The sequence below is a fragment of the Geotrypetes seraphini genome, chromosome 6 (genome assembly GCF_902459505.1).
Source record: "Geotrypetes seraphini chromosome 6, aGeoSer1.1, whole genome shotgun sequence".
In the NCBI taxonomy this organism is placed as follows: Eukaryota; Metazoa; Chordata; class Amphibia; order Gymnophiona; family Dermophiidae; genus Geotrypetes; species Geotrypetes seraphini.
Genome location: NC_047089.1, coordinates 79,039,545 through 79,111,633, shown reverse-complemented (window position 1 = coordinate 79,111,633; position 72,089 = coordinate 79,039,545).

Sequence of the window (72,089 nt, the reverse complement as noted above, 5' to 3'; positions counted from 1 at the left end):
CGAAATCATGCAAACTTTTGACAACATTACAAATGAAGCTTGAAGAATGGTCCAGAATTTGGAAGTTTTGATTAAGAATAAAAATGCATAGCCATACATTTGGACTGTAAAACCCAAAAAAGCACAAAAGTGAATTATGATTCAGGTGTGATCATATGTGATGATCTTAAAGGCCAAATGGGAAGAAAATGTGACAGTGAAAGCTAAAAGGATGTTTGGAAGCATAGGGAGAACAATGGACAACAAAAAGGTGATAATTCTTCAGTATAAGTTTCTATTGAGATCTCATAAAGATTTTACATTTTACAGTACTATATACAATTCTGGAGACCACATCTTCAAAATTATATTAACAGGATGGGATTGGTCCAGATGATAGTTACTAAAATGGTCAATGATCTTCATCCTAAAGTTATAAGGATAGATTTCAAGATCTCATTATGTTTACTTTGGAAGAAATGCTAATCAAAAAGCAATGGGAACAAGTTGCTAATTCCTAAGACCAAACATTATAAAACTTGTTCAATTAATGTTTCAAGTCTATAATTGAACTCTCAGATGCCTGCTCTGGTGAATCATCAAAGATTTCTATCCAGAAATGCAGAGTCTAGCTGCACCATTTTGACCCCTGAGGAAGCCACAAATGGTGAAACGGGTCTCCGTAGGATTTTGATATCGACACTTGCAAACAATTACTAACTACTAATAATGACAAGATAAGTGCGATTTTTCTATTTCTATTTATTGAAAATTTTGTTCAGCACATATTTTTGCACTAGTTTATTTATAACAAACTCGATGAACAATACCTCCTCCTACTTTGGAAGAAAGGCAGGAGAACAGAGATATGACAGAGTTTTAAATACCTCTATGGCATAAATGCACATGAGGTAAATCTCAGTTGAAAGGAAGCTCTGGAATAAGAGTGCATAGGATGAAAATGAAAGGAAGAGACACAGGAGAAAACTAAGGAAATACTTCTAAAGTGACACATTGACATTTATTAGCACAGTAAATATAGCATGTACATATTACACCAATGTCTTGCCTCATGTCTGGAAAAGAAAAGGCCTTGATGAGTTCTTGACCCATAGAACTGAATTCAGACTGGTTAGTGACACTAACTAAGCATAAAGGAGAAGCCAGCTAGAAGAGAATTGCCCAAGTACAGTAAGTATCTTTTAAAAAAAGGATTCTGGAATGAGAAGTCATAGGGTGAAAGTGAAAAGGATAAACCCAAAAGTAAAACAGGAAGATATTTTTTAACAGAAAGAATGACATGCATCAAACAGCCTCCTAATGGAGGTGATGGAGACAAGGACACTATCTGAAATTAAGAAAGCAAAGGGACCAGCACAGAGGATCTCTAAAAGTAAAGAAAGGATTGAAGAATTGAACAACTGATGTAAAGAATGATTCTAGGTAGGTCATGCAGTCATTTTCTGCCATGATGTTCTCTTTGCATGTATCTATGCTACATTTTGAAAAGGGTTTTGTTTTGATTTTTATTCAGTTTTTCCCAATATAATGTGATATCTTTTTTTGCAATCATTGTTTCTTGTTTGTGATTATAAATGTAACACTCTAAAGGATTTGTCTTGGTATTTTAAACCTTCATTGAAAAATCTAGACAAGGTACCCATGTAACAAATGTAAACAGAGTATTTATTTCACTCATTGATGGTAGGCCTCTCTAGAGCCAGTCCTCAAAGACCACCTAGCTAATTAGGTTTCAGGATATCTACAATGAATATTCATGAGAAAGATTTCCAGGCACTGCCTCCAAGAAATGCAAATCGTTTCCATGCATATTCATTGTGGATACCTTGAAAACATGACTGGCTATGTTGTCCCTGAGGACTTGATTGAAAACCACTGCTCTAAAGTAATGAGAAAATAAATGAGTAAACCTGGATTCAATTAAAGGAGAATTAAGACTAGTTCATGATCTTATTACTTTTGATAAAGTGAAAGATTATATGAAAACGCTCTTCTTGTACGGCTTAAAAAAAAAAAAGTAGGAGACATAGCACACAATAGTCAAAATAAGGATGTCCGAGGCAGAACATCCAAAACGTACATATATCTCAAATGTACTTTTGAGCAGGATATAACCTGTTTAAAAATACTTGAGATGGATATTTTGGAAACATCCAGCATGAGTATCAGTTTTACAAACTGAAATGGCCACATTTTGAATGGGAGGGAGGGAAAGAGACATGGATAACTGTGTGAGCCCCCTGAAAAAATGCCTCTGCTGTAAAAGTAGTGGTGGAGGATTTTCAGGTACCGTATTTTTCGCTTCATAAGACACACTTTTTTCCCCAAAAAAATGGGTGGAAATTTTGGTGCATCTTATGAAGTGAAGGTAACTTTTTTTAAACACCCCACCCACCCCGTCGTACCTTTTAAAAATGTCCCACTCGTTGGGGGTATGCGAGCTGACTGCTGCCCACCCCCATCGCTGATCCATGGCCACCTACCTGCCGCCGCTGCTCCTGCTCACTACCACTGTTCTCTGCTCTGAATCTTGACTGTGGCTAGAGAAGCTATAGTATGTGGGAGGAGCTGAAGGTCCTTTTCCTAGGAAGGAGGGGGGGAGTTATAAAAGAGAAGGAAGGAGTGTAATCTAGGCTTTTTGATTGTTCCTTTCTCCCGACAAAGTGATGACTACAGGAAATTGGAAGTGACAGGGATAAATCTGTTGATAGAACCAAATTGTCTGCTATTACCAAATAATCTGTAAATAATGGATTCTGAAGTGAAAATAGATCAAAGACAAGTTTGGTTCATTCATACCTCAGACTGAGCTGTTGTTTATCCAGTGGCGAGAGAGGTTGTTGCCTGGGGTTTTGGATCCTGGCATTGCTGTGCCATGCACCCTCCCACTCTTACCTGCTACCTATACAGTTTCCCAAGTATCTCTTGAATTGTTCACTAGTACAAGCAGCAGCTTCCACCTGCTGTCCGTGCCAACCTCAGCTCCCTTCTGATGTTACATCCTGGTCCTGTAAGCAGAAAGTGACATCAGAAGGGTGCTGAGGACAGCGTGAGCAGCAAGTGGAAGATGCTGCTCGCATCAGCAAACATTTAAAGAGGTACAAAGGTAGGGGGGCAGAGAGGAGGAGAGGTGCCTGGGGTGATCCATCCCACTTCCCCCTTACTACACCACTGTGTTTATCCATACAGATGGTAAAGAGTTCAAGCGGTATGAGTGAAGCATGACATTGCCCATCCTCAGCCCTATTGGATTTGTCCGGCGCCGGCCTATGCTCAAGCTCATGTGTGAACTGTGAATCCTTGAGCGATTGCAACCACCATCATTTCCATACAAAATCAATCTTTTTGTGAGCCCTGGTGTTGAGCAGGGTGACCCCCTAACCCGAAGAGCTGGCTGGAGCCATGTGGAGTGGTGGTGGGCGGGGCAGGAGATCAGGGCTACATCTGCATAGGAGCATTCTTAGAAAACGATCACACAGACCTCCATAGAGAGTAAAGAGTCAGCCTAGTGGTTAGTGTAGTGGACTGTAAACCAAGGGACCCAGATTCAAATCCAACTTCAACACTTTGGTTTTATAATTGGGAGCCCTTCAGGAACAGAAAAATACATACTTCTGAATGTATACCTTTTCAATAGCCTTCAGGCTTACATATGTCATATGTTTAGTTTCAGTATGTATTTTTCAGTTTCTGGAGGGCTCACAATTAAAGTAGAAAAAAAAAAGGTTGAAGTGGGAATTGAGACTGGGTCCTAGATTTACAGTTTTCTGCACTAACCACTAGGCCAGGGGTAGGCAATTCCGGTCCTCGAGAGCTGGAGCCAGGTCAGGTTTTCAGGATCTCCACTATGAATATGTATGAGATGGATTTGTATGCACTGCCTCCTTAAGATGCAAATCTATCTCATGCATATTTATTGTGGATATCCTGAAAACCTGACCTGGCTACAGCTCTAGAACACCGGGATTGCCTACCCCTGCACTAGGCTACTCCTGAGATCTGCTTCCTGGAGTGTTAAGAACACACATAATTTTTGAAGCTGTCATAGAGCTTGATATCCCTTTCCAGTTTCACGTTCAGTAGAGAAAGAGGAGAACATCATCCACTGTGGGATTAAAGAGGTGTGATGCCTTAATCCCTCCAGTGGATAGCTGCTAAATCAGAGTGGCCTTCTGTAACCTGGAACAGGTTATAAGGATGTCCTTTTTAGACATGGATATTTCTTCCCCTTCATTAATTGCTGTTGGATATCCTGAATATGCAAGAGATCTTGGTGCATGCACTGATTTCAATGCATATTCATTGGGGAAATCCTGAAAACCCGACTGGATTGCGGCCCTCAAGGAGTGACTTTGAGATCCCTGTGCTACACTATACCCTGTCACTTGGAAATATTAATCTAATCCACATTGAATTTCTAAAAAGGTTCTCCCCTCTACCACCAAATTTGAGCAAAATTATAAAACACAATGGTAAGATAACAACCATCTCTTTTAGGCTTTCTTTAACAATGTTCATTGACATCCATAACTGGTAGATGGCAAACTATGGGCTCCTTTTACGAAGCCGTGTTAGCGGCTTTAGCGCACGTGACTTTTAATCACGCACTATCCCCGTGCTAGCCGAAAAACTACCGCCTGCACACGAGGAGGCGGTAGCAGCTAGCGCGTCCGGCAGTTTAGTGCACGCTATTATGCGCATTAAACCGCTAACGCACCTTCGTAAAAGGAGCCCTATATGCCACTGTATGTTTGCCTAATATTGGGGTCCTTTTACTAAGACACGCTAACCGATTTAGCACGCGCTAAACCGGTCAGTGCATGCTAAATCGATTAGCGCACCTTTGTAAAAGGATCCCATTGTTTATTATGAACATGTCATTTCTCTAGATACATTTTAATTTGCATACCTATTGCCTTTAAAAATGTTAGAACACTGTGCTTCAAATTTGCTAATCCAGACCTAAGAGTTAAACCCACACACTTTTCTCTGTTCTTAATTCAGTGCAGCTGTTTGCCTGGTAAGTTATTTTTCATAAAGATGGAAGTTTTATGGTTTTTCCAGTAGAATCAATAGCATTCAGGTCTAATTGTGCAACTCTGAATTTATGTACATATAAGCATTCTAAACAAATTTGTTTCACTAGCTCCTATGAATTATGCTTTATAAAAAAACAAAAACAGATTTGTTGAGATACTATATTATGTGCATGTGTAAACTGGAGGAAGTTTAAAGAAGAAAGATCATGCAATTGCATAACTGATTAGCATTTCAAGAACAATAAATACGAGGATAAATCAAAAAGTAAAAGCAAAATTCATTTAACGGCCTTTAATAGAAATAACTGTGAGCAATTGGACATATCACTTTTCCACATAGTCCCCATGCAGGACAACACATTTGTTGTATCATTCAACTAGCCTCTGCATTCCTACAGAGACGTTGTTTTTGGACTGCTCCTGAAGCCAGCTGAGCACCACTTCCTTTGCTTTGTCACGCTTTCTAAGTTGCAATGATGCACCCATGTTTCATCACTGGGGACAATTCTCTCAAGAATACTCGGATCTTCTTCATACCATCTCAGGAGCTGGGTCGCAACCTCAACATGCTGTTGCTTGTGCTGATCAGTAAGCAGTTTGGGAACCCATTGTGCATAGACTTTCCTATATCCCAAGTCATCATGCATTATGTCAAATGCAGACCCATAGCTGATATCCAAATTTGCAGCCGATTGAGACACCATTAGCCATCAGTCTTCTCTAATCAAGGCATCTGTCCTATCAATGTTCTCTTGTGTGCTGATGGGCGACCAAACGACCTTCGTCAGTTAAACTTGTTCTTCCCACTATAAACTCATTTTACTTTCATCGATTCATGGCACTCTGTCCATACTGATTCAATATCTGATTATGAATTTCCACAGGTTTCAATCCCTCTGGTCAAAGAAAGTGCACTACTGCGCATTGTTCTTCGATGGTATATGCAATCTTGCAATGCAGCATCCATGTTTCTGACCTCGTGGCTGCCACAGAACTAAAGGCCGAGCACTGCACTGTGTGTGCATGGACGAACTATCCAACAGGAAGGCCCGGATTCTGTATAGGATGGCCCAGGAGAGGCGTCCTATACCGAATCAGGCCTACACTAAACCCTGATTCTGTAACCGGTGTCCATGTTACAGACACCGGTTACAAAATCGGGTTAGAGTAGACGCGGACGCTATACTTATCGCGGCAAGGGATCTCTCTGCCGCTATAAGTATAGCGGCCGTGGCAGCCTGTCCGATTGCCGGCAGGCGGGTACCCAAACCCTCCAGCCGGAAGATGCCCCCCCCCGACACTACCAATCACTGGCAGGAGGGTGCCCAATCCCTCCTGCTGGAAGACGCCCCCCCGCGCTAACAGCTCCCAAACCTCCCCCCCACCAAACTAACCTTTAATTGTTGGCCAGACAGGTCTTGCCCGTATAGCCGGCAGGCCCGCCTCGTCATAATGAGGCGGGCTCGCCCCTACCCGGCCCATCCCGCGAAGCCTAAGGCCTGATTGGCCCAGGCTCTAGAAGCCTGGACCAATCAGGCCTTAGGCATAGCGGGTCCGCCCATCCCCACTAAGCCTAAGCCTAAGACATTTTATACTGTTATGATCACCTGGTCAATTGTAAGCCAACCTTCCTAGGAGCAGAATTACAGAAGTATTTATATAAGGACAAGTTTTGAAATCCTACTTTCATGCACATCAATGAAGGCATTTATTATGTGTTGGTCAAAAAATGCTTTTTCAATTTATGGAAATTGCGTACAGTTAAATCTTATTTTGACCCATATTATACAGTGATTCACTGGCTTCTATTCAAGGCCCTAGTATTGTTTAAATTTGGGATTCTTTGCTACAAAGTTTTATATGGGCAGGTACCTGAATATTTACTTTCTTTAAAGTAGACTGTTCATTACGATACGAGCTACTTCTTTATTTGTGTTTCCTTCTGTTCGAGGCTGCATTTCTAAGAAGTTCCTACAACGACTGTTTGCCTATCATAAAGAGTTACGCAATTTGTTTGTGCTGTTGCGTTCGTATATACATTTCAGAAAATTATTAAAATTAACTTTATTTGTGAGGTTTTTAGGACATTAATAGCGATAATGATCACTCTGTAGGTCACTGGGGTTGTTCAGTTTCTTGTTTTTGTAAACCACATCAATCTGAGAGGTTTTGCGGTTCAGAAATGAAATGAAATGTAATGTAATGTAATATGGAACTGAGCACTGATAAATGTTCCTTGCTTCTCTCCTGTATGGCTGAAGTTTGCTTTAAGTGTTTCGGCTCTCTATTTTTAACTGTATTGCTCTGCCATATATTGATTTAATTACTTACCTCTTTGTCGGCTGGATATACACTTGATTTATAAAAACAAACACAAAAAATACAAAGCAAAACAAACAAATTTGCCTTGTTTTCTAGAAAAAAAACCTGCTAACTTTTTTTTTTTTAGCTATCTGGTCTTTCTCCACTATTTTCTCTTGATAAACTATCTAATACTGTATTTCTAGTTCTGGAGCCCCCCCCCCCCCAAGGTTAAAATGGGGGGGGCTGTTATCATTGGTCAGAGAATACCACTCTGCTTATGGTTGAGTTATCAGAGAGGGATTGTGGTGGGGCATGGGAGGGGGGTTAGGGTTGATGGGAGAGAAGGGTAGCAAAGGTTCAAGCATTGAATGAAGCAATCTGGGTAGCCTGTAGGAAGCAAAATTTGAGCCTAAAGAAATCCAATCTTTGATGGGTCTTTTTAATTTTGTTGCTAGACTCAACCCTCTGGGGGGAGTATATTTTAGACCCCCTTTCAAACCAATCCCTCTCCTTCCCCACTCCCCTCCCTTCCAGAGAATCAAAGGAAGGAACCTAAGGCCCTGATTGGCTCAGATGCCTAAGTCTCCCCCCCAGGTAGGGTGTGGTGTGGTTCTGGGGTACATCTGGTGGCAGGAGGGAGTGGGAATTCCTCCTGCTGATTTTTGTGTAGAAAGGGGAGGGATTATTACAGGGAGGGACCTTGCGAGGGTGTCGGGGGGGGGGGGGGGACAGGAGGGATTGGGCATTCCACCTGTCAATATTGGCTGGTGAAGGGGGGGATCCACATTGGCAAGAGGTTGTGGGCATCTATCTTGCCTCCATTCTGATTCCAGGGTGTATTAAAAGAGAAACAACAGCTGAGTGGCAGGAGGTTCTTTTGGGGATTCCCCTGCTGCTCAGTTATTTGGGCTACCCCAAACCTGCTCTGCACATGTGTCCAGTCACTCTCAGAGTGATTCATCTGATGGGGATTAAGCGAACCTCAGTGCAAATAATTTGCATGGAAACCTGATAGAAAATCAATTGCTGTTCCACAATCAACCAAAAAATCAGCCAACCGCGACTCGCACGGTCTTAGTGATCATGTTTAGTACATCTAGCCCTTAGAGATTTGACATTCAATGGTGTGTGTATGTTGCAACAACTTTAGTCTCTGATTTGTATTTGCAATTCTTTACAGATGCGTCTGTTGAATTTGGATTTGAGGCTTCTTTAGGGGGAGCTTGGTGTACATAATCTTGATCTCATTGGTGGAGAGTAGAGGGTTACTGGAGCGGCCAAAGGCTACTGGGCCTATTCTGGTTGGCCCAGGTGCCTCAGGCCCCACCTCTGGGCAGGGTTTGAGCCACCTGGGCCAATCAGGCCCTAAGGCCAGCCATTCCTGCGATGGCTAGACTCCCGGACAGACGGACTTGGCACCCGTCTGTCCGGCCAACAAAGTTAAAGTAGGGGGATTTGAGGTGGGGGGATCGAGGGGGTCGGCAGGGGGGTCTCTCAGGTCAGCAGGGGGGGCCGATCGGGAATTCGGGGGGACAAGCGTGGGTGCGTCGAGGGCAGGAGGGCCTGGGATCCCTCCTGCCCGTATTTTAGTGGAGGGTGGGGTGTAGGTGGTTTGCCTAGGCAGAAGGGGTTGGGCTCCCTCCTGCCTGATATTGTAGGGGGTGAGGGGTCGCGTGGCCAGGAAGGCTTGGACTTCCTCCTGGCCCAATCAATATCGGCGGGGGAGGGTTCCAGGATTCCCAGGGCAAGAGGGCTTGGGCTCTCTCCTGGCCTGATCATTGTAGTGGGGTGGATTCTGTAATCGGTGTTGTTTTTGACAGACACCGGTTACAGAATCCAGCTTTTAGGCGAAGGACTTGCTCCTCCTTCGACTAAAAGCCCTTGTTTTGGGCGTTTGGGACTTAGGCTTTTTTTGGCTTGATTATATGGTGTAAGTTTAGACATAGTGGTGGTCTGGGCATTTAAACAGCTGAACGTAGAGACAGGCCATTATTTTAAAAAAACTCCTTTTGGACTTTTTTTGATAATGGACATTTTCCCTGCTTCTACTTTCAACGTTTAAGGCCTTAGGCCAAAAGACTTAGACCTTTTTTTATTATTATGCCCTTCACATTGTTTGGCTTTTACTTGATTATATATAACATAACAAAATTTCTTATATACCGCAGCTATATAGTTTTGTAGTTAACAAAAATTAAAATACAAGTATACACAGTATAAACATAATTAATTAATTAAAATATTTACTTTATACATTTTCTAAATGCCAAATAAGTAGAGATAGAAAGATACATACTAATTTGTTTATCCCATAATGCTGCCTGATACGCTAAGATCTCATTAATGAAGTGTTTATACATACATCTTTTTACAGAAGGAAAATCTAAGAGCCAAAGATCATATAGATGTTTTCTATTCAATACCTGTATGAGGTTGTGCTGAAAAGTTCTCAGCCCAACCAAAAAGAGATTGATGCAGATATGGTTCAATGCACTGGGAGACAGACCTAAGATTCTGGTTGACCCAGGCACCTAGGAACCTGGACCAATCAGGGCCTTAGCCCTCCCTCCCTCCGGTGCATCCCATGATGCACTGGGAAGACAACGGCCTACCATTCGGATAAAGGCAGGCCGGCCGGCTGGAGGAAGCATCCGACCGGCCGGCCAACTAAAAATAATAATAATAATAATAATTTATTTCTTATATACCGCCAAAGCCGTAGTAGTTCGAGGTGGTTTACAACAAAGAAGGGCTAAATGGTAAGGGGGTCTGGCTGGGCGAGGGAGTAGGGGTCCAACTGGGCTGGGGAGTGGGGGTCTGGTGGCCAACTATCTTTCAGGGAGTGGGGGGTATCCATCGGGAGGGGGTCTTGAAGGCGGGGGTCCGGCAGGAGGAACTGGGCATCTCTGCTGCCAGCAATGTTTTCGGGGTTCATGGGGGGTATCTGGCAAAAGGGATTGGGCATCCCTCCTGCCAGCGATCTTTGCAGGGTTGGGGTTGTGGGACGGGTTCCATGATTCTCTAATCAGCGCCTATGACAGCACTGGTTAGAGAATCGTGGTGTTAGGAAAAAAACTGGATGGAAACAACAGTAAGGGCGGATGGAAACAACAGTAAGGGCGGATGACTTGGAATCACTATGGGTTAAGCTATCCGGAGGAACTGGGGTAGACATAAAATTGGGTCTGTACTATCATCCACCTGGACAAATGGAAGAAATTGACCAGGATCTGGAGGCTGAACTGAGGCAGGTATGCAAAAGCGAAAGTGTGGTGGTGATGGGGGACTTCAACTACCCGGGAATAGACTGGAGTATCGGGCACTCAAACTGCATGAGGGAGACCAAATTCCTGGAGGTCACGAGGAACTGTATTATGGAACAGCTGGTCACAGAACCAACACGGGGAGATGCAACTCTTGACCTAATCTTTAACAGACTAGGGGGACCCGCTAAGGAGGTGGCGGTACTAGCCCCACTAGGAAACAGCGATCACAACATGATCCACTACAGGCTAGAAATTGGATCATCAAAGATGAAAAGAACTACAATGACAGCACTCAACTTCAAAAAAGGAAATTATGATGCCATGAGGAAAATGGTGGGAAAGAAACTCAACACCACCGCAAGGAAGATGGAGTCCGTAGAAAAAGCCTGGACCCTACTCAAGGGCACGGTGCACGAGGCACAGAACCTGTGCGTCCCCAAGTTCAGGAAAGGGTGTAAAAAAAATAGAACAAAAAACCCAGTATGAATAACAAATGCAGTGAAAAAGGCGATAAATGACAAGAAGGCATCTTTCAAAAAATGGAAAAAGGACCAATCAGAGGACAACCAAAAGGAACATAAAAAAACCAAAAGGAGTGTCACCGAGTGGTTAGGAAGGCAAAAAGAGAATATGAAGAGAGACTGGCGGGGGAAGCAACAAACTTCAAATCATTCTTCAGGTACGTCAAGGGGAAGCAACCGGCAAGGGAGGAAGTGGGACCCTTAGATGATGGAGACAGAAAGGGAGTGGTAAAAGAGGAAAAAGAGATAGCTGACAGGTTAAATGAGTTCTTCACATCAGTTTTCACGAGGGAGGACACAACCAACATTTCGGAATCCGAGGAGATCGCAAAGAGAGATCAGGATGAAAATCTGGTCCAACTAGAGGTGAGCAAGGTGGATGTCCTCAGGCAGATAGACAGGCTAAAGAGCGACAAATCGCCAGGTCCGGACGACATTCACCCAAGGGTACTCAAGGAACTAAGGAACGAAATAGCTGAGTCACTTCGACAAATATGCAACCTATCCTTAAAAACTGGTGAGATTCCGGAAGACTGGAAAATAGCAAATGTCACGCCCATCTTCAAGAAAGGCTCAAGGGGAGACCCAGGAAATTACAGGCCGGTGAGCTTGACCTCGGTCCCGGGAAAGATGATGGAAGCGCTGATTAAAGACAGCATCTGGGAACACATCGAAAAAAATGGGCTACTAAAGTCGAGCCAGCATGGCTTCTGCAAGGGCAGGTCATGCCTCATGAACTTATTATACTTCTTTGAGGGGGTAAACAGCCAGGTGGATAAAGGGGAATCCATAGACATCATTTACCTTGACTTCCAAAAAGCCTTTGACAAGGTACCACACGAAAGACTGCTAAAGAATCTATGGAACCACGGGGTGCAAGGGGAGGTCCACCGATGGATCAAAAACTGGCTGGCGGACAGGAAACAGAGGGTTGGAGTAAAGGGCCATTACTCAGACTGGCAATGGGTCACGAGCGGAGTTCCACAGGGGTCGGTGCTGGGACCGTTCCTGTTCAATATATTTATTAACGACCTGGAGGCAGGAACAAATTGTGAGGTTATTAAATTTGCGGATGACACCAAACTATACAGCAGGGTTAATAACATGGAGGACTGCGAAGATCTCCAAAAAGACCTGACAACGCTGGAAGAGTGGGCCAAAAAGTGGCAAATGAGCTTCAACATAGGGAAATGCAAGGTCATGTATGTAGTGAAAAAAAACCTGATGTTCACTTACAAAATGGGGCGATCACCGCTAGGGGTGAGCAACCTTGAAAGAGACCTGGGAGTGATGGTAGACACAACCTTGAAGGCGTCGGCAAAGTGTGCGACAGCCTCAAAGAAAGCAAACAAAATGTTGGGTATTATTAAGAAAGGTATCACGACTAGGACGAAGGAAGTCATCCTGCCACTGTATCGTGCAATGGTGCGCCCGCACCTGGAGTATTGTGTCCAGTACTGGTCACCGTACCTCAAGAAGGACATGGCGGTACTTGAGAGAATCCAGAGAAGAACAACTAAGCTAATAAAGGGTATGGAGGACCTCTCATATACTGACAGACTGAAAAGGCTGGGGCTTTTCTCCCTGGAAAAGCGGAGACTTAGAGGAGACATGATAGAAACCTTCAAGATCATGAAGGGTGTAGAAAAAGTAGACAGGGACAGATTTTTCAAATTATGGGGAACTACAAGTACAAGGGGGCACTCAGAGAAATTAAAAGGGGAAAGGTTTAGAACAAACGCCAGGAAGTTCTTCTTCACCCAAAGGGTGGTGGATACATGGAACGTGCTACCAGAGGAAGTGATAAGCAGGAGCACGCTACAGGGCTTCAAAGAAGGATTGGACAGGTACCTGGAGGACAAAGGGATTGAGGGGTACAGATAGTAGTAGAGGTAGGTTATAGGGACATGATTTGAGGATTAGAGGTAAGTTACAAAATTAGTCTGGGACCACTGTTCAGGCAATAGGCCTGATGGGCCGCCGTGGGAGCGAACCGCTGGGCAGGATGGACCTCTGGTCTGTCTCAGCGGAGGCACCTTCTTATGTTCTTATGTTCTCCTATGCCTAAAAGGTCTTGTTTTGGGTGTTTAGGACTTGGATGAATTTTTGGTCGGTAATATGTTATAAAGATAAAGATAGACTTAGTGGTGGTCTGTGTGATTAAATGCCTGGACGTAGAAGTAGGCCATTCTTGAAAAAAAGACACATTTTGGACTTTTTTTTTGAGAATGGATATTTTTCTACTGCTGACTTCCTGCGACTAGCGCTTTAGGCCAAAAAAGGACTTAGACTTTTTTCTGATTTTGCCCCTCCACATATACAAAAAAGTAGCAATAATTTACAAAGCTAAAATATATATATATATATAAAATCGGAGGTATGTATGTGTGTATGTATGTATGTGTGTATGTGCCGCGATCACGCAAAAACGGCTTGACCGATTTGAACGAAACTTGGTATGCAGATCCCTCACTACCTGGGATGATATGTTCTGGGGGTATCGCGGCCCACATGCACACGTGGACGGAGCTACAAACATAAAATCAGATTTCACCCATTCATGTCAATGGAAAAAATGTAAATAGCTGCCATTCTCACTGTAATTAAAAAACGGCTTGACCGATTTGAACGAAACTTGGTATGCAGATCCCTCACTACCTGGGGTGATATGTTCTGGGGGTCTCTCAGCCCACCTGCACACGTGGGCGGAGCTACAAACAGAAAACCTGATATCACCCATTCATGTCAATGAAAAAAATGTAAAAAACTGCCATTCTCACAATAATTCCAACTACCTGGGGTGATATGTTCTGGGGGTATCGCGGCCCACCTACACATGTGGGCGGAGTTACAAACATAACATCAGATTTCACCCATTCATGTCAATGGAAAAAAAGTAAAAAGCTGCCATTCTCACCGTACTTCAAAAACGGCTTGACTGATTTGAACGAAACGTGGTATGCAGATCCCTCACTACCTGGGGTGATATGTTCTGGGGGTCTCGCGGCCCACCTGCACACATGGGCGGAGCTACAAACAGAAAATCAGATTTCACCCATTCATGTCAATGGAAAAAAAGTAAAAAGCTGCCATTCTCACCGTACTTCAAAAACGGCTTGACTGATTTGAACGAAACTTGGTATGCAGATCCCTCACTACCTGGGGTGATATGTTCTAGGGGTCTCACGGCCCACCTGCACACGTGGGCGGAGCTACAAACAGAAAATCAGATTTCACCCATTCATGTCAATGGAAAAAATGTAAACAGCTGCCATTCTCACAGTAAATCAAAAACGGCTTTACCGATTTGCACGAAACTTGGTATGCAGATCCCTCACTACCTGGGGTGATATGTTCTGGGGCTCTCGCGGCCCTCCTGCACACGTGGGCAGAGCTACAAACATAAAATCAGATTTCACCCATTCATGTCAATGGAAAAAATCTAAAACGCTGCCATTCTCACAGTAATTCCAACTACCTGGGGTGATATGTTCTGGGAGTCTCTCGGTCCACCTGCACACGTGGGCGGAGCTACATACAGAACATCAGATTTCACCCATTCATGTCAATGGAAAAAAAGTAAAAAGCTGCCATTCTCACAGTACTTCAAAAACAGCTTGACCGATTTGAACGAAACTTGGTATGCAGATCCCTCACTACCTGGGGTGATATGTTCTGGGGTCTCGCGGCCCACCTGCACACGTGGGTGGAGCTACAAACAGAATATCAGATTTCACCCATTCATGTCAATGGAAAAAATGTACACAGTTGCCATTCTCACAGTAAATAATAAACGGCTTGACCGATTTGATCAAAACTTGTTATGCAGATCCCTCACTACCTGGGGTGATATGTTCTGGGGGTCTCTTCACCCAAGAATTTATATGTTCTTGCTCCTGGAGGTGAAACTAAAAATGTTGTTTATAATCAAGTTTTGTGTTTGTTGTATTGTATTCATTTTGTCAAATATTTCACATTATAATTTGAATATTGTACTTTTTATAAAGCTGTAAAAATATAATTTCATTCACCACTATAAAGAATCTTTATTTGAATCCATTTACTGTGTTATTGCTATAATTAAATACCCGTGCAACGCCGAGTCATCAGCTAGTATATATATATATATATATCCTTTGCTAATGCCATAAATGATTTCTATCAAGACAAATAGAAAAAGCTGAAAATTAAAAGAAATTACATATCATTGTGAAGTCCATGACCATCTATTTATCTCAGGATAAGTCTAAATTCTAAATCACTCACAGCAATGGAATTAACACCTTACTTCTTTGAGAAAAATAATAGCCTTCAATTATCTTTGTCTCAGTCCACATCTGTGATAGCTACAAGCCCTTCTTGTCAAATACCATCCGATACTGGGTCCTTAATGGACTCTTCCTCCCTTATGACTGCTGTGAAAATGCTGAAATCCATTCATCTCATGACTTCACCCCAAGACCCCTTGCTATCAAAATTTATTAAGTAATTTGAGATATATTTGCTTCATTTCCTGTACCAGATGGTCTTAATCTTCAGAATGGTCTAGTGTCTGCATTATAGAAATGAAAATGTTTGCCCTTGGATTATTTATCTATTTATAGTGATTTATTAACCATCTTTTTCATGAAGAGATTCATCCAAAGTGGTTTACAATACAATGAATAGTAATCAGGTATTCTTAAATATTTTCCCTATTTGTTTCGGCAGACTCACAATCTAACTGTGGTGCCTAGGGCAATAGAGGGATTAATGGGGAAACTCTATAAATGGCATCTAAAAAGATAGGCACCTATAATATAGTTGCCTTCTCTTGTCAATCACACTTAGGTGTCTATTACAGAATTGTGCCTAATTTAAAACTTAGGGCTCCTTTTACAAAGCCGTTTTAGCGGATTTATCGCACGCACATTTTTAGCGTGCGTTAACCCCCGCGCTAGCCGAAAAACTACTGCCTGCTCAAGAGGAGGTGGTAGCGGCTAGTGCAGCCGGCAAATTAGCGTGCGCTATTATGCGTGTTAAACCGCTAACATGGCTTTGTAAAAGGAGCCCTTAGGCACCTATAGGAGGAAGTGACATCATTGCTGGGGAATGGACGGCTGACTTTTCAGCTCCATTCAGAGAGATCTAATTTTGATGTTTTATGCCTATTTCCCTTCCTATATTTGATTTTTGAGAAGTGATGTGAGACCGGGGAACTTATGGTGACTCAGAAAAAGCTTGGAAAGTTTAATCCTTCTTCTACAAAGCTGCACGGCAATAGCCCTGAAACCCTTTAAATCTCTATGAGTTTCGGGGCCGTTGCTGCACGGCTTTGTAGAAGAGGGGGATAATTTTATGGGAAACAACGAGAACAATTGCTGTGGGCAAGTGGTTAAGCCAGGCATTGTAGGAGAAAAGAGGCTGAATCAGAACATACTAGCAATGCCAGTGAATGAAATCACAAAGAAAGATGTTTCTTGCTGGTTCTGAGACCTGAAGGCTGAGATGCACGGGATGCGCTCTGATATACAAATGGCATTAGATGATCTTCGTAAGGATCTAGGAGAGTTGGGTGGCCAAGTGAAGATGGTGGAGACCAAAATGGATGAGATGGAAGTGCAATAATGGGAACTTCAGTCAACAGAGCAGCAGGTTCTTAAAGATCGTATAGAGATCCTTGACGCTATCGAGGATCTTGAAAACAGATCCCGCAGAAATAATTTATGATTTAAAGGTATCCTGGAGTTGGAATAATATTGGGACTGTGAATTGGTGGTGAGACAATTATGCTAATTTTTCCTTCAATTGGATGATTCCAGCACCAATGGGGATTCCCTGCCTAACATCAAATTTGACAGAATACATCAAAATCTGGGTCCCTAAGTGGATTCAAACCCGAGAAACATTATTTCCTGTTTCTCGGATTTTAGGTTGAAAGAAGCAGTTCTACAAAGGGCCTGTGCTATGCAGGATTTCCAGTAGGAAAACTGTAAAATTCCAATCTTTCAAGATTTGGCAAAGTCCATGCTTTTGAAGTGGAAGGAGATGCTGAGGGTGACCTGATATTTGAGGGCAGCCAATCTACGCTACAGATGGCTTTTTTCTTTTGGAATTTTGATCACTGCCTCTGGTCGTACTAAGCGTGCTCAAACATGTGCTAAGGCCTGGAAGACCCTGGAGGAGCTGGGTTGTGAAAACTTGCCCAGTGAGGAAACCAGGGCCTCTAAGCCTTCTACTATTGGCTCAACTGCAGATATGAGATGGCACAAGACTGGGGAAAAGAAAACCCAACGTCAGAATCGAGGGACTGACTCTGCCACTTGAATTTCACCATGCATTTCATTTGTTGGTTTTGTTATTCTTAGAGTACTATGATATCTTTCTGCTGGGGATGTAGAGAAACTGTTTGGTATAGTTCATATCTCTGGTTTATCTGTTAGTTCTATGGTTGGGATGAATGGAAGCATGTGAGTGCGTTTTGTATTTGTGTAGGATGGGAGGGTGGGGGGTGAGCGCATGTGTGGGTGACTCATTCATTCTCTCACAAGGGCTTATCTTCCTCCAGGGATTTCTCATGGCTGTGAGGGTAGCAATTCAGCCAGAAGGGGGGAGGGAGGGGAGAAGATCTAATACAAGCTCATGCATTACTGGCCAGTGACAGACTACACCAGCTGTAGTGTTGGGGTCCTGGAATGTTAATGGACTTAATGATAAGGGCAAGCATAGTATTGTCTTTAATGAGATTAAATGATCGTTAGAACTATCAATAACTAAGTCTGTACTTTGTTTATTCCATTTAATCTGTAACATTCCTAATCTGTAACATTTCTAATCATTGTAAACCGGATAGAACTTCACGGTCCTATGGTATATAAACTGTTATTATTATTATTATTATTATTAAATGTTTCAAATGGAATGTCATTCTGTTACAAGAGACTCACATAAATACGTGTATAAGGAAATCACATTTGCTACATTCTTCGCTTTACGTGGTCCAGGAGGGGAATAGATGAACCGGTGGTGGGGGGGGGGGAGTGCATTGCAATCTTAACTCACTTTTCATGCCCTTTTATATTGGAGGCTTCATATAAGGATGTGCAGGGGTGCTGCTATAGCCATTAAAAGAAAGTTACAGGGTCAACAAGAAACAATTATCAATGTCTATGCTCCCAATGTACACCAGGGAGATTTTTTAAAAATCTCTTCAGGAACCCTTGGCATCATTCTTTGGGGGGACTTCAATGTGGTACCTGACCCTGATTGGGATCACTCAAAGGGGGAAACATAGTATAGTCATAGGGGAAAACATAGTATAGTCATGTGCATAGGTTTGATTAGCAGCTTGGAACTTGTTGATGTTTGGCGCTTTCATCACCCTACGCAAAGGGATTTTACATTTGATTCCCATGCAAAGCAAACTTATACTGGGATAGATTTATTGTGGGGTTTGGTGACAATATTGGGGTTCCTTTCAGAATACACATATAGCACCTATTCAAATATCTGATCATTCTCCTATTTGGGTGGAGGTAATGCTTAAGAGTCTTCCTCCTCATGTACGTTTTTAGAAGTTGAATAATTTTATTTTGGGGGTCAAATGGTATGTGATGATCTTAAAAAAAGTCTTGGCGAGATATTTGGAGGATAATGACACTGGGGAGGTTTCTGATAGTTATCTTTGGATGCGTTAAAAGCTGTATTAAGAGGGCACATTATTAAGTGGGGGGGCTAGAAAGAAATGTGAATGAGATCATAAGCATTTGACTTTGCTGGAGAAGTTGGAATGGCAGAATAAACATCACCCCTCTGACGTATTGTGGCAACAACTTTAGCAATCTCAGGCGAACTTGAATACTTGATTGGAGTTTCAGTGGTTGCAGTGTAAGCAGTGATCTTTTGAATATAGCAAGTCTGGAACTTTACTTACGAGGTATCTACAGAGGAAGCGCGCAGTACAGGTGATTCCAAAAATTAAGAGTTCTAAGAATGTATTGCATTTTAAGGATGAGGAAATTATGAGTGTTTTTCAGTCTTTTTATGAGACTTTGTATACTGATTCTGTTTCGGGGGGATTGGAACAGGTGGCTGCTTATCTTGATCGGGTAGACTTGCCTAAGTTATCTCAGTAGGATAGCACTCAGTTCAATCTCCCAGTGATGGCATAGGAAATTTTGAAAGTAATTAAAGCTTTGTGTTCGGGTAGTTCTCCGGGTTTGGATGGTTTTTCCCTCACTTTTATAAGCACTTTTGTGGTGTGGTGAGTCCTTTACTGGTAAGGGTTGAGATTGGGCTGTTGGAGGGCAACTCTCTACTGCCTAGTATGTGGGAAGCTGGGCTCTCATGCTCTTCCTATTGGCCTATTTCTCTTCTTAATATACATGTGAAGCTTATAGCGAAAGTCTTGGCAGATAGGCTTCCTCTTGTCCTTCCTTCTCTGGTTCACGTTGACCAATCCGTTTTGTTTCTAAATGGCAAGTGGGAGATAATATCAGTAGGACATTGCATGTGTTATGGGGGCCCACAAGGCTAATACGCCATTCCTGCTACTATCAACAGACGCAGAGAAGGTATTTGATAGGGTCTATTGGGAATTTTTTTAAAAAATCTTTATTAATTTCATATCTTAAAATCAAGTACAGTAAATGATGTTTAACAATTGAACATTTAAAAACACTTGAATTCTTACATTTGATCATATCATCCTAAAATATTGTACCCCCACTCATTTTATATATATTTCTTTAATAATAAAATTTTCCCTCCCCCCACCCTCCCTCATATGTCAATGGCCACGTATTTGGTCTTGGAGGATGAGATGTACAATGTCAGCGTCTATGAAGCAAACATGGTTTTTCTTATTACATAGAGCTTTCTGGACCCTTGTTCGTTTAAAAAAAATTAGATAGTTCTAAATCTGATAGATGCTGGCATTGCCATCTTGAAGCAGAGACTTTAGATCACTTGTTATTCTATTGTCCATATATACTAGAATTTTGGAAATCAATTTGGAACCAAATTAATTGCCTTTTAGAAAATCATGTGGCATTATCATATGACACAGTATTATTTGGCATGGAAATGAGGGCAAAGAAACAAATTTCCTCTAATAATAATAAATTATTGCTCATTTTAACAGGGGTTGCCATTCAACAGATCACATACAACTGGAAAAACTGGAATAGACTCAATTAATGTGCCACATATATAAAATGGAAAGGACATGAGCTGTCCAAAAAGGAAATTATAGCAAATTTCAGGATGTGTGGAGGCCATTGATAGATTATTGCAAAGATTAAAAATATTCTTCCCTGATTATAATATATTGGGAATTTTTATGACAGGTTTTGCAGAAGGTGGAAGTAGGGAGTGGGTTTAGTACTTGGTTTTGCAAATTATATACAGCTCCCCTGGCGCGGGTGACGGTAAATAGTGGTTAATCTTTTGCAGAGGGGAACCCAGCAGAGCCTTTAGCTCAGATAATTTGGGATAATCCTGCTATACAGGGGTTTCAGCTGGGTTCCCAGCTTCACAAGTTTGCCTTATTTGCAAATGATATCTTGTTTTATGTTCATCAACCTCAGCAGTCCTTGTCTGCAATTGTGCAGGTATTGAAATGGTATGGCCAAGTGGCAGTTTAAAATAAATTATGACAAATCTGAAACCTTAGGTATTAATATTTCACAGTCGGAAGAAGACGACCTTAGGAAATCATTCCACTTTAAATGGGTCTCTAGTTAGATCAAATATTTTAGTGTCCATATTACCAAAGATTCTGCAAAACTGCATCATAGCAATTGTGAGGTTTTGCTGGGGCAAATTAGAAAAGATTTGAACAACTGGTGCTCCCTGTGGCTTTCATGGTGGGGGAGAATTGTAGTGCTCAAGATGAATGTGTTACCTCGCCTGCTTTTTCTTTTTCAATCTCTTCCGATTCCAGACACAGTGGGCACATTGGAGACTCTTCAAAGAAAATTTTTCAGATTTGTTTGGGGTGCAGGATCTCTGAGGCTGCCTAAATCACTTTTGTGGCAGGGTCCTGAGTGGGGAGGTAGAGGGATGCCAAACTTGATCTTGGGCAGCTCAAATTAAACAATTACTTGATTGGGAATTTTCCCCAGATAAACTGGGGGGTACAATTACAACAGGAGGGTAGTCCTGCATTTTGTCTGTGTTACCTTATATGGGCCTCACATTTAGGGACTCTTCTGAAATGGGATAGTCTGTCTAACCTGCAAGTTTCAAAATTGGTGGGAATTTGGCATAAGGTAAGGCCTAAGGGTATTTCTTTTCTCCTCTATTAGATTTAAAACTATCTTTGAAGCAGGAGAGAGGGAGGGACATTTTCTCAATGGGAACAACAGGGTCTAGTTTGATTTAGGCAATTTCTGAAGGGTGGAGAGGTAATTCCATTTGAAAACATGTGAGAGTTTTATCAGTTGTACCCGAGGGATGTGTTCCCATACCTTCAAGTTACACATTTTATTTCTGGTCAAGGGTGGCTGTGTGAGGACCTTGATGAAGCTGAACACTTGGAAAATCTATGCATGTCCCTTGGTAAATTGCAGGGACCTATCTCTTTGCTATACAGGATCTTCAATAAGCATCATTTCACAAAATATAGATTTATGGTCTCCTGGAAAAATTATGTTGGGGTTTAACTATCTAGGTCAGAATGGAAAAGAGTGTATCATGAAGTATCTAAATCTTCCAGATGTGTATTGATAAAGGAAAATGCATATAAAGTTCTCACCCAATGGTATTATACTCCTGACCGTATACAGGCTATGTTTCCACAATCAGCCACTGATATATGCTGGTGATGTCTAATGGAAAGGGGAACTTTTTTCATATATGGTGGTCCTGTGAGCATATACAGCCTTTTTGGACCTCTGTGACTCAAATTATGGAGAAGGGCCTAGGTTCTCCTATTCCTATGGACCCAAGGATTTATTAGCTTGGCCTTCATAACAACAGAGGCTGCCAGTGGCAAGTTTTAAGGGATTAGGCTTTGCAGCTGCTAAGTATGTGATTGCTTTAAAATGGAAACACTTCTTGGGTCACGCAAAACAAAAAAAACTAACAAACAATCCAACCAAGCTGCAGTAAAAAAAGTCAAAAGAAAAATACTGCAGAACTGGTGTATAAGGTTTGCAATGTAGCTTTTCAAACAAACGGTCCTCTTGTGTGAGTACACAGGACCCAACACGGTCTGTGTTTCGGAAAACACTCCTTCATCAGGAGTCCAAAATGTTTAGGTACATCAAAACAGACAATCTGATTAAAATAACTGTCCATAGAAGGACAAATGACATTAAAGGCTGGTAAGGGCTACTGCTTGTGAGTGCACAGGAACCAAAAATGGGTCCCCATTTGTTATATTGGCGAGTGAAACTGATTTCATTAAAAGCACTGGAACAACATTATGGACGCTTTGATCCTTCCAATTAATTATGAATATGACGTGATAAGATTCTACAAGACCCAATAGATGAAAAATAGGATTCTATTGTTATTTGTCTTTTATATATTTTATGATGTCCAGGTAATTCTTCTCACTGGCACACTTAAGGACTACAGTATTTTCAGAAAAGAAATAAAAACCCTGCTATTCAAGAAATCAATCAAGATTAACTAACTCTGCAGGAAGCATTTCAATCCTGAAAGTAACCCGCTCAACTATGTAACTCTTCTGGAATTGTCCAGATAACCTCTTATGTAATCTGCCTTGAACCACAAGGTAATGGCGGAATAAAAGTCACTAATGTAATGTAAAAATAATTTTTAAAAACGTTCAAAAAATGGCCTAAATCGGTACATATTGACCAAGTACCGATAATCAAAGCTGGTTTTAGACGTATCTAAAACAAGATTAGGCCTTTACCCTGCCTCTGAACGCCAAGAGCGAAAATAGGCATTTTTAGAGGTGGGGAAAGGGTGGGAGATGGGCCGACATAGACTAGTCGTACTGCAAGTATAACCAAAAGTCTAACAAGATTGCCCAGTCGAAACTTATACATTTTGACTTAGACCAAATCTAAACAGGTATAAATTCCGAATAGGGGCCGCTGAGCTGATCGCAGCTGCCGTGATCAGCTCAGCAGCCCCAGCAACCATCCCCCCTGCAACGATCACGATGGAGAGATGCATAATCTCTCCCCCCCTGAACTGCTGCAAACCAGCAGGAGAGATGCCCAATCACTCCTGCCGGCACCCACCAACAAACCCAATACTAGCAGGAGATATGCCCAATCTCTCCTTCCAGCACCCCTCCGACAAACCCAATAGCGGCAGAAGAGATGTCTAATCTCTCCTGCTGAAGGCGCACCCTGACACCCCCCTAAGAATGCCAACAGGAGTGATCCCAAGCTCTCCTGCCGAAGATGCCCCATCCCCCATGAACCCCCCCAAACCCCCAAATGCCCCCAAATATCCCCCACTACCCCAACCCCCCCATTACCCTGGACACCCCACTAACCTGTTTGTTGGCCGGCAGGAGAAATGCCTAAGGTCCCATCCATAGGAAGGGCCTCAGGCAACTGGTCCAATTCAAGTTGGCCCAGCTGCCTAAGGCCCTTCCTATGGGCGGGCCTTAGGTACCTGGGCCAATCAGGCCCTAGGCCCTTCTCCGGTGAATCCCACAATGTACTGGGAAGAGAAAGGCCCGCCATTTAGAGGATGGTGGGCCTGCTAGCCGGCAAGACTGGGGACCCATCTGGCTGGCCAACATACAGGTTAGTGGGGGGGATCCATGATAGTGTGTGTGGGGGGGGTTAGTCTAGTGGGGGATGTTTGGGGGTTTGGAGGGGTTCACGGGGGTGGGGGTATCTTTGGCAGTAGGGATTGGGATCCCTCCTGCCGGTATACATAAGGGGGTGGGGGGTTCAGGGGTGCATCTTCTGAAGGAGGGCTTGGGATCCCTCCTGCCACTATTTTTGGGGGTGAGGTGGGAGTGGGGTGATTGCCTTCCGGAAGAAGGGTTTGGGATCCCTCCTGCTGGTATTCACGAGGGGGGGTATTGGGGTGCGCCTTCGACAGGAGAGATTGGGCATCTCTCTGGCTTGTATTGGGTTTGTCGAGGGGGGGGTTACCACAGGAGAGATTGGGCATCTCTCCTGCCAGTTTGTGGCAGTTCAGGGAGGATCGCGGTCACGGCAGGATAGATTAGTCATCTCTCCTGCTGCAATCGTTGTGGGGGGAGGGGAAATTCTGTAACCGGTGTTGTTTTTGACAGATGCCAGTTACAGAATCCAGCTTTTAGGTGAAGGAATGGCCCCTCCTTTGCCTAAAAGGTCTTGTTTTGGGTATTTGGGACTTGTGCAATTTTTTGTTTGGGAATGTATATTAAGGTTAGGCATAGTGGTAGTCTGGGTGATTAAACTGCTGAATGTAGAGGTAGATCATTAAAAAAACCCCCAAAAACCCTCATTTCCCTGCTGCTACTTTCAGCGTTTAGGGACTTAGGCCAAAAGGGGACTTAGATTTTTTTTTTTAAATTATGCCCCTCCACGTCACTATTTACAAGTTTTGATGGGAGGGGGGAGAAGGGATAGGAGGGGGGTCAGCTGCATATGTATAGTTGATAGTAATTGGTCTGTATAAAATAGAAACATAGAAGATGATGGCAGATAAGGGCCATAGCCCATCAGGTCTGCCCACTCTACTGATCCACCCCCAAGTCTACTATCCTAGGGATCCCACTCCTGGTGACAGGTTCCCTTGGCTTAACCCTCTAAGGGATCCCACATGGGCATCCCATTTGCTCTTAAATTGTTGCACGCTGTTTGCCTCGATCACCTGCACCGGGAGCTCGTTCCAAGGATCAACCACTCTCTCGGTGAAGAAATATTTCCTGGTGTCGCCATGAAATTTCCCGCCCCTGAGTTTGAGCGGATGCCCTCTTGTGGCTGAGGGTCCTTTGTCCAAACCTTCATTTTCATTTTTCAGAAATCCAATTAAAATCTATTAAAAATAAAAATAAAAAAAAACACTTAGGCACCTGTAATGTAGGCCAAGTTTTTAAAGGCCTACATTACAGGCACCTAAGTCCTTTAGAGAATCATGCCTAGCAGCGCTTAAATTATTCTCCACCCTCTAAACACGCCTACTTTGGAGATAGGTGCTGTTAGGTACCATGCGATAGGCACCTATCTTTAGAATCATGCCTAAGAAGATAGATACCTATTGCTCAATTAGTTTTTATCTTTCCAATTATGACTTTGTTAAAGCTCATAATTGAGCTCAGATTAGAGGTTTCTACCACGGGCTGGTGAGATAAATGCTCTAATGCTCATAGGAATTTTATGAGCGTCAGATCATTTACCTTGCCGGCCCATAGTAGAAATCTCGACCATTACTTTGTAAAAGCCAGCATAAATTAGGCAAATATCTTTAGGTCCATTTTACAGAATTTCCCCCTAAGTGACTTGCACAGAATCACAAGGAGTGGCTGGGCTAAAACTCATAATTTCAGGGTGCTGAGGCAGCAGTTCTAACTAATAAATCACATGTCCACTCCATTTAATTTTATTTATTTAGTTAGTTTTTTAGTTTTCTGTACCGGGGCTCCATGGATGACGTCTCCTGTGGATAGTCATACTGCGGTCAGACTTATCTTCGGGCTGAAGAAATTCGACCACGTGACACCCTACTATCGGCAGCTGCACTCTGCTTCAAAGTACTATACGGCCTGACCCCCAAGTACATAACGGACCTTTTCGCATTTTCTAATAACAAACTCAAGAGAAACACGAACCCAAAACTCATTTCCCCTCCAGTTAGAGGCTGCAAAATGGAAAAAACACCACGGACACCTTCTCTCTCACCAAGCAGTCCTATGGGGCAAAGACCTAGACCAACTGCTTTCGCCCACTACATATGGGGAATTCAGGAAACGCCTAAAAACATACCTGTTCCAGAAATACCTAAACAATTGACCCGCTCTCCCTCTCCCTCCCCCTCCCTATTCCACCTGAACTTACAACACTGTTATAAATATAATCTGTTATCTTCATCTTTCCGTAACTTTACGTTGCTATTTATCCCCAACAGGTCCTGTTGGACATTACCTACTAAAATATACATATTACATTTTCGCTCAGCAAATTGTATTTCTATACTATTGCCTCCTGAGGTCTCTGATCTCTGTATTTCCTCTGAATATCTACTTATTGTATTTCGCTGAATGTCCAGCACTCTGGATTGTAAACCACCTAGAAGTCGCAAGATTGTGGCGGTATAGAAGAATAAAGTTATTATTATTATTATTATCTAGCCCAATATCATGTTTCCACAGTGGCCAATCCAGGTCTGTTACGCTAAGCTTTAGTAAAAGTGCCCCTAAAGGGGAAATTCATCAAGCAACATTAGGGTTTAACACACCATAATGTGTGTTAAGGGAATTTATGCACATTAAACACTAACTGGCAAATTCTATATAGGCGCCAACATTTTGTGAACCTAGCCAATGTAGGCGCCTAACTTAATTGCTAATAGGCTTAATTGGCACTGATAATTTGCACTTAACACCTCATAATTGCTGTTAATTGGATTTAATTGAAAATTAGGCACCTAACTCAAAAACACAATGCTATAAAATGTAGGCACCTAATCTAGAGCAGTGGTTCCCAACCCTGTCCTGGAGGACCACCAGCCAGTCAGGTTTTCAAGACAGCCCTAATGAATATGCATGGAACAGTTTTGCATGCCTGTTTCCTCTCATGCATATTCATTAGGGCTATCCCTCAAACCTGACTGACTGGTGGTCCTCCAGGACAGGGTTAGGAACCACTGGTCTAGAGCGCCAACCTAAAAGTGGGCATGGTTAGGGATGGATCGTGGATATGTTTTTGAATTAGGTGTCCTTTTTTGAATTAAGCGCTGTCAGGTGCTTAGCGTAGGCACAGGTATTGGCATAAATACAGTATTCCTAATGTTAGGATGCCTAGTGACACCTAACATCACTTAGGCAGTGGTAAGAATGATTCTGTACAGTGGACCTAACTTTCAAAGGCTCACGCTTAGCGCTGCACTAGTCAGTAACAACTCTTTAGGCGACCTATATAGAATTGGGTCCTAAAAGCCCATAAGTATAAAATGGGCTTCAGAATTCAACATGCATTAATTTTCTTAATGCATGTTAAAGGTGAATAAGGCCCTAACATTGCTTGATGAATTCCCTCCTAAGTGTTATACCAGAATCAGTTTTTATAATATGCTTCAATGGGTGTACACATTTGTAGTGTATATATTAACCAACATAATTACAAGATGCTTCCTTATTACTAATATTGCTTTCTTACAGAACTATAATTTCTTCATAAAGGAGGTTGGGAAGTAAAAGATATATGATTCCTGTAAAGCAAAGCACCATCTTTCTGTTGCTTCTGTTTAGGTTTTTTTTTATTATCTTACAATTTAATACAATGCTTTTATCAGCCCAGGCTGTCTGCCTCAGATACGTTTGTCATATTCCTGAGCAGCCAAATTTTGTATTTGAAAATCAGAGGAGAACCTTTCAATAAGATGACTGCCATAATTCACCGGAGTAGACTTTTGCTGTGGCTGTTGTTGACATACTTAGTGCACTTTTCAATTTGACCTTGATAAAATCAATTTCAGAGTCTTGATATATGACCTACTGCATTTATTTTGAAAAGAGAAGCTGGTTCATATCTGAGAAGGGATCTCCTCTGTTGGTTTTTGTCTCTCTCTAGGGATATTCCAGAAACAAAAACATGTTTTTTCTTTAAAAATTATATAGGTAGAGTAACAGGTAAACAGGCAATCTGTGTGACTGATGTTCATTTAGCAACTGTCAAATAAATATTGTTATTATTTTTTTTTTTAGATAGGCTCACTTGCTTTCACCTTGTGGGTCCCTTATTAGCATAAGCTAATGTACTAAAATTCATTTAAAAAATTAGGTTGGCAAAATGTCATAGGTCTAACATACCCAACAAAAATAAGAAACACAGATTTATGACTGCCCTGGTAACAATAATTCAATAGCTTTCTGCACAACCAGTGTGTCCCAAAGGACATTGCAAATGACTTTCTATAAGATCTTTATACAGTTTGGAGAACTGCTGGAATAGAGCTTTTATTTTCCCCATTTAGACATGTAACTTTGGTGCTGCTAACCTCATTCTTTAAATATATTTCCCCTCCATGTAATAAGAAAATCCAAGCAGAATTGGTCAAATTCCATTGTGCCTAACATTCTGTCTCCAACAATGGCCAGTCTAAGTACCCAGCAGATCCCAAAAATAAAAAAAGACCAATTACTTAAAGCTCATTTACAGGAACAAGCATTGGCTCTCCCAAACCTATCTGTCTAATAATCCTTTATGGCCTATCCCTGCATAAAGTTGTTCAAATCTTTCCTTTTCTAAATTTAGGGGCCTTTAGCTCCGACGTTCATGGAAATTTTTTGAGCATCAGAGCTTTTACTGTCGCAGCTTGTGATATATAAAAAAAAACAACAACAAAACTAATGCAGCTTCATAAAATGGAGGTGAGGGAGGTATTTTTTGTTAATTTGTAAAGTGATGTGTTCGAGAGAGGTAGAGATAATGGTTACTGCGGATGGGCCATTTGGCTTTTATCTGGCATCATGTTTCTATTTCTCTGTTTTTTCCAAATTTACATCTCCTATCTTTATATTTTGAACAATATTAGGGGACATGCATCACTGTTTTTGTTGTGTTACATCGTATGCAGAGTCCAGCTTCTTGGTGGTTCCAGTTTAACCTTTGTCTACAAAGGGATTGAGGGGTACAGATAAGAGTAAAGTTAGATTATAGGGATGGGATTAGAGGTAAGTTACAAAATTAATCAGGGACCACTGTTCAGGCACTAGGCCTGATGAGCCGCCACGGGAGGGGACCGCTGAGCAAGATGGACCTCTGGTCTGACTCAGTGGGGGCAACTTCTTACATCTTCTTTCTTATCCCCCCTTTTACAAAACAGTAGAACATTTTTTAGTGCCGGACATGGTGGTAATAGCTCCGATGCTCAGAATTCTATGAGTATCTGAGCTGTTAGGCTTTACATTATAGATCCCCTTTACTCCTTTTGTATTTTTCCTCCCCTTTCTTTTATTTTAAGCAATGTATCCTCCCCATCTGCCCATATTATTATGTTATGTATGTACTGTAATTGCAAATTTGTTCCCTCGATTTTATATTTTTAAAAACTTTTAAATAATTTGTATAAATTGGAAATTGCTTTGTTTATAAAAGCAGTATATCAAAACCTAAATAAACTTGAAACTTGTTACTGATGTGGCTAAAAACCGCACTATAGTTTTGTAAAAGGGGGAGGGCTTAGTTTGTGATTACATATTCCATACTAGGCGAAGGTGTTTTCTATGTTCTGTGTGTTTGAAAGACATGGTTCTCTGTTAGTATTGACTGTGCAGGCTCAATCTGTACTAGTCTGACTCAATCTGTACTAGTCTGGCTTGTTTAGTTTTACAAGGGGTGTATTGATGTTCTACTGCTGTATGTAAGATGCTGCCTTTTCCTAGGTACACTCTTGTTGTGCGACATGTGGATTGTTACTAAAAATCATGTTTTTCATACATATGTGGGAGAGGGGGTTTCAAAAATAATGGGCATCAGGTGTCACATATGCTAGGTATGCCACTGTGTTCAAACTTAGACGTCCTATCGAAAATGTCCTCCACCTGACCTTTCAGTGATTTTATTTTATTCCTTATCAATTTAGACATTTTTATATCCTCTTGATGTTGATGAAATAACATTGATGATACTCTGTCCATTATATGTTTTACAGCTATGTATTTATCTAATTTACTAACCCCCTCCCCCCTTTATGAAGCTGTGTTTTGGTTTTTTATCGCAGGCTGTGGCAATAAATCTCTGATACTCATAGAATTCCTACGAGCGTTGGAGTTTTTACCGCCATTGCCAGTAATAACAAACCCTAATGCAGCTTCATAAAAGAGGGGTTTAATTTTTTAAGTGAAGTGATTAGCATCCTGCTTACAATGATTAATTCTTGCTATAATGAAGTTATTTTTTTAAAAAAAACCTTCCTTGGATACTGTCTTAGTAGAAAATTACTAGCTGGTTGGCAATCTTTCATTCAATGAGCTATTTTGGTTCAACTGGAAACTTTTATTTGTCTGAAAAGAATTGTTTAAGCATGTGTCAGTCCAGATTTCATAATAATAGCACTGAGTTATTAGTCAAAGTCATTTGACTGAATTTGGACAGGGGTGACACCGTTTTACTGTTTCATAATAATAACAATTATTATTATAAAATTGGCATTTGCACAACTCTTTTGCACCTGCATCATAAATTGATAAAGGATAAATCTACAACTATGTGAATTCTTAAGTTGTACAAACATTGGCTATAGCATGATACAGCACTATTAATAGTTATTTAACACTGTAAATATCAAGCAGTGGACAGTACAAATGTCTCTTCATTGCTAACCCCCCCCCCCCCACACACACACACACACAGACATCTTTCCCTATCTCAATATATCTATCACCTTTATCAAACCAATGGCTAATCAATGATGACATAGCTATAATTCAGTCATTAAAATCAATATAATTTTCATTGCATACCCACAGAGATCTACAGTGATACCAAACATCCACCCAGAGTCATGGCAGTGCAGTACACAGTTACGCCCCATTCTCCTCCCCCCAACACACTTTTTGTCTTACCCCTCTGGAAAAAAACACATGTAGGATCAAGTAAACCCATCTCTTTTCTGTTAGTTGCCTATCAACCACTTCCTGACTCCCTCCTCTACCCATCACACTGTAAATCTCAGCCAACCAACAATTCCACACAGGGGAACCATCACCTTTCCCATCTGCCTCTCTCCTGACAATGTCTAAGCTTGCCAAATCATTCCCTTATTAAATTACTTGCTCCCTTCCCCTTTCCCTGTGTGTATTATCTAATCCTACCTTACACTTTGTCCTCATCCCTCTGGGAAAATAATAAAAAAAATAAAACCACTCGGGGATAAAAACAACTACTTTTCTTCCATGAGAAATGATAACCTCTAGTTTGTGATCTCCTACAGCAATAGATGCAGCCAATGTGCCAGTATAACAAGCATCCAAGTCCTGAAAATCACTCAGAAAAAAAAAATCAAATTCAATATATGACAAATGTATCCAATTCAACCATTACAAACCCAGACAATAGACAATTAGCATCTCATGAGATACCACAATATCCCTAATTTAACCACAAACCTAGAAATATCCCCTTTAACTTTGCAATACAGTTCACTCTAAAGGCTTAAATTAACTAGCATACCTCCAAATAATCCTCGATATGATACATGACCAAACAAAATTTGTGTGTGGAAAATAAACGGCAGCCATAAAGGAATTCCTCTTCATTTGTTTAATTAACTCCAACCATTTAAAACTACATATGTAAATCATTTCCACCCAAATGAGTGACCACTAATTGAAGGAAAGTGAAACATTTGCTTAAAGGCACAACGGAAGAAGTTGGTTCCAAAGCATGCCCCATAGTCCCAACCAACGAATCCTGATTCTGGAGCAGTCAGTCCCAGATTCACTCTCCAGGATGACTCAGCAGCATACTTCTAGGCCCAGAAAATGGAATGTCCACACATCCAAACACATATTTGCATAGGCAAAGGTCCAGGAACTGGTACAACAACGATAAAAAATAAAAAACACAGTTAATGAAACACTCCTCCATAGCACACAACAACAGTGGTGAAACCTAGCATATGTGATACCCAGGGCCCATCATTTTTTGACACACCCCCATCTGTATGAAAAACATGATTTTTAGTAACAATCCACACGTCACACAAAAGTGTACCTAGGAAAAGGCAGCATCTTACATACTGCAGTGAGCAGTATAACATCAATACACCCATTGTAAAACTTAATAAGCCAGACTAGTGCAGATCAATCCTGCACAGTTAATCCTAACTGAAAACCATGTATTTTGAACACACAAAACATAGAAAACACCTTCGCCTAGTATGGAATATGTAATCACAAACTAAGCCCTCCCCCTTTTACAAAACTGTAGTGTGGTTTTTAGCCATGGTGGTAACAGCTCAGTCTCTCATAGAATTCTGAGCATCAGAGCTGTTACCACCATGGCCGGCACAAAAAACGTTCTACAGTTTTGTAAAAGGGGGGGGGGATAAAATAGACATATGTAGACAAAGGTTAAATTGAACCACCAAGAAGCTGGATTCTGCATACAATGCAACACCACAGAAATAGCGATGCATCTCCTCTAAAGCAACCTTGGTACGCCACTGCAAATGACTCTCCTCTACTGAGCATCAGATGATGCTACCCCAATAAAAAAAAGAGTGAGTCCAATGGCATGTCATGTCAAACGTTTAATAAGCCAAACCCTTCTTCTGCAAAGTAACAAACTGACATCACATTAATGAGGACCCATTCTCATGAATCAGCCAGTATAAAATGTATTTGTCTGCAACTGACCCTAATCCTGGGCACAGCACCCTGGCACATAGCCAATACAGTAGACTTATACAAATGAATCCTCACATCCTTGACCAGCTGATCTACCTAACTGACAAATCTTCAAGCACAAATGTCTGGACTCCAATATCTGTAATACACTCTTAAACCCCACGACTTTTCTTGAAGATGCCACCATCTCTCTTAGAGCAGCACCCTAAAAAAGGTGACTCATACTTCCAGCTTAAAGTAAACTGCCTCAATACTGAATGAATATGTATTGCCTGACACCCCCAACCGTGTCCACAATCTCTTCTAAAAAATTGGTAATTTTATCAATAATGAATGTGAAAATTCTGCACCATGTGCATGCCCACCGATCAACTTTTTACTAAAAAGGATACAATAGGATCTCTTCAATTGGGAATTTTGATATAAATGCTATGGGGCTCATTTTCAAAAAAGACATATCCAAAAGCCAGTATAAAATGGTGCTTGGATGTCTTACTACTCAAAACGTCCAAGTGGTCATTTTCAAAACTGACTTTCTAGATATCTTTCTGGTTGTTTTGTCTTCAATGTGCCTAAATCTTAAGGTGGTGTATTAGAGGTATGTTTTGGGGATTAGGACTTGAACGTTCTGCAGGGATAATCAAACAAAATGTCTAGGGCATCATTTAGATGTTTGGAGTTAGACCTGTTTTAAAAATGAATAAGGGTCAAAAAGGTACCCAAACTGACCAGATGGCCACTGGAGGAATTAAGGCATGACCCCCATCCCCCTTAGTCCTCCATTGGTCAATGATCCCCTCCCCCACTCAAAGATGTGAAAAAATAGTACATGCCAACCTGTATTACAGATTCAGACAGCTGAGTACAGCTGAACAGAGCATAGGGGCACTCTAAGGGGTACTGCAGTGAGGGTCACATAAATACAGGTATGCATGTCACTATAACCTATTTATATTGTATTGTGAGCCTTCCAAAACCCAACCAAAACTACTGTACACACCATAGAGTCTACCTCTAATGCAAATCTTTGAACTTTAAAAAATGTAGTTACTTGGAGCTCATCTTAGTAGATCTCTGTATCTCTTCTAAAGTTGTTCATAAGGGTAGCATAATGATAGCTTGCAAGATCGGTTACTACGATCTTTATTAGTTTCACATTTTGCTCCAGAGTACAACACGCCGACAAGGCCATTTGCGTACACCTCATTAACTAGTATTTCACTAGTTCCCTGAGAAAGTCTTGTGCTGAAACTGGGATCCTAGGTGGGACCACAATAGATGAGTGTTTTTCTTTGTAGGACTAATAAATGTGTCTCATTTGGTTGTTTTAAGATATCACACTTGACTCTTTTTTTGTGTTTTGATATTGATTTTATCAAGGTTGGTTTTATGCTTTTCTCCTTATGTTTTTGTTGTTGTTGTTGTTAAGATCAGTTACTACACATGTACTAACTGGTAGGACTTTTCTACTCTAAAGAGTGTAGACACATATGACTTATCCTCAGAAGGCAATCTGAGTATGTTGTAAAGTTATACACATGGATCAAAGGATGTGGTTTGGAGTGAAACATCTTCTAAAGATGTAGGCCCCCTTTTACAAAGCCACGGTAGATGTTTCTTCCAGAGGCCAGTGAGGTTACATTACATTACATTACATTATTGACTTCTATTCCGCCTTTACCTTGCAGTTCAATGTTCTGACGGTCATAGGAATTCTATGAATATCAGATCATTTACGTTGCTGGCCCACAGTGGAAACCTCTACCTTGGCTTTGTAAAAGCCAGCAACAGTTAATTAAAGGGTGTTAGATTATCCTCACAAAGAGGACATTATTAAATTTGAGTAACTCAAGGGGTTTAGCTGAAGATCAGACAGATATAAATGCAAATTACCTGATTAAGTATTCCTTTTACTAAGCTGTGGTAGAGGTTTCTACTGATGCCCAGAGAGCTAAATGCTCCAACGCTGCTCAGAATTCCCATGAGCGTCAGAGCAGAATCAGAGCATTTAGCGTTCTGGGTCATGGTAGAAACCTCTACCGTGGCTTAGTAAAAGGGGGTTAAATGTATTAATAACATGCAAAAAGTTTTTTTGTGGGTTTTTTTTTTTAATTCTTTATTGATTTTTAATTTGAGAAGTTTCTTTCTCTCTGCAAATACCGAAAGGCTGATATTCAAGTGTAACCCAAGAAAATCTTAAAATTTTAATATCCCCCCTGTGCAGATTAGTTTGGACAAAGATTCATCTGAACAAAACCAAATTTAACTAATTAAGGGCTTCTTTTATAAAGCTACATGGCAAACACTCCATCCATTAATTCCCTATGGGCTTCGGAGTGATTACCCCAGCAGCGGTATAATGGTGGGGTAATTTGGGGATGATAAGAAGGATTTAAGGAGAGAGTATGACTGCAATATCATATACCTAGGATCCTTTAAGAAGACCATCAAGCGCCTGACTCATCCAGAATACTGCCGTCCGTCTCATCTATGGCCTACAAAAGTCAGATCATGTAAGCCCTTTCTGCAGAAAACTTCACTGGTTGCCGATGGAGGCAAGGGTCATCTTCAAGTTTGCCTGCCTTTGCTTCAAAACCTTAACAGGCTTATCCCCATTCTACATGTCATACCACTTTATATTCCCAAGCACCACTCGCACACGCAATGCCTATCTGTTTGCCTTCCCCTCCCTAAAGGGCTGAATCTACATGACATTCCTTGATAGAACACTGTCATTCCAAGCAGGCAAATGGAATAAATGCCTAACCACCCTCATTTCAAATACACCCTTCTACCAATCCTTTAGGAAATCAATTAAAACCTATCTCTTTGATCAATTTCTCTGACTCCTTCCTGCCTTGCTGTGTCTCTGAAATACTTGATGCTTCCCTGACACCAATGTAATTTGAAACTATTCTCTGTAACATCGCTGTCTATGCACACTCTCTCCCTCTGTAAACCGCTCTGAACTGCTTGTGGTACTTGCGGTATACAAAACAAAGTTATTATTATTATTATTATTCTAGTGAAATGACAATGAAAATTCAAATAATGGAAAATAACATTATTTGTTAATGAAAATAGTATTTCTTTTACTTCTGTCAGTAAAAGCAATTATCTGAGGGAAGCCACAAAACAAAGGAAACCACTGGAAGAGTTCCTCTAGTCTCTTTATTAGGATTGAAAAGGTCTTAGGAGCTTGTGCATTATATCCAATCTCTCTCTGTCTGCTGAAGGAATGCAAGCTGAAAGAGCTTATGGACCCAAAAGAGTTGATTCATTTCTCCTTTCATCAAGATTATTTTTCTTTATGTTTAAAAAGCTGTTATTACACCCATTAAAAAAAAAAGTATTGTAGATCAGACCTTATGCAATAGCTATTGGCCAATTGCTAATTTACTTTTTTTTAACTAAAATCAATGTAAAGGCTGTTAAGCACTCAGTGTGAGAATCTAAATGAGCAGCTAAAAGAGTCCTGGAGTCATCTAGTTTCTGAATTAGACTTATTCTGTTCAGGTTGCTGTCCTTGATCAAGTCTATTATGCACTAAGTAAGAATCATGTTCATTTGAGTGAATGATTGCCTGTGGAGTACCCTAGGAATCATAACTTTCCTCATTAACTTTTATTATCTTTTTTTTCAGTCACTAGAAGGCCTTGTTTGCTCCATTGGCTTTACCACCTACCTCTAAGCTAATGATATTCAGTTGGTATTTCCTTCGGGTGATAACCCAGTTCAGGCAATTCAGAAACATTCTGGATAGGTGACATTAACATACTGTTAATGAATATGATTATAAATAGGATGCTCACTTGGCATAATTCAGTTTCAGCACTATAACACACAGTTCAAATTTAAACTGTGTGGTGTAGTTGAGAATTACCATTACTGTAGGGAACAAAAAGAAATGAATCTTTAGAAAAAACACCCTACTAGACAGAATCAACAAGTAGAGGGGGGGACACATATATTAGGGGGAAACCCCCCCCCCCCAGTAGGAACTACTTTTCCCAAGAGAACCCTCAACACAAAGATAGGGCGGAAAGTGACCAGTAAGAATAAAAGGAAGGACATTCTACTGAAAAATGAGACTGAAGAGCCGAGGTCTGAGAGTAATTTGGATTGAATCATGTATCTCCATATATATTAAAGAAGTATCCCAACAAGCAGATGGAAGTTGGAACCAGGATCCGAGAGATAAAGATGAAGTGATAATGTTTTACTGAGGTTATGGCCCCAGCAAGAAGACATTGAGAGAAAAGGTTAAAGTCTCACCTGAGGGAAATGAAAGAGAACACATTAAAAGTAAATGTGTGCTTATATTTTGTTAAACTCTCCCAAAACACTTGGGCTTTTAATTTAATAATACTTTTTCTGTGGATGGTTTATATCAAATGTTGATCTATAATGCTACAGAGATGTGGCAAAAGTAGGATCATTAATCAATGCTAATGCAGCATTTTTTTTTAAATAGCACTTCATCCAGAATTGCTGGGACTATGTTTTGGAAAACAGTATTTGTTTTGTGAAGAAAATTTGACTCAGAGCCACTGGGAATGTACAAGAATGATTAATGGCATTTAATTGAATAGAGCATCTTGTACTAGAAGTATTTGTGACAGTGATTCAAGACTACAGCACTGGTCTATACAAAGTAGTAATTTGTCTTGCTCTGTGGGAACAGACCTGCATATAACCAGAGTAAAAGATTAAAAGGAGGCAGTACCCTGTGGGATGCCAAATGAAAAAAATAAAATAAAAATTGAAGAGACTAGATATGGCAACTGCTAGAAGGCATCTAAATTTAGGGAGAATAATGACTCAATCTAGTCCTGCTGGTACCATGTTTACCACATAAAACTCTTGTGATTGAATCAAATATTGGTCTATTTATGATATTTATTTATTGATTGATGGAGAAAGGTATAGATTTTAAAAAAAAAATCAGTCTGGTGATAACTCACACAATCAGCTAGGTGTTCACCTTAGTTCTGAATCAAATACTACCACCTCTGTAGTCCATATCTAAAAAAAAAAAAAAAAAAAATTAATTTTACATGCCAAGAATACAAGTTGAAAAATACTTATCCTCAAGATTGTGTAATTCATTTTTTCAGCCAGTTGCCTGTTATAATATCATGTTTTGAATACCTTCATCAAGGATGAATCATCTGGTATTCATCTTCTGATCCACATTCTGTAATAAAATACTGTGTCACCAAAATAGTTCCTCCATCATCTTTGAAGAACCAGTCATAGAAACAGAAAAATATAGGGGCTGATATTCATCATGCGGCAGTCAGCTGTCTTTCAGCTTCTGAGGGCTGAATTAAATCCAAATCCAGATTCTAATGAATCCAGCAGAAGTATCAAATAATGAAATTATATTAGTTGAAGAGGATCAGGGAAATAAAATTAGCATGTTAAGTGGTTATAATGTATCAAATGATGCCACCGAGGCCAACAGTATCATCAGATACAACAATTAATGGAGAGTGTGATGCAGGTATAGCTAAGTGGATGCCAAGGGAATAAATTGGCACCTATTTTACAAAAGTTCTGCTCCCTCTGACATCAAAACCTGACTATGCTTCTGGTGTGAAGGATGTCCCTGTTCTTTCATCGTTAGCTCTACTATCAAGCTTTTTACTAGCAATAGCAGTAGCAGAAGATACAGCACAAGTAGCTTCAAGGCAGCAGGGATGAGGAACTACAATTTGCATGCAGTTATAGAATATAGAAGATCCGTTTCTAATTTAGATGCAGGGATTTATACCATGTTTCAATTGGTATAATCCTCCTGCCCAAAATTGGGCATGGTCTGGTGCTATGCACTATCCTATAAACAACACCTGGAGGAGTTGCCATACAGTGAGAGAGTAGAAAAACTGGGCCTCTTCTCCCTTGAAAAGAGGAGACTGAGAGGGGACATGATCAAAACATTCAAGTTATCGAAGAGAATAGACTTAGTAGATAAAGGCAGGTTGTTCACCCTCTCCAAGGAAAAGAGAACAAGAGGGCACTCTCTAAAGTTAAAAGGTGATAGATTCCGTACAAACGTAAGGAAGTTCTTCTTCAATCAGAGAGTGGTAGAAAACTGGAATGCTCTTCTGGAAGCTGTTATAGGAGAAAACAACCTCAAGGTATTCAAGACAAAGTTAGACAAGTTCCTGCTGAACCAGAACGTACATAGGTAAGGTTAGACTCAAGGCACTGGTCTTTGACCTAAGGGCCGCCGCGTGAGCAGACTGCTGGGCATGATGGACCACTGATCTGACCCAGCAGTGGCAATTCTTATGTTCTTAACTCAGATTGCTGTTTATAGAATAGTGCTTATTTTGGTAGGTACACAAATTTGGGAACACTATTTAATGGCATGCACTTCCCTAGTATTGCAATATTATAATGCATACCTGATTCTGATTAAACATACATTCTACAGCCTTACTGAACAATATTTGTGCACATTAATAGGTAGTTTTCAAAATGTTTACCCAACTTAACTCAGGATTTAGCCACTGAATGACAAATTCTATATAGTCCACTAAAAGTTAGGTGCCTATGTTGGTGTGCCTAACTTATAGGCTTAAAACCGGCACTGAAAATTGACACTCAGTACTTCATAATTGTCTTTAATTGGACTTAACTGACAGTTAGGCACCTAAATCAAAAAACAATTCTACAAAATATAGGTTCCTAGTTCAAGCTGCCTACTTAAAAGTGGTCATAGTTAGGTGCGGATCATGGGTGTATTTTCAAGTTATAAGCCTCTTTGTGAATTAGGCACCGCTATTTAGGCAAAGAAAACCCTGACAAAAACGGAATGCATCTAAAGTTAAGATACCTAGTGACACCTAAGCCCACTTAGGCAGCACTAAGCATGATTCAATACAGCGCGACTAACTTTTAAATAATCATGCTTAGTGCCATACTAGTTGGTGCAGATTTTTTAAAGTGGACTATATAGAATCTGGCCCTGCCTGTCTACATTTAACTTTCTAAGTTTTCAGGGTGCAAACATTTAATTAGTCAGGATTTCCTGTGGTAAAATTGATTGAGTAGATCAGCATTTAGTAGGGTATCTCTGAACACACAAATAGCTGGCATAAATTAGCTAGACAAAGTTCTTCCAGTTAGAAATAGGCAAAATTTTAGCCAGAAGTCTTGCTGGTTGAATATGTGGCAGAAGAACACTTGCAAAGATAACCACAAAATGTCCAAACTTGCATTTGGACATCATATCAAAAATGCACCACCACACCACTTAAGTGAGGCCTTATAATATTGTGCAGTGCTTAGGTGTTTTACTGCCACTTTATAAGTGAGCTTTTACCTATGAAAATGCCTTCCGTGTTCTTTTTCATGACCAGATCAAGAATCATACATAAAGACCACTGACATTATTCCATTGTTTATCTTTCAGTGCCAATGAGTTTTTTCTTTTTACATTTTTTTCTCTCTCTTTCTCTCTTGCTTGTTTTTCTCATCTTAGCAGTAAGGAAGATTTACTACTTGTGATATAATGAGATTCTTCTTACCTGCTGGAATAAATTTACTGCTAGTACTCTTAATATATCTGTTATTTCTTACTTCTACTGCCTGCATCCCTCTAATTATATTAAGTACAAGTGATTTCCCAGAAAAAATGAAAATCAAATTCATCTGAGTAGAACAATTAGGAACAGAATTACTAAAAATAACAAGATTAAGGGATTAATATTCAATGAGTACCAACACGGTATTAAATGTGAATGCGTTGGGTCGAGTCTCTTTCATTTGAAAGGAAGCCTGAAATGAGAGGGCATAGGATGAAGTTAAGAGGTGATATGCTCAGAAGTAATCTAAGGAAATATTTTTTTTACAGAAAGGGTGATAGATGCGTGAAACAGTCTCCAGGTAGAGGTGGTGGAGACAGAGACTGTGTCTGATTTCAAGAAAGCCTGGGATAGTCACATGGGATATCTTAGAGAGAGGAAAAGATAATGGTTACTGCAGATGGGCAGACTGGATGGGTCATTTGCCCTTAATTTGCCATCATGTTTCTATCTTCAGCATTTAAATTAATCCATAACCCTATCTATATATAGTTATAGGATCAAGCTCAAAGTTCTTATGATGGTCCACAAGATCTTCTACACAAGTCTCCCTTTTTATCTGTTTGATATCCTGATTACTAGACTCTTGCAAAATTGTCCAGTGATTCTATTTTGCAATTTAGCTTGCATATTTTTCAGTAGCAGTTTAAGGTGAGTTATACTTAGGTACATGATATATTTCCCTGTCTCCAGAGGGCTTACAATTTAAGGGTTTTCTTTACTAAGCTGTGGTAAACATGACTGTTTGATTACTGCAATTTAAAATGTCTTGCCATGGAGTGTGCTTAGATGTCCTATGGTAATTTTGGCAATGACATCCTCTACCTAAAAATAGATTTTATTATTTTACTGTTGAGGGTGGGTTTGTAGGTGGAGAATATGTGTGTTCTTTGCTAATCAGTTAACTACATTGGTAGTTAGCAAATGAGCCTTTACGCCTACTAAATAGAAGCGATGAGTCAGGGCTACAGCAGTTGGAAAGTCCCATCTGGACTTTGCCGTTGGGATTATTTAAAATATGCTGAGGCAACAGAACTGCTTCAGGAAATTGGACTTCTACCAGACTTGTTTGATTTTGTTTTTCAATTTTCTCTTCCAGTTTATGAATTATTTTAAATTTTATTCCATTGTTTTTACTCCTATTGTTTTTATTTTATTAACTAAATTCTATTGTTTAACGATTCCTCCCTTCTATTCCTTTTTACATATTCCTTTAATTCATTTACATAGATGGTGCCCAACCCAGCCCATGTACCTAAGGCCCTGCCACAGGAGGGGCCTAAGCCTACTGGGCCTATTCCTTTTGGCCCAGGCATCTCAGGCCCCACCTGTGGGCGAGATTTGGGCCAATCAGGTCCTAAGGCCAGCCATTCAATGGATGGCTGGCCTGTTGGATGGATGGGCTTGGCACCCGTCCATCCGACCAACGTTTTTGAAGGTATGGGGAAGGGGTGGGGGTGGGGGGTCGTGGGTCGGCAGGGGGTGATCGGGGGTTTGGGGGGGCCCTTGCATCGAGGGCAGGAGGGCTTGGGCTCCCTCCTGCCTGATCGTGTCGGAGGGGTTCGGGGGGCCACAGGGCAAGAGGGCTTGGGCTCCCTCTTGCCCTGATCTTCATCGGGGGTTCGGGGGTGCCGCGGGGCAGGAGGGCTTGGGCTCCCTCCTGCCCCGATAGTGTCAGAGAGTTTGGGGGTGCCGCAGGGCAGGAGGGCTTGTGCTCCCTCTTGCCCCGATCTTTGTAGGGGGGATTTTATAACCAGTGTTGTATTTGACAGACACCGGTTACAAAATCTAGCTTTTAGGTGAAGGACTAGCTCCTCCTTCATCTAAAAGCCCTTGTTTTGGATGTTTGGGACTTAGACTTTTTTTTAGGTTGATTATATGGTGTTAGTGTAAACGTAGTAGTGGTCTGGGTGTTTAAACAACTGAACGTAGAGGCAGGCCATTATCAAAAAAAACCTCCTTTTGGACGTTTTTTTTGATAATGGACATTTTCCCTGCTTCTACTTTCAACGTTTAAGGCCTTAGGCCAAAAGGGGACTTAGACTTTTTTTTTATTATGCCCCTCCACGCGTTTGTAAAAGAGGGGGTAAAAGAATTTGGAATAGCAGATGGGTAAATCTTGATTCCTCAGGATGTGAAGCTGTTCTCTACCCAGGAAGGCCTGAAGGAGGTGTCTTCTCATCTTTGTTGCTTTCCAAGAAGAAAGGTGGAATTCAGAATCAAAGTGGGAACCATCAGGCCTCTCACAATGGAATGTTCCCCACATGTGTCCACTGGATGCCTACAGAGAAACATGGCTGCTATATTGGAATGCTGGGTATTCTTTGGAGAGGACAGGCTCCCATCCCACCACCCTACGGCCCTGGCCAGTCTCCAATGTTCCAGATAAGCTAAAAATCCATCAGTGTTGTTCTCAGAGCTAAACAACTTTATTTCTCAAATTGTCTAGGTGTATATCATCCCTTTTCTAATAATTCCTAGCATTCTGTTTGCTCTTCTGGCCTCTGTCACACATTGGGCAGAAGCTTTCAGTTCAGTATATTTTATATGATGACACCTAGATTGTTTTCTTGGGTGCTGATCCCTAAGGTGGACCCTAACATCTGGTAACTATGATTTGGATTAGTCTTTCCAATGTGCATCACTTTCCATTTGTCCACATTAAATCTCATCTGTCATTTGGATGCCAATTCCCTAAGGTTTTCCTGCAATTTTTCAGTCTGCAACTTTGAACAGTTTAGTGTCATCTGCAAATTTAATCACCTCACTTGTTCCAATTTCCAGATAATTTATAACTATGTTAAATAGCACTGGTTCCAGTACAGATCCCTAAAGCACACCACCCTTTTCCATTGAGAGAAATAGTCATTTAATCCTATACTCTGTTTTCTGTCCAATTCACTATACTGAATAGTTTTAAAATGAGCTAAAACAGAAAAATGAACATGAATTGAGACAAGTCAACATGAATTGTGACAAATTTCAAGTTTATTAAAAAAAATTTTATACCGCTCAATCAGACTTCTGAGCGGTGTACAATAAAATAGAATTACAATGATTAAACAGATGTAAAGTTTGACAATGAAAGGACAGGGGAGAGGAAAATAAAGACTTACTAAAGACGAACAAAAACAAGGAAAAAGGGAAAGAACTACAATATTTTTGAGAAAAGAGAACAGATAAGGGGTTAACAGTATTTAGCCCTTATAAGGGAGTTAAGTTCCAAAAGCATCTTGGAACAGAAATGTTTTCAGCTTTGTTTTGAAATGGGGAAGAGATGTTTCTTCGCGGATGTAATTGGGAATAGAATTCCAAAGAGATGGTGCATTAACTGCAAAATTGTTCAGCCTTAACGTGTTAATCTGCTTTAAAGATGGCACTATAAGGAGGTTTTGATTCATAGAGCAAAGGGCTTTAGATTGACAGTAGGGGATAAGGAGATTCTAATGGTGGAAAGATCTGACACTGAATAAAGAGAGCCAATTGAGTGTTACAAAAACATGTCAGAAACTACAACAGATAGTTCTTCTACCTCTCTTTCAGAGTCTTTTCTGAACTTGGAAATAATAAGAAATTAAGGAAAAGGGAAACTAGGATAATGGAATGAACTGGGGGCACAAATCTGCTTTCTTCATTGCCACAGCCAGAAACATAACAAAATAAAAATGTGAGAAATTTGCTATTCCTCTTGGATGTGCCAGCAAATGGCTATGCATTCCTAGTTATTTTATATTTTTTTCCAAAAATTTCTGCTTTCAGCATAGTCTTTTTCTAAAATATAGAGGGAATTGAGCATGTACCTTCCTGGACATCTCAATTCCATTCTCCATGATCTATTTAACAGGCTTTAAAATATTAATATAGTTAAGTCAGATCACACTGCTGTTTCTCATTCTTTCTCCATCAGCAACACCCTCTGGATCTTCTGCATGCAAATTTAATGCTAGACTGCTGAAAATCCTGAATTTCATGTGTTAATTAAGAAAACATGTGAAGATTATTTTAATTTTAACAATGTGACACTCTCTTGGACTCCTGGTGGGATGTATTTAAGGCTACTATTAGAATTGTTATCAATTCTTTGGCTGGTAAAAAAATAAGGAGAGATGAAAAGATTTATTAGATCTTTGAAGGAATTAAAGAAATGGAAGTTTAACATATTTTATAAGCATGTATAGCTTTAGTAAATAAGCTTCAACAATTGAAATATAATGCAATCTTAAAACAGAATCAAATTTTCTTCCAGAAAGGTCATATACTGTATATTATGCAGAAGAAGATGAAAGTTAAAAATTCTTATTTTACAAGGATGATTTGGATTTTAGACATATATAAATCAACATTTAAATGTTTACAAAGCTGGAATACTGTATAAAGGTCTAAAACCCTAAAATATACATATGGGGCCTGGTCAGACAATGTTATGGATGGGACACTGACAGGCATAAAACACATAAAAGGGGAATGCATGTCTATGTCCGAAATTATGAAGTTTAGGATTTATACCTGGAATGTCTAGGTTTCAAAGAAGTAGCCCTGTTGGTAAGCACTCCACTGGATGGATTAGAGGAAGTCACCCATTTTATCCTACAGAGGTTGATGTCCACTAACCCCTACTCTCACCCTAAAAGTAAACAAGCAAGAGATACCAAGCTCTGGCACTTCAAGAAAAAATAAGTACTTATGTTTCTAAAATAATTGTTATAACTGTTCTGGCACATAAACACTTGTATGTTACAATTGTAGGGTCCTGTGAGGGCCACTTTGATGGTCCCACCCCCACCCAGGATGTCAAATGAGGTGTCTGGGATATATATATATTTTTAGACCAGACCTTGAGGAGGTGAAGCTGAAAAGGCAATAAATTGATGCTATCCCTCTGAGAAGTGCAAAATCAAAGGGCAAGGACAGTATAGAGCATCAGTACTGAAAAGCACGATTATCAAGGAAGTGGGGAAGGGAGAGAGAAGGAAAGAGAGAGAGATGAAGATGGAAAGAAAAATGGAAAAGGAGATTTGATTTTTGGTCACTCACTAGATAAAATCGTTTATCACTACTCGTCCCCCCACCCCCCTCTCCAGTTGTGGTCAATTGACACTTATTCATGGATTCCTGCATTGCACTCAGAAAATTATCCAGTCCTATATCAAATGAATTTCATATTAGCAATACAGTCAAAGACAATCAAGTATCAAAAACATATGTGTAAGAACCATAGGACCCCAAGTTGCAAAGCTGACTCAGTTAAGCATGGGGTCCCTGTGTGGCTGTCCCTGCTTAAGGTCAGCTCTAGTCATTTTATAAATGAGATGCACTAGAACATAAATATTTATGTGACTATGTTGACCTGTTCATATTTTGAACTTTATGATTCTTAAATGTATGTTCTTGCCACCCAAACCAGTGCATAAATGTACATCTCACCCTGGCTTTTAGAATAGACTCTATATCGGCAAATCCTGTTCTAAAATATAAATGGATCTTGAGACATCCTGACCATGACATCTCCATTCTAATCTGTATGTTCATTCAAAAAGCTGCCTTAAAAGAATACAGAGAGAATAAAAAAGTCATGTCATTCTGTTTTTCCTGTTAATGCTGAATGAATATTGTTAATTTGGGGGGAATTCATCAATTGGTACTACCACGTTAGCGCATGCTAATTAGTATATATAATGGGCATCTATACCATTTAGGCCCAAATTCTATAAATGGCGCTGCCAGTTAGGCATAATGGCACCATTTTTAATTGTTGTATTTATCTTTAATTGACACAATAATTGATTGCGCTATTTACAAGCAATTAAAATTTCATCAGAAAAAGATGGTGCTGGAATCATGACTATGGAAGCGCCTACCGAAGCCTAAGGGTAAAATAGGCGTAGTTAACTCTGGAAGTACCCATAGGTGTTGGTAGGCACCTCCATAGTTGTGACCCCCCTGACCCCCCTACCCCCGTACCCCCAATCCCACCCTCCATACCTTGTCAACATTGGCCGGACAGACGGGTTCCAAGCCCGCCCATCCGGCAGGCAGCCGGCTCCGGAATGCGGCCAGATTGGCCCAGGAGGCTTAAACCCCGCCCACAGGTGGGGCCTGAGGCGCCTGGGCCAACCAGAATAGCCCCGGGAACCTTAGGCTCCTCCTGTGGGTGGGGCCTTAGGCAAATGGGCCCAACTCCTGATCAGGGGTTCAGAGGGGGTGCGGTCGTGAGGGGCGATTCGAGGGCAGGAGGGCCTGGGATCCCTCCTGCCTGTATTTTAGTGGGGTGGGGGGTAGGGGGTCCACCTGGGCATGAGGGGTTGGGCTCCCTCCTGCCCGATCTTGTAGGGAGTGGGGGTTGCATGGCCAGGAGGGCTTGGGCTCCCTTCTGGCTCCATTGGACTCGGGGGAGGATTGGAGATCGTGGGGCAGGAGGGCTTGGGCTCCCTCCTGCCTTGAACGTAATCGGGGTTTCGGGGGGAACGCGGGGCAGGAGGGCTTGGGCTCCCTCCTGCCCCGATTTTCATTGGGGGTTTGGGGGGTGTCATGGGGCAAGAGGGCTTGGACTCCCTCTTGCCCCAATGTCGTGTGTGTGGGGGGGTGGATTCTGTAACCGGTGTTGTTTTTGACAGACACCGGTTATAGAATCTAGCTTTTAGGTGAAGGACTGGCTCCTCCTTCGCCTAAAAGCTCTTGTTTTAGATGTTTGTGGCTTAGGCTTTTTTTTGGTTGATTATAAGGTATAAGTTTAGACGTAGTGGTGGTCTGGGCATTTAAACAGCTGAACACAGAGGCAGGCCATTATCAAAAAAAACTCCTTTTGGATGTTTTTTTTGATAATGGACTTTTTCCCTGCTTCTACTTTCAACGTTTAAGGCCTTAGGCCAAAAGGGGACTTAGACGTTTTTTTTTTATTATGCCCCTCCACGAGTGTTGGAGCAGCATCAAAGCATTTATCACTGCGGGCCATGGCTGAAACCTCTACCATGGCTTAGTAAAAGGAGGAGGGGTTGTTTTTATTTATGTTTTGTTTGTAATATTTATTGTGCATGTTTTATTGGAAATCACCTTGGTCTAAGGCAATTTATACATTTTAAAAATAAAACAAATAAATTATGTTAAGTTAGGGTCCCTTTTATCAAGCTATGCTAGAGGTTTTAAGCATGAGCCGGTGCGGTGAATGCTCTGACGCTCATAGACAACCATTTTAGAAATATCTAGCACAGCTTAAAAAAAAGGGAGGGGGGGCATGCTTAATCTATTGAGCTCTCACTTCAAACTACAGTAAATGCATTAATACATTTTTGGAAACAAATATCACCTCAACTTTTCAATCATTGTTAGAGACTTTAGACTGAAAAATTATAGAGACTATTATGACTTTAACCATATGCAAAGCATTTGAACAGGATTTTATTTATTTGAAGTGGCTCTCAACTTTTTCAGTTATAGCTCAAGGCAAGTAAATATTTCTCTGTCTTTGGAGGGCTCACAAAGCAAGGTTAAAGTAACTTGCCCAAGGTCACAAGGAACCACTGTGTGATTTTAACTGGGCTTCACTGGTTCTCAGCCCACTGCTCTTCACCTAAAGTTGAGTTTTTTATGCCTTTAACAATTTGCCACCAAAGCTCAAAGGCAAAATTCCATCTGATGAAGTATAATCATTCTGTGACATTCAGTCTTTAGTCTTTCACAGACAAACTCAGTTCAACCATCAACCAATACAAAATGTCATAGTTACAAAGAAACATGATGACAGATAAAGGCCAAATAGCCCATCTAGTCTGCCCATCCACAGTAATCATTATCTCTTCCTCTCTCTAAGATATCTCATATGCCTGTCTCATGTCTTCTTGAATCCAGACACAATCTCTGTCTCCACCACTTTTTCCGGGAGACAGTTCCATGCATTTCTGCAAAAAAATATTTGCTTAGTTAATTAACATACCAAAATAATTGGTGGAAATTGGCCTCAGCTTTATTAACATTTCACAGTATGTAATACATAGAAACACAGTGACACAACAAATAACACAGCCCTGACTCCATCCTTTATCCTCCACTTATTTGCTCAAGGCTAGTTGGTGTCGATCTAGCCCCATAAATTCTCAACATGAACGTTAACATCAAATCAGTCACAAAAAAGGGTTGAGGTAATGCCAATCCTATGCCTCTGCTCTGGTATCTCACATAAGAAGTCACCCAAACAGTATTTCACCCACATTTAAATAATTTCCAATTCACAAGTCAGGTCTTTTGTAATAAAACCCTCTTATTCCACCAAAGTGGTGATAGCATCATTTATCATCACTTTCCCTATCTGCAGCCAAATGATATCCATGGATTCATATATCATACTCAGAAAAATATCCAGTCCTTTATCAGACAAATGAATTCCATCTTACAGTATAGTCAAAGGCAATCAGGTGTCAAAAACTTATGTGTAAGAACCATAGGACCCCACAATCTTCAACACTTCTTCATTAACCCATCTACACAATGCTCAATTGCTTTCAATTTGTTGGCATACCTCTAAACCTGCTGAGGGACTGTCTGATATCGAACTAAATATGGCATGGAAAACAATATACTACTGATATAAAAATTCCACTTAATTTGCCTAATCACATGTACCCCTTTCACTCAACATAAATTGTTATCCTCCCAAATAAACTAAAATTATATCAGGATAAGAGAAATGATAAGGTTTCCTGTAGAAAGGTTGGTATCCTCAACATCTCATAAAGGCCCAACCATTGGATGCTGATACCTAGTGAAGTAAGGTCCAAATTTGTCCCCCACTGAGACTCAGCTGCATGCAAAAGATGAATGAATGCCAGACATGAATAGAATGAAACAATGATGTTGGAACCAAAGGAAATAAATTAATGCATGATAGCTCTAATATAGCCTAAATAACTATACATATTTACGTTTATTTAGGACCAATACCCCATATTTTTTATACAAGTCTGGGGAACTCCCAAAGGAAGCCACAAATGAAGATGTCCCAATCAAAAATGAATGTGTGCAATATAATGAGAGGTCAAAACTTGCTTCAGCCAATGTAAACTTCAGCACAGCATGAAACTGATAACACTTTAAAGACGTACAATCTTCATGGACTAGCCAATACAAACTACATGAAGGCTTTCTCAATATGTATAACTGTACCAAAGGCACTGGGCAAGTAGATAACTTAGGAGATTGACACAAATGTAGTCAAATACCTTTGCCCAGTTGATCAGATTTGGAGAACTGGATATGAAAACTGCACATCGCCCAAACCAATCAAGCCAACAACATTTTTTTATGGGTGCCACAAGCTCACCCACTCTCAAGGGAGACCTTCCACCCTGTTCAAAACCCAGCCCTACTATCCCCAGCCACATCAGCACCTCCAAAGCCCTAGCCCCTGATAAGTCATAAGAACATAAGAAGTTGCCTCCACTGGGTCAGACCAGAGGTCCATCCTGCCCAGCGGTCCGCTCCCGCGGCGGCCCATCAGGTCCGCGACCTGTGAAGTGGTTACTGACCATTTCTATAACCTACCTCAAGTTCTATCTGTACCCCTCTATCCCCTTATCCTCCAGGAACCTATCCAACCCTTTCTTGAACCCCTGTACAGAGTTCTGGCTTATCACCTCCTCTGGAAGCTTGTTTCATGTGTCCACCACCCTCTGGGTAAAAAAGAACTTCCTAGCATTTGTTCTAAACCTGTCCCCTTTCAATTTCTCCGAGTGACCCCTAGTGCTTGTGGCTCCCCACAGTTTGAAGAATCTGTTTTTATTCACTTTCTCTATGCCCTTTAGGATTTTGAAGGTTTCTATCATGTCCCCTCTAAGTCTCCTCTTCTCCACGGAGAACAGCCCCAGCTTTTTTAACCTGTCAGCGTATGAGAAATTTTCCATACCTTTTATCAGTTTAGTCGCCCTCCTCTGCACTCCCTCGAGTACCGCCATATCCTTTTTGAGGTACGGCGACCAGTATTGAACACAGTACTCCAGGTGCGGGCGCACCATTGCGCGATACAGCGGCATGATGACTTCCTTTGTCCTGGTTGTGATACCTTTTTTGATGATGCCCAGCATTCTGTTTGCTTTCTTTGAGGCTGTCGCACACTGCGCCGATGGTTTCAGTGATGCGTCAACCATCACCCCCAGATCCCTTTCAAGGTTACTCACCCCTAGCCGTGTTCCCCCCATTTTGTAGCTGAACATCGGGTTCTTTTTCCCTACATGCATGACTTTGCATTTCTCTATGTTAAAACTCATTTGCCACTTATTTGCCCAGTCTACCAGTCTCGTTAGGTCCCTTTGCAGGTTTTCACAGTCTTCCGTGTTCCTAACCCTGCTGCAGAGTTTGGTGTCATCAGCAAATTTGATAACCTCACATTTTGTCCCGGTCTCCAGATCGTCAATAAATATATTAAACAATAGCGGTCCCAGCACCGACCCCTGTGGAACTCCGCTCGTGACCCATTGCCAGTCTGAATATTGGCCCTTTACTCCAACCCTCTGTTTCATGCCTGCCAACCAGTGTTTGATCCATCGGTAGATATCCCCTTGCACCCCGTGGTTCCATAGCTTTTTTAATAGCCGTTCGTGAGGTACCTTGTCGAAGGCTTTTTGGAAGTCAAGGTAAATGATGTCTATGGATTCCCCCTTATCTATCTGGTTGTTTATTCCCTCGAAGAAGTAAAGCAAGTTTGTGAGGCACGACCTTCCCTTGCAGAAGCCATGCTGGCTCGCCTTCAGTTGTCCATTTTTTTCTATGTGTTCGCAGATTGTGTCCTTTATCATTGCTTCCATCATCTTTCCCGGAACCGAGGTCAAGCTCACAGGCCTGTAGTTTCCCGGGTCACCCCTTGATCCCTTCTTAAAGATGGGCGTGACATTTGCTATTTTCCAGTCCTCTGGGATCTCTCCAGTTTTTAGGGAGAGGTTACATATTTGGCGGAGTGTCTCTGCTATTTCGTTTCTCAGTTCTTTTAGTACCCTTGGGTGGATGCCGTCCGGGCCTGGTGATTTGTCGCTCTTCAGTCTATCTATCTGTCTGAGGACATCCTCTTTGTTTACCTCTAGTTGTACCAGCTTTTCGTCGTGTTCCCCGTTTATAATCACCTCGGGTTCTGGGATATTGGATGTGTCCTCTCTGGTGAAGACTGACGAGAAGAATTTGTTTAACCTGTCAGCTATCTCTTTTTCCTCCTTTATCGCTCCTTTCCTGTCTCCGTCGTCCAGTGGTCCCACTTCCTCTCTGGCTGGTTGTTTCCCTTTGACATACTTGAAGAAGGGTTTGAAATTTCTTGCTTCTCCTGCCAGTCTTTCCTCATATTCTCTCTTTGCTTTCCTGACCTCTCGATGGCATTCTTTCTGGTGCCTTTTGTGCTCTTCCTGGTTCTCCTTTGTTGGTTCTTTTTTCCATTTCTTGAAGGATGATTTCTTGTTGCTTATCGCCTTATTAACTGAAGTTGTTATCCATGCTGGGTTTCTAGTTCGATTTTTTTTGCACCCTTTCCTGAACCTTGGGACGCACAGGTCCTGCGCCTCGAGCACTGTGCCTTTAAGCAGTGTCCAGGCTTCCTTTACGGTTTTCATCTTCCCTGAGCTGTAGCTGAGCTTTTTTCCTACCATTTTCCTCATGTCATTGTAGTTTCCTTTTCTGAAGTTGAGTGCTGTCGTTGTGGTTCTTTTTACCTTTGATGTTCCCATGTTTAATTTGTACTGGATCATGTTGTGATCGCTGTTCCCTAACGGTGCTAGTACCGCCACTTCCTTTGCGGGTCCTTCTAGCCCGTTGAGGATTAGGTCTAGAGTGGCATCCCCTCGTGTTGGTTCTGTGACCAGCTGCTCCATGAAACAGTCTCACCCCATACCACTCTCTAACTCACCAAAATACACAGATAGAGCCACAGGAGCAGGGGCACCTTGAAAAGATCCTGGAACAGAAGATGTGGATCAGGAATACTTGCTGCTGCTCACACATTGGGCCTGATTCTCCAAAGTGCGTCCCGATTTTAGGCAGCTGTAGGCGTCCTACAGCTGTCTAATCAGCCAATTGGGATGCACGTTTTTTAAAAAATGCTCTCCAGGCAGGCCTGAAGGTGCCTCCGGGAACCTAGGGAGACCCGCAAGATGCCTAAGCTCGCCTAAGGGCCTTAGGCGAACCTAGGCGGCCCTACGTGTCTCCCTAGGAGGCTCTAGAAGCCTGGACCAATCAGGCCTTAGATTAAGTGGGGATGGGCGGACCCGCTATGCCTAAGGCCTGATTGGTCCAGGCTTCTAGAGCCTGGGCCAATCAGGCCTTAGGCTTCAGCGGGATGGGCCGGGAAGGGGCAGGCCTGCCTCATTTCGTTGAGTCAGGCCTGCCAGCTGGATGGGCAAGAACCGTCTGGCCTTAAAAAAAGGTTAGTTTGGTGGGGTGGAGGTTTGGGGTTTGTTAGCGCCGGGGGGGAGGGTGCGTCTTCGGGCAGGAGGGATTGGGCACCCTCCTGCCAGCGATCGGTAGTGTCAGGGTGGGAGGGAGATCGGTAATGTCGGGGGGGGGGGGCGGTTGGTAGTGTCGGGGGGGGCATCTTCTGGCAGGAGGGTTTGGGCACCCTCCTGCCAGCGATCGGTCAGGGGGCCGCGGCCCGCTATACTTATAGCGGCAGAGAGATCCCTTGCCGCGATAAGTGTAGCGGGCCGTGTCTAATCTAACCCGATTCTTTAACCAGCGTCTGTAACATGGACGCCGGTTACAGAATCGGGGTTTAGTGTAGGCCGATTCTGAATAGGACGCCTCTCCCGGGCGTCCTATACAGAATCAGGGCCTAGGTGTCTTGCGGGCCTCGCCTTCAATATAGGCGGCCTGCCTGGGGAGCATAATTTTTTAAAAAATGTGCATCCTGATTGGCTGATTAGACAGCTATAGGACGCCTACAGCTGCCTAAAATCGGGACACACTTTGGAGAATCAGGCCCATTATGTCTTCCTCAGGCTAGCTCCTCAACAGCCCCCAAAATCCTGCCCTGAGGTGCTACCTTCTCACTTTCTGAACATGCCACTCTTGTTCACCTTTAAAGTTTTTAGGATAGGCCTTCCCACGTACCTTGATAACCTTACCATCCTCTGCTTACCAGTTTGTTTACTGTAATCTATCAATGATCATTGTCTGTTTCTTCGTGGTCAGAAACTTGCTCAATTAGAAACCACAAGACACCATGCTTTCTTTTTCACAGCTCCCTCTGTGATTAACTGTATTCCTCTACTGCTTCACTCAGAGCTATCTGTTAAGAACTGTATATCTGTATTAAAAACCTGGCTTTTTCAAACAGCTTTTGCCCATTTTTAGGTTGTTGTTTTCCAATTTAATCACTGTTTTTCCTTGTTGTCACCCTCCCTTTTCTTTTTACTTTTCCCCTACTATGAACTTTTGTCAGATTGGTCCTAAATATTGGTTCTATTTTGATTTTGAATTTCTTTACCTCCCTATTTTAAAAATTGTAAACTGCTTTGATCTTCTGAGTTAGCTAAAGTGCTATAACAAATTTTAATAAACATAGTGAAGTAGATCAGTGGTTCTCAACCCTGTCCTGGAGGACCACCAGGCCAGTCGGGTTTTTGGGATAGCTCTAATAAATATGCCTGAGAGAGATTTGCATATAATGTAGGTGACAGGCATGCAAATCTACCCCATTCATATTCATTAGGGCTATCCCAAAAATCCGACTGGCCTGTTGGTCCTCCAGGACAGGGTTGAGAACCACTGAAATAGATAACTCCTGGCACTTGGTGTGGACCTCAGTAACAAAAACAACAAAATACAAAGTCTGGATCCCAATCCGGTCCAGGTTTTCTGGTTCTCCTCAAAAAGTGTTAACACTTCAAAATAAAGAATATCCTATACTTAGAGGCAAAAGACAAGTGCCACAGCCTTCTTTGTAAGTTCTCAAGGTTCTTGCAGAGCTCTCAACAATATCCTTGGCACTCTTATATTTCCTCTTCCACGGGAACTGGTGCTGCTTAATAGCTTTCCAAAACAAAATGTTAGCTTCTCCACATACTGGCAAAAGTGCTCCCTTTATACCAAAGTCAGCATAAGAGTCAGTATATCTCCTGAAACAGTCTTTCTTTACTAATCCATCAGGGTTTCATAAAAAGAAAAAAGAAAACACAAGCTGAGTTTTAAACTCACCCTTATTGCTGAGGCTTTCAATTAAGCACAAACAGTCTTTGCTTTTTCCCAGAAGGGTTTCTTTCTGTAGCACTGCTTTTGGAACAGTTCTTGAGAGCAGTGTTCTCAACCCACCTCCCACTTCAAGTATTTTCACTAACCTGAAATCCTCTCAAAGGGCTATGGATTTAACAGAACTGCTCTGAGGAGTTACAAACACAAGTCTGTAATCTCATTTACTCAGGGGTGACTTCCATTTCTTCCTCTTGCAGGCAGTGCTCCACTTCTTACAGGTAATCCATGAAGTGAGGAAGTGATTCCCTCTTATTCTGTTAGCATTTTCAATTGGGGCTAGGGGTAAGGCCCTCCTCCTTCCAGCCTCTAAGGCTTTAAGGAGGATTGGGACTTTCCTTCTAGGTGGGTATTAGTTCCCTAAGACTGCTCCCTTCCCAGTTTAGGCCCTCTTTTATCAAGCTGCATTGGTTGTTTTTTTTTTTTTTTTTAATCACAGGCCAAGGCAGTAAAAGCGCCAATACTCATAGAATTCCTATAAGCGTTGGAGCTTTTACATAGCTTGATAAAAGGGGGCCTTAAAAATGATGTCATTGCCCCTGGAAACAGGCAGCTTCTCCAAAATGCCCACATTTTTGGAAAAGTTGCAATCTTGATTGTGTTGGAATTGGGCTGCATGAGGATTTTGGACAATGATGTTTAAAATGTGTATCAAATTATCACATTTCCTTTATACTGTGGAAGATTCATATAGTAATGTTGTGATTAAATCACAACCATCAGTTGGTAAAGAAACCACACTCAGGGCAGAAAACCCTTTTTAAATGTGTTTCAATATGTCTATCATTGCTCCATCTTGAGTTTATATAAAGTAGTTTATATAAAGTTTTTTCTTTTGTTTTTGTTGAATGGTTCATCATTTTGGGACACTATATTCTGAATACAATATTACTCAGTAGTTTTACATGGGGATCCAGAAACTTCTTATCTGGGATTGCAATTATGGCGTCTGCTGGTTGGAATACTGTCCTCTCATTTACTGAACAACAAGCCGATGACGTATAGTGTCTACCTTCACTTTGTTTACTTCCGAGGATGTTTCACCTACCACTGCAGATTGGGATCAGTTGGCCTACCTACAATAAAGATCTATAAGAGCTGAATTACATGCCAAGCGGAATCCACGAGGCTTGAGAATGAGGGAGGAACCACATCTTTTCCTGGATAATATGGTATTCCTGGAGAATTGGAATGCTGTTTTAAACAAATGCTCTCAAGATTTAATGCTACTTATCATTGACACTACCAGGGTTGAACTAGCCAATTACCAGAATGAATATCGAGAAAAAATGGCTACGGTACAAAGTCATGAGTCCCCAGACATGTTCACTAGTAAATTATAAAATGAAATTATTGAATGATATTTATGTTACCTGTATAGATAATAGTGGAATATCTTTTGTTCTTTCATTTGTATGACAGTTTTTGATTAAAAATCAATAAAGAATTAAAAAAAAAAAAAGAAAATTTCAAGAAACAGATGGAGGAATTTAGAGCCGACATCAGAAAAACAAAAATTGGCAAGTTCAAACAGGATGAAGGGGATTATAGTAGAGGGTTTGTATATCCTTGGATGGATCGCAACAGGCGGATTCGTAAGGTAAAAACATGCTGAAACATCTAGTGGTTCTGCAAGAGACGATCAGAGTTCAGGAGATTCGAGTAGCTCAACAGCCTCAGGACCAGTAACAACAAGATCTACATCATCAGTAAATTTTCAAGGGCCAGCCTCCAGCAGAGGCAGTGGTGGACGGATGACTAGGGGGAGACGACCCCCGAAGCCATGATAGTGAGTACCAACATTTTTAATCTATCAAGTAGAGTGTTATCTCCTATTGAAGAGTCTATTCTATCTAAAGGCCTTTCATTTGTTCCATTTACCAATTATAATCCTTTAGAGACCAGGGTTAGCATGTATAAGTTGATTAGAAAGTGCAATCTAAAATTATTTTTTCATGATCATGATATGGAAAGCAATGTTTCAATTGGTTTACTTAGACCATCCACATAGAATCCCCCAGGGATTTTGGATCTTTTTACTGCCAAATGTTCAAATTTCAAACTCCCATCACTTAATGATATTAAATCACTCATGTCACAAATAAATCTAAAGAGTTCTGGATTTGAAATTCTGCACCCATTTTACTTAAAAAAATTCTTTCATCTCTTCGGTCCATTTATTCATTCCATTATTCTAAAAAGTTTACAATCCGCTACAGTTCCTATGCTTTGGAAAACTGCTACTATTATTCCTTTACTTAAAGATCACAAAATCAGTAGAAATGACCCTTTAAATTATCGCCCAATTGCTAATATCTCATTCTTAGCAAAACTGACTGAAAAATTTATATTTAATCAGGTTTCCGATTTTATAGAATCGACCAATGTATTACATCCCAATCAGACAGGTTTCCGTAAGTACCATAACACAGAACACTCCCTAATTGGCTTAACAAACAACATTCACTATTTTCTGGATCATCACAGATCCGTAGTCTTGTTTTCCCTGGATATTTCTGCAGCATTTGATACAATAGATCATGATTTACTTCTTAGGAGATTAGAATCAATAGGCTTTCGTGATCAAGTCCTTAATTGGTTTACATCTTATCTTACTAATCGAACTTCTCTTGTTAAATTCAATAAGGAATTATCAGAAGAATATACGACAACCTTTGGCATCCCTCAAGGATCTATCCTATCACCCCTGTTATTCAACATTTATCTTGCACCATTACTGAATCTGTGCCAGTCTATTGGTTTCACTGCTTTTTCATACGCAGACGATATACAATTAATTCACCTATTTAATCCCGAAAATCAAGAAGACATCAAATCTTTAAATGCAAAACTTGAACAAGTTCATAATTGGCTTAACAATAATAAATTATCATTAAATATAAATAAAACAAAAGCTATGATTTTTAACTGGAAAAGAGATATCAGACTTAATTCCCCTTTCCTCCTTAATAATAAACCAATCGAAATCGTTCCTAAAACGAAAATCTTAGGTGTAATAATTGATGAAAGATTAGAATTTAAAGATCACATTAATAATATAGTTAAAGTCTGCTTCTACAAATTACGTCTAATTCGATCTTTTTCTAAATTTCTTGAATCCAAATCTCGCAATATTTTAATTCATTCCTTGGTTATATCAAAACTGGATTATTGCAACTCTTTGTTGCTTAATACTACTCAAAAGGAAAAACGACAACTGCAAATTGTTCAAAACATGGCTATAAAACTAATCTATGATGCCAGGAAATTTGATCATGTTACTCCACTCTTCAAAGATGCACACTGGCTTCCAATTTGCCAGCGTATACAGTTTAAAGTTCTATTACTTATCTATAAAAACTTGATTTTCAAAGAACCTCAGTGCATTTCTAAGATGCTAATTCCCTATAGTTCTGCACGCACACTCAGATCATCTTCCCAAAACTTATTAGTTATTCCATCTTTAAAAATTATAGGCACTCGTAGATTAGATATGTTTTCGGTCGTTGGCCCCCAATGGTGGAATTCATTGCCCCATTACATAAAAAATGAAAAAGACATTCCCTCTTTTAAGAAATCTCTAAAAACTTATCTTTTTAAAAAGATTTTTAATACATAAAAAATTTTTTCTTTTAAATATAAATTTTTCGTTTCAAGAATTTTACTACCTCCTCAATGTTTTACCCTTAAATGGGTTTCTTATTATAAGATATGTAACTTTAACCTCCCTTTCCTCCCAATTGTTGTTGGTCTTGTCTAATATCTAATGTTTATATATTTATTGTATGTTTTTATCTTAACTAATTGTATTTTAATGTACATCGCTTTGTATAAAGATATAGCGATTCATCAAATATTTAATAAACCTTGAAACCTTGAAACCTGCATCTACAGGTTTATCAAAACCTGGTAGAACAAGATATCAGAAAATTAGAGGAGACGCCAGCTCACAGCAATGCAATGTATCTACTCAGCAGATACAATCTATACAAAGGTTATCCACAGATTCGTCTATTGTTATCCGCCCTGCAGACAAGGGCAGCAGAATAGTAATTTTAGACACCGCAGCGTATGTCGCTGAAGCTATGCGTCAATTACATGATTCACAATATTATGAAATATTGCCTCATGATCCTACAGTGGAAATTTCTGAAGGTATTTAACACATTTTGATGCAAGCATTGGAATGAGGAGTTATTACAGACAGGGAATTTTGATTTTTACACCAAGAACATCCTGTTATACCTGTGTTATACCTTGTTCCCAAAATACATAAGAGCATCACGTCTCCCTCAGGATGTCCCATTGTGTCCGGTATTGGCTCACTTTTGGAGCCACTTTCGGACTTTGTGGATTTTTATCTAAAAGATTTGGTATCTAAATCACGATCATACATCAAAGATACAACTGATATGCTTAATCTTTTACAATCATTTGAAAATGTCCCTCAGGGAACGTTACCGATCACTTTGGATATCACATCATTGTACACAAACATTCCTCAGGAGGCCGCAGTACAGGTTATCTATAAGCATCTTGCCGGTTTGTCTTTTATCATCAGCTAGGGTTGATTTTTTTGGTAACATTAGTACATGTAGCCTTGGGAAATAACTATTTCCAATTTGATCAAGAATTTCATTTACAAATCAAAGGCACGGCCATGGGGGCTACTATGGCCCCCTCAGTGGCATGTTGGTATGTAAGCGATTTTGAAGATCAGTTTTAATATCCATCAGTTTTTTATCAAGAAATTCTAACATGGAAGCTTTTTATAGATGATGTGTTTCTAATGTGGTCCAGTACAGAACAACAGTTCACCAACTTCTTACAATGGCTAAATTCATGTGATGTTAATTTACAATTCACAGCCACTGTGGAAACAGCAGAGATAGTGTTTTTAGATATCAGGATAACGCTCTACCAGGGTCATTTTAAAACTACAATACATCAAAAAACAACGGATAGAATAACCTTTTGAGTTTTGATAGTCATCACCCAAGACATTTACGTGTGAATTTACCAGTGGGACAATTCTTATGGCTACGTCGCCTTTGTAGCACAGTTGAAGAATATAAACTTCGAGCTAAGGATATGTGGTCAAGGTTCACTGAGAAAGGTTACCCCAGGACAGTTATTAAAAAAGCATACAAAAGGACTTTATATGCCCAGTGTGACTATCTCTTATGAGATACTAATAGCCCTGGTGAACCCAGCAAGGTGTGTACTCTTTCGTATTCTCACATGGCCTTTGAAATAAAGAAAATTGTTAAATCCCACTGGCATACTCTTCAATACCACACTAGTTTAGCTCAGGTACCAACTTTTGCTTACTCCAGAGGACGAAACCTGCGGGAACGAGTTAGTTCCTCTCAATTTTTGAGTAGGGACCAAGATCAACAAACTAATCTCAGGGGACATTTTTGATGTGGCAGATGTAGTGTGTGCTCCCATACCATGGAAACTCAGGATATCGTGCACCTGTGGCTACAGAAAAAGCACATTCTTAAACATCAAACGAACTGTAGTACTGAGGGAGTTTATATGATCATGTGTCCCTGTCATTTGTTCTATATTGGCTATACAACAAGATCTATAAGGGTTCAGATCATTGAACATCTAAGTAAGATCCGTAGGGGGAAATGGGTGCCCGCCTTTCCCAGCATTGGCACACTCAGTCACATACTCTAGAAGATTTCAAGTTTGTGGTTTTGGAAGCACCAAAATTAGAGGGGGGAACATGTTAACCTTTTTATGGAAGAAAGAACAATCGTGGATATACCATTGGCAAACAGTAACCCCCACTGGTTTGAACCATGAGGTTGAATGGTGGGCATTTCTCCACAAATGAATGACAGCACATCTAAGTGAAAAACCTAGTCTACAGCTGAGAGGTACGTCACTTGAAACCGGAAATTGGAAAAGTCAGGAGAGTAACGGAAGGTATCCACCAACAGTGCCGTAAGCTTGTTTGAATCCTTACAGTGTTTGATATAGTAAAATGGTTTTGTTTTCACCTTTCTGTTTAGAGTAAAGCTCTCCTTCTGAATGTTTATTATCATAAGCGGGTTCTGTGAAGAAGCCATCTTGGCGAAACGCGTAAGATCCCGCAGATCCTGCCACAGCGAGACAACTTCTATCACCGTTGTGATTCAGAAATGAGCTAAGTTGAAGTTCGTATTCCAAACATTTAAGAAGAACATTTTCTTTGTGAACATTTATTACGAATTCAGGACTTACTACATTTAGAAACCAATGTTAACATCATTGAAATTACTTAGTATAAACTCAAGATGGAGCAATGATAGACATATTAAAACACATTTAAAAAGGGTTTTCTGCCCTGAGTGTGATTTCTTTACCAACTGATGGTTCTGAGCTCCTCTTGCAAATTTATAAAGTATATTTATGATCATAAGTGCCCTTTTCTTTTGTTTTTGTTGAATGGTTCATCATTTCGGGACCCTATATTCTGAATACAATATTACCCAGTAGGTTTACGTGGTGATTAAATCACAGCCATTAACAAAAACTATTTTGTAAGTGATAAAGGTTCACAAGCTAATCCTTGGCTAATCAGTTAGCATGCACTAACTGATTAGTGCAGACGTGCCCACTCGCCACCTCCAGATATACCCCTTCAATGAAAAAAAAAGCATCTTACTTTTTAGAGCACCAATAGCATTTGCATATGTCAATGGTATCATGAGATGATCCCTACAGAATTTCACAGAGGAGAGAGAGTTGCTTAAAGATCAAAGAGATCAAATTACAGATGTAGTCTTTTCAGAATTATTTTCTTAGGTTTAACTTTTTAGCATGGAATATAAGTACCAGAAATCATATTTTTTGTTTACATTCATTTCTGAATATATATAAACATTTTATAACATAGCCAAAAACTTTAAATCTAAACCTACTTATCTGTTTCAGGAGAAACTGCATTTGAAGTGCTAAAAACTTCATAGCTCTTATCAGCACAAAAGGAGGAGGAGGGGTACTCCCCTCTCCTGCTTTGAACAACTGACAGTTTAAAGCTTCACTGATACATTTAGACAGACAGAACTCATAAGGAACCTGGAATACTGCAGGACTTGGGAATCAGATGAAGGAAAGAAATTGGCAAGCTCTGAAGCAAGGGCGGTGCTGAATAGAGTGGGGCTATTTTTTAAAGCTCTGGGGTAGACGGGTCCAGGTTACTTGGGAGGTTTGTCTAATGGAAGGGTTTTCCCATTGGAATGCAAAATGGGCTGACTGGAAGAGGAACCGACAGCAAACGAATGCATAAAAACCTGACGGGTTATGTCCTCTTCCAGGGAGCCAGAGGGGGCCAGCCCACACCAAACATCGGCCATTCTAGCTGGCACAGACGAATAAGGGTTGATTTGTTAAGTGTAGTCCCATAATCAGAGCCAAATCCCTTTTTAAAATTAGCTAACATTGTATCAAGGGGTCCCCACAGGTAGACTGACATCCCCCCATTGTGCAATTGAGGACAAAAACACTTCCCTGTATTCCTAGCCCTGCCCATCTCCATACTAGGGAAATGAAGTACTAACAGGTCCTCAAGAATGTCTCAGACACTCTCAAACACACAAAACACAACAGATTTCAGTTTAGTTACTCAATCAGAAAATAACAGTTCCTAGAATCCCTCCCCACGACTTCAGCGACGGATCAAGAGGCTTATTAGGCAGGATACAAGAGACAGGATAGGGATGATCAATTCCCATTTATCAGATGGTGGCCACTCCAGGACAGAATTAAACTGATACAGATTATTGTACTTTAAACTGAGACTAGATAAGTCAGTTGACGTGGTCAAACGTCCTGAGGTCTGCCAACCCCCCAAAAGGAAGGCAGCCGCTAAGCAGATACATCAGTCGTAGGACCAGAAACAAGTGACCAATCGAGTAACCAGTGGTCAAGAGACCTTCAAGTCCCTTTTCGTGCGCCAAATGAAAGGTCACTTGGACACACAAAGTCAGAGGCGTGAAGAAAACACAAGAGGTTTATTACAGCATGCTGGACTCTAGTGCAGTTAACAGCCTGCCTACTAGAGTATTAGAATCACGAAATGCATGGACTTTTATGCCCTTTTCACTAAGCATACGCAAACTAATATATGCAAAAACTACAATTTTCATTTGTTACTTCTATAACTTTTCTACAATTATTATTGGTCCTAAGCCAGCACTTATGATAGGTTCAGGGATACAACTTATAGTCATATAGGAAACTAGCTCATTTCTCTGCTTATCTAAATCTTACAGTTCTAAATGTTACATGTACAGAAGGCCAGGGTACATCATAGCTCAAACTCTTATCTATTTAGCTTACAATGTGGTAAGGTAGGGATATACATTTTAGGCAGATGAGGTCAGTAGATTGTACACTGTTTTCAGCTATGTAGGCCAGAGCAATATTTTAAACAACAGTTAACCATTTCATGACCCTACACTACCAGGTACGCTTCAACAACGATCACTCCGATACCTGGAGTACCTCATCCGGAGTGCCACAAGGGTCACCACTTTCCCCATTGCTTTTCAATGTCTACATTCCTCATTAGGTGTGAAACTAGCCCAACTGGGGATAAAATTATTCAGCTATGCAGATGATTTTACGATCATCATCCCATTCACTAACTCTATCTCGGAAACCATTCCCAAGGCATCTGATGCCACAAATGAGATGGAACAATGGATGACAGATTTCAAGCTCAAACTTAACCCAGAAAAAAACAAAATTCTTCGTTGCCTCTCCTCACCCGCTTGACAATAAAACCCCACTATGCATCAATAAACTCAACTACCCTATCCAGCCCACCATGAAGATACTAGGTGTTACTCTAAACCAATGCCTAACTATGAAGGAACAAGTGGACTCCCTATTCAGAAAAGGTTTCCTTACTCTCTGGAAACTCAGAACCATTAAACCATACTTCGATACATCAACATTCAGAATCCTAGTGCAATCCCTCGTGCTGAGTCAACTTGACTACTGCAACATCGCCTATTTAGCAATCTCCCAAAAGAATACGAGACGTCTTCAAATAATGCAAAATGCTGCGGTCAGACTTATCTTCAGGCTGAAGAAATTCGATCACGTGACACCTTATTACCAGCAGTTGCACTGGTTGCCAACGGAAGCACGAGTAAGGTTTAAATTTGCCTGCCTCTGCTTCAAAGTACTATATGGACTTGCCCCCAAGTACATAACAGACCTTTTCTCATTTTCCAACAACAAACGCAAGAGAAACACACATTCAAAATTCATTTCCCCTCCAGTTAGAGGTTGCAAACTGAAAAAACACCACAAACACCTTCTCTCTCACCAAGCAGCCTTATGGGGTAAAGACCTAGATCAACTGCTTTCGCCCACTACCTACGGGGAATTTAGGAAGCGCCTAAAAACATACCTGTTCCTGAAATACCTAAACAATTGATCTGCTCTCCCCTCTCTCTCCCCAATAACGGTCCCCCAGACCTCCTACCCTTATCCCCTCTCCCCTTCTTAGCCCGTTTGAATTTCACGGTACTGTGATACATATAAACTGTTATCTTTATCATATCATAATTTTTTGCTGTATTTTCTGAAATGTGTGGCTTATTCTAAACAGGTCCTCTCGGACATTACCTACCAAACTGTATATCTTATACTCTTGCTCAGCAAATTGTATTTCTATATTCTTGCTTTCTTAAAGTCTCTGCTCTCTATATTTCCTCTGACTATCTGCATATTGCAATTCACTGAATGTCCAGCTCTCTTGATTGTAAACCGCCTAGAAGTCGCAAGATTGTGGCGGTATAGAAGAATAAAGTTATTATTATTATTATTATTATTATTATTAACATGTCCTGTGGTATGCCATTTTATGCTGCAGTAAATACGAGGGGCCGTTAAAAGTTCTTAGCTTACCAACTAAGCTGGGGCAGTCTCCATCAAGGACTATACACTTACGGCCTCTTTTACAAAGCCACGCTAGTGGCTGTGCTGCACTAATGGCCCTGAAGCCCATAGAGATTTAAAGGGCTTTGGGGCTGTTGCCGCGCGGCTTTGTAATAGAGGCCGTTAGTCCCGTGATTTTCCACTTTTTCATTCTTTCAGAAAAATATGGAATAAAAAAAGTGGAAAATTGCTAGACTAAAAATGTGATATAGTGGTTAAAACTACAACCTCAACACCCTGAGGTTCTGGGTTCAAACCCCATGCTGCTCCTTGTGACTCTGGGCAAGTCACTTAATCCTCCACTGCCCCAGGTACATTAGATAGATTGTGAGCCCACCAGGACAGACAGGGAACATGCTTGAAATATCTGTATGTAAACCGCTTTGAGTGAGGTTGTAAAATTACAAAAAGATGGTATATAAGTCCCAGTCCCTTTCTCTTTTATGAAGGCACATTAGGCTTTTTTATCGCTAGCCGTGGCAATATTACTGCCAATGTTCATAGGAATTCTATGAACGTCAGCGCTTTTACCAGGGTGGTCAGAAATAAAAAAGCCTAATGCGACTTCATAAAAGGGGGGGGAGGGGGTAAGTGTATAGCCCTCAATGGAGACTACCCCAATTTTGTTGATTGGGCTGAGAACATTTCAGCAGCCCTTCATATGTGTTAGTGCCTACGGAAGCTTGGTAAAAAGGGTCCTTTTATTTAATGAACTTTTCACAAAAGACATGCCAACTCCTGGACATCCCAACTTGGAAGTCAATTTTTACATATCAATGACCTACACATTTTTCTCTATTTCTGCAATCAAGTCTTATTCAGTAATTAATTGAGTCTTAGTAGAATCATGCAACAATAGTAGAAAAATTTGAGCTGTCAAATACATACAAATTTAAATATATAAAATTAATGGAATACAAAATGGGAAGAGCTGTTTCAGCTGAATGTCCAGATGATTAGGACAATAACAAATGTCATTAAAATGATCATGATAAGCAGCGACAGACATTTCTGTAGTGAGAAATATATTTATGGAAAAATGGGGCACCGTAATTAAACGACATTGGATGTGACATGCTGTTAACACATTTCACTTCTACTTCCTCAGCATGCAGTGTATTTTTTGAGTTCTGGTTCAAAAAATCATTTCACAAGCTGGATGGCTTAGTTTTCTCTGAGGGAGGCACTGGGGAGTTCAATTTTAAAAGCATGTGCATCAAATATTTTGAAATTTCTTCAGCATCACACACAATCAAGACCATGCTGTTATGAAACAAATGAGAATATGCATAATTGAGCATTTCAGAGGCACTGAAGTGGTTACCGTAGAGTTACAAATTAAATAATGGCCAAGGGTGCTTCATCACTCTCAGCTGTCCTATCTTTCATAGAGTCCCGCATAGCGCAGTACTCATGAGAAGGATAATATGCAATCTCAGGCATATAACAAAGATGAACAGAATTGGCCACAAAGAAGAAATAGTGTTAATTTTTAACTTTTTTTTTTCTATAAACATATAAATTAAAGACAGGACTTTTTAAGAAATCTATCTAGTTTTTAAAGTTTCAATTTATTTATGTAAAGCAGTTATATCTTACTCATCCAACCATTTTATGTAAGTTGCACACATAGAGCTGAAATATATTTACCTAAATAATTATGGCCCCCATTTATCAAGCCACGTTAAGGTTTGTTTTTTTTAAATCGCTGGCTGCTATGGTAAAAGTTCCGATGTTCATAGGAATTCTATCAGCATCGGAGCTTTTACTGCAGAAGCCAATGATAAAAAAAACAAACAACCTAATGTGGCTTGATAAAAGGAGGCCTAAAACACGTGTTCATAGATTCTAGGATCTCAGGGGGATTTCCATTTGTAACCCTTTCTTTTGAGGGCTGATTGTATTCCATGTGTTTGTGACTAAGTTGAACGTTTTTGCTGACATTGCTATCCTGAATGTTCTATTTTAACAGCAGAATTGGGCTCTAGGGCCTGGTTTTATATTTGCAATGTTATCTTTTCACACATAGGGTTGTTGAACTTTAATCTTTGGGAGTTAGGGATGTTGTGATATACTGTATGTATGTGCAGTATATATTTCCCCCCTCATTCTATAACAGGTCACCTAAAGTTAGACACCAATGGGGAAATTCTAAAAATGGCGCCTAAACTTAGGTGTCGGTAGGGACCCTACTAATGTCTAAGTTAATTGAAGAACGCCATTAGAAATGGCAAAAAAATGGCAAAGTTGAAATGCCTACTGGCACCTAAATAAAAGGCACTGGAATCACACCTATGTAGGTGCTTTAGGTTAACAAACATCAAAGTAGGAATGGCCAATGCTGGAAGTGGCATTAGGCGGCCTAAAGCGTCTACATAGGTACGATTCACACAAATATAAGTTCAAGAAATGTAGGCCCAGAAAACTATAACCTACATTTCTGGCACCTACGTTGCAGGGGGATCCCGATAATAGTCTGCAGCCTGCCATCAACTGATCACGGCAGAAGAATCCCTGATCAGCTGAGCTGATTGGTGATTCCCCTGCCATAATTAGCTAAACAGGTAGGAAGATTCCTGATTCTTCTCTCCCTCCCACCCACCCTCTCCAATCCCCCAAGAACCCTTCCAAAAAGGACCCTCCCCCAAGTCCAACATTCCCACACACGTCTCCACTACCCTACACACCCCTTGTACCTTTGATGGAAAATCGGCAGGCTGGATACCCACTCCCTGCTGCCAGCAGGCCTGCTTTGTCAAAATGATGGGTCTTCACCTTCCTGGTGCATCCTGGGATACAATGGAAGGGACCTAAGACTCTGATTGGCTTAGGTACCTAAGGCCCATATCATAAGAGGGTTCATAGGCACCTGGGCCAATCAAGGCCTTAGTCCCCTTCCTGGTGCATCCTGGAATTAGCCTAGATACCTATTTTATAGGTGGTAAGGGTCCATCCACAAATGCCATGCTAATCAATTAGCATGCTGCAATGCTTCATGAACTAATTGATTAGTGCTTTTATGGCCACTTAGGGGTCCTTTTATCAAGGCGCGGTAGGGGTTTAAAGCACGGAATACCACGTGTTAAACCGCCTGCTGCGCTAGTTGCTAATGCCTCCATTGATGAAGCGATAGTATTTCAGCTTGCAGCGGTGGTTAAGCGCGTGATGAAATGTCTGACACGCTAACCCGCGTAGCGCAGCTTGATAAAAGGAGCCCTTAGTTTCAACCTTTAAAATGCCTCCTTAGAGAAAATTCTGAAAAATTATTTCAGCGCAGAGTGTATGTGCTCAGATAGGGAAATTTACTGTGGGATAGCAGTGTACATCCCGTGGTAAACCCTACTTTAATGTTTGATATATAATCTTTCTGCTTGTCATCATCGTTTTTGCTCCAAGCAATAAATGAAGGAATGGTAAAGAAAAAAAAAAAAATAAAAAAAAAAAAAAAATATATATATATATATATATATATATATATATATATATATATAAGAAATAAATCAGAGAATGCAAGCTAATTTATCATTTATGACTAGAGACCTACTTTTTCAGAACAGTCCCACCAGAGGCTATAAAATAAACTTAACAAGTTTACCTTAAAATTGCAAGTTATTTCTCAATTAGCATACATGTGGTATGCATTGCCAGTATAACTTAGCAGAAAATAGCCAGCAGATATAAATAAAAGTCTTAACATACTTAGTATGCATACTTTTTTTTTGACCTATATATTACTTTTGGTGAATTTCATTTCTTCTGATTATATTTTTACTTGATTTTGAACTTTGAAAAAAAAAAAAAAAAAGGAAAGTATATAGATATGAGACAGAGGAGAATTATTAGTCTAAACAAATATTTGTGGAATAATTCATCTCAACCTTTCATAACAACAAGAGTAATAAACCAACATGAACAGATGTTGATAATCACCATTTATGTATAAAAGGTAAACATGTTTCCATTGGGTATTTTTCTTTTTTTTCATTACCCATGCGTCACCTAATACTGACATGGATAAAGATGCACTTTTTTTTTTTTTTTTTTTAAGAAAGCTCTATTCATGTCCTAAAAGCAAATGATATGTTTGAGAAATCATTGTTCAATAATTAATTTATTAGGGAGCTAAACTTGATATTATTAAATGTTTTCTAATAAAGGAAGGGGGTTCTGTGCAAGGATGCACCTCAGATTAAAACAATGCTTTGGCATCTAGGCCCTGATTTTATAAAGAACACCTAACCTCTAGGCTCTGAAGAGTGCAAATTTTAATTATCTGCTAGGTGTGTGACTAGCTTGCCTCAGAGGGTCCTATACAGATAAACTCATTAAACCTGTAGCCATTAATATTATCAGGCCAGACTCCATAGTTCCTTGAACAAACTTCTTTAATATAAGTGTAAAACAAATAAATAAATTCATAGTTCAGTTGTTCTCATGGGATATCTTCTATAGAATCTGTACTCAACCAGCACAAAGGTGGGAATGTGTATCACAGACACTTTGCGTAGGATAACACTGTGCTCCAGACTTAGTTGATTAAGCTGTATTTAGGCTGCAAAATGTAAAGGTGTTATCTAGATGAGGAACAGTGCCTCTCCTATGTCCATGTGCTAGCTAAGATGGAGACTATTTTCTGCCCACAAGAGAAACAAGATGAAGGGAGGGGTATCATACCACCAGGGATATAGCAATGAACTCTGGGAGCTTGGGTTAAAGAAACACTCACTCTCACTGTTTGCATAGGCAATCTGCTTCCATGAAGGTGGCGGAAATACATTTCCCACCTGGTATCTGTAGATACCACTATTACTACTCAAACTTAATAATGTCACTAGTCCATTTAAAGTCCATAAGCCACTGAAGCTTGAAGGCTGGATGACTTCTGGCTTATCCTGATGTCTCTGACATACAGACTCTCTGACAGTATCACATAAGCTGAAAGGAGAGACTGACACTACAGACAAAAAGCATAAAAGAGAGAAAAATAGAGTCTCTGTCTCTTGGGAGTTGACAACGGTCCATAGCATCCTTGTTATTATGTTTCTTCATGATGTAGAATATAGAATTGCATCTAGTGATGCTTAAGCACTCAGACACCAATAAGCATGTGTGCACAACATAGGTGCTTATATTTAGACTAAGAAAACTCTGACCTAAATGGGTGTGCCTAAAAATCATCATACATAACTGGGCTCAGTGGTGCTTAGAATGATTCTATAACTTGCAAATAACTTTTATAGAATTGTGATTAGTGCCGCACCAGCTGGCACTGACTTTTTAGGCAACACATATAGAACGTGATTCTGAATGTATATTCACAGCACTAAAAAAGGCAAGTGTGAGATCCATTCTTAAGAACTAGGATGCTGACTCTCTATCTCCAAGTATTTATAGGTTTGTTTCGTATTGTCTCTTATATCAAAAATTATGGAAAATATCATGCCACATAAACTACAGGACTATAATGATTTGGTGAATACATTAGGGGCCAGATTCTATAAATGACGTCTAACTTAGTAGGTGCCTAGCAAAGCAGTACCTACTGCACGTCAATCAAAGTTAGGGATCGTTTGTAGAATTGTGCCTAGCAGCACTTAAATTGACCTAGCCCAGACATGGGCAACTCTGGTCCTCTAGGGCCGGCATCCAATCAGGTTTTCAGGATCTCCCCAATGAATATGCATTGCAAGCAGTGCATGCAAATAGATCTCATGCATATTCATTGGGGAAATCCTGAAAACCTGATTGGATTCCGGTCCTTAAGGACCGGGGTTGCCCATGTCTGACCTAGGCTCTGGTAGGCGTCATAATTTTAAGCAATAGTATATTAAGCCAGGTTTTTTTTTGCCTAATAAATATGCCTATCTATGCCAAACTCAATCCATGCCCAAACTTTGCCCTTAATCATGCTCGGTATAGAAACTTACCACAAGGTGGTAGGAGCTTACCAAGTTAGGCACCTACTGGCTAATTAATTTTTTTTAATTGTTTTTACTTGATTCTTAATGGTGCTTTCAATTATCAGGTGCCAATTAAGACAATTCAAATAATTAGAAACATAGAAACATGATGGCAGTTAAATGCCAAATGGTCCATCTAGTCTGCCCATTTGCAGTAACCATTATCTCTTTCTCTCTCTGATCGGTAGAACTAGGGCTTAGATGTTAATCAGTTTGGGAGAAATAAACAAAAACAAAACAATAACTTAAAACGAACTCCTAGTTGCCTTATTTCTTTATGAATTTTTTTAAATTGGATTTTTTTCTCAAGTTATCTGGATGTGTTTAATAGGCCAATGTTTGAAACCAATCCCTCGTAAAGTAACCATGCATTAAAATAAAACAAATTATAGGAAGCAGATGAGCATAGTGTTCCATTTTGGTAGCTTAACTTGATAGTATATCTTTATATGTGTCTATTTTACAGGAAGAAGCTTTGGATGTCATCAGTTTAGCATAGGAATCTAGAATTAGCATATGATTTTGAATTTTGCCCTCTTGTGTCATTGCTTGTACAAATAATTGGTTTGATTTGTTGTTCAGTTCATTCCTCCCCTGTGTTTCATCATAGTATGTGATTCATTAAGAGACTCTTTTACTAAGCTGTGGTAAGCACTGATATGTGTTAACCATAGATTAAAATCCACTACCATGGGGCATGCTCAGGTGTCCTTCAATAGATTTGTGTTTGGCATGTGCTAAACAGTAGAAAATATTTTTTAGCACTGCGGACATTTGGGGGCATAGATAAGTTGTGCTCAGCATGCTTTATTTCCTGACAATTCTCAATTCAGCCTTTTTTTTTTTAATATCTGCAGAAGTATATTTTAGAAATGTACAGTATATGTGGATAAAATGAATGACTGAAACGTGACAGTTTCAACATAGAAGTGACAATTTCATAACATCCACAGTAGGGTGTGATTGGCCTGTGTTGTTGGTATTTAAAGCTGCTTTTAGGGGCTGATTCTGTATAGGACACCGGTCTCATCCGCTGCCTAGGCAGCAGCTGAGAATTACACACATCGTCCTATACAAAATCACCCCACCTAACCTGCCCAATTCTGTAACTGGTGCCCATGTCACAGGCGTCGGTTAGAGAATCGTGTTGCTGCTGAGCTGATCATAGCAAGGGAATTCCCCTGCCATGATCAGCTCAGTGGCTGTAGCAGGGAAACTCCACCCCTGCAAACATTCCCGACAGGAGAGATGAACAATCTCTCCTGCTGCCACCCTCAAAATAACCCACAACAGGAGTTATGACTAATCCCTCCTGCCGGTACCACTCCCCCCACACAACATCCCTGGCAGGAGGAATGCCTATTCCCTCCTTCTGGCACCCTTTCAAACACATGTTCCCACAACCCCCCCTAAGCCCCTTATCCTCAGCTCAACACACTCTAAACCCTGACTCCCCAAAGCCCACCAGGACCCCCATGAATTTCCTCTGGCTGGCAGGCCCGCCTCTTCAGAATGGCGGGTCTTCCCCTTCATGGTACATCCTGGGATGCACTGGGGAGGGGCTTAAAACCCTGATTGGCCAAGGGGCCTTAGGCATCTGGGCCAACTGGAGTCTTAAATCTCCTTCCCTAAGAATCCAATTGGCCAGCTCTGCATATGTCTGACAGCACTATAAAAATGAAGCATAGTAGTAGTAGCTTATTCAACCTCATTAATGGTCTCTCGGTATGAGTCTGATTTTGTTTTGATTGGGAACTATGGACATAG